Consider the following 72,089-nt stretch of genomic DNA (forward strand, 5'->3'; position numbering starts at 1 on the left):
ATCAGGAGGGAGACAGAATCTGGTCTGGGAGAGGCAAATATCAACTTTCTATGGGATGTATGTATTACACTTCACAAAATGGACATCGTCGACATTCAAGAAATGTTCAGGACAAAGCAATATCTTGCACCATGAACGCCAAATGGAAAATGGCACGCCACAGTGACCAAAAAGGTTCGCTCCATCAACATCGAAAGCAAACTCCTTGGGAGTTACAAACGGTCCAGGAATGAAATGTGTAATGGTAGTGACACACCAAAATTACAATAGTAATCCGTTGTAGTTGCTACATATTTTATTACAATCAAAATAAATTCCTTTAACCGGAACAAGACCCATAAAACTTAAAATTTGAATATGATTAGGTAAATACACTCAGGTAAAGCTTTACTTAAATAGTACAAATGTCCATACAATTCCCATCAGAACTCTCATTACTTGTAGTCAGCTGAGGAACAGATTCAGGGTAAGAACACGATCTTTTATGGTTTGGCTAGCCAACTTTCCTAAACAAAACTATATACAAATGACTAAAAGAATTAAGGAGGTGCTTTAATTTTGACCAAACCAATCTTCAAATTTACTTACTCAGCTAATTAATCGACAATATTCTTAGAATGATTACAAGCAGAACATGACCATATGACAATATCCCTAAAATGAGTTTGTTTCAATATTGCGTGTGAATTAGCGATAGACGCAAGCAGACCAAGGATTCAAATCAATACGAGAGATCCACGAGACAGGAAATGACATAGAAATGTACTCAACTTTGCACTGCAATTGGACTTCAGATGCTACAGTTCTCCACCGCAAAGATAGAATCACGCGCAGTTCAATGCGCAGAACGTAATAAGGCACTATAATGCACACCCTGTAAACTATATCGAGCATTCTTGAAAAAAAAAAACACCAGATTTTCTATCAATTACGCAATAAAACGACCATTCACGCAGGTGTGTAGAATGTATGAGTCTGGCGACTTACCTTCTGACTTTCGAAAATATATCATCCACACAATTCGGAAGACTGCAAGAACTGACAAGTGCGTGAATTATCGCACAATCAGCTTAACAGCTCATGTATCCAAGTCGCTGACAAGAATAATATACAGAAGAATGGAAAAGTTAACTGAGGATGTGTTAGATGACGAATGGTTTGGCTTTAGGAAAGCTAAAGGCACCAGAAAGGCAATTCTGACTTGCGGTTGACAATAGAAGCAAGACTAATGAAAAAACAAGATATGTTTGTCGATATGGAAAAAGAGTTCGACAACGTAAAATAGTGCAAGACGTTCGAAATTCTTAGAAAAATAGGGTTAAGCTATAGGGAGAGAAAGGTAAGGTACAATATGTACAAGAACCAAGAGGGAATAATAAGAGTGGATGTTCAAGAACGAAGAGCTCGGATCAAAAAGGGTGTAAAACAGGGATGCAGTCCTTCGGCCCTACTGTTCAGTCTCTGCATCGAAGAAGCAATGATGGAAACAAAAGAAAGGTTCAGGAGTGGAATTGAAATTCAAGGTGAAAAAATATCAATGATACGATTCCCTGGTGACATTGCTATGCTGAGTGAAAGTGAAGATGAGTTACATGAACCTCTGAATGGAATGAAAAGTCTATTGAATACATAATAAGGATTGAGAATGCATCGAAGAAAGACGAAAGTAATGAGAAGTAGCACAAATGAGAACAGCGAGAAATGTAACATCAGGGCTGAAGGTCACGAAGTAGATGAAGTTAAGGAATTCTACTACCTAGGCAGCAAAATAACCAACGGCGGGCGGAGCAAGAGGACATCAAAAGCAGACTAGCACTGGCAAAAAGGGCATTCCTGGCGAAGAGAAGTCTACTAGTATCAAACATAGGCCTTAATACGAGGGAGAAATTTCTGTATATATACGTTTGGAGCACAGTATTGTTTGGTAGTGAAACTTGGACTGTGACAAAACCGGAGCAGAAGAGAATCAAAGCATTTGAGACGTGGTGCTCCAGACGAACGTTGAATATTAGGTGGACTTATAAGGTAAGGAATGAGGAGGATCTGCTCAGAATCACACAGTTCTAGGTCCTGAGCAGTGTGTTTACATTCCGCGACATGAGGTTGCAGCTGTAATGTCTCTAAAGCTAAATACTGTCAAAGGAGTTAAATTAAATAGTTTTCAATCGTTCATTCAGTTGTTAAATTTCGCAGCGTACAGTTGCAGCGGTAGCAGTTCTTAAGTTCCGCCAAAGTTGTTTGTGCAGTTACACATTTATTAAATTTAGTAGTTTTCAATGGTGTCTCGTGCTGTTTGTGGCAAAATAACGGTTTAATACACTTTTGGAAATGTTCACCCACTGTGTTTTTTAGAACTGTCTGTGCGTTGAAGTAAATTTCATGTGGTAGTTTTCAGCTGACGTTTCTTATTGTTTCTAGTGAAATATTTCAGTAAACTTTTCATTCACTGTTTTCATTTCGTTGAGTGTTACAGTGTCTGCTTGAACTTTTGGTTTTAGCTCAGAAATTGAGTAAAGTTTTGGTAATATTGGTATTAGTTTTGGTTTAGTAATATTAATAAAAGTTGTTGCTTTCTTAGGAGAGAGAGAATTTCGAAACCACTATTGTTAGTTCATTAAATAGGTCTGCTGTTGTAATTGAACTTAGGTAACGTAAACGTTTAGTTTTTTCAGTGAATGTTAAAATCTTACGATGAATGAGAAGTGTGGTCGTTGTTGTAGGTTTGTAAGTTGTGGGTTACTGTCTGAGTTTTGTTCAAAGTATTTTCATTGGGGGAATACACAAGGGAAACCAGTGGGCGTTCTTGCGAGATTCTCTCCTGTGAGTGCAAAATCTATAGTAGGAATAACTTGATAGAGGAGCAGCAGCGTAAGATCTGTGCCCTTCAGATGCAGTTACAAGACGTAAAGGAGAAACTAGATACGTTGAGGAGGTTGAAGGGTACTGGGGAATGGGAACTGGCAGTTGGTAAGAAGGCAGCAAGGAGGAGGAGATATTCCGACAGTTGCACTTTGTGTGTATGCAGTAGATTTGACCAACTGTTAGAGTTGAATGGAGAGATTAGGTTTAAGAAAAATGCAACAGTCCTCAGCAGTTAGGGAGCCAAAGTCAGTTGCAAATTCTAACAGAAAGAAGAAGGTTCCACTGCTTGGTAGTTCGCACAGTACAGGTGTGGTACAGCAGCTGCAGGAAGTGTTGGGGAGTGAGTGCCAGGTCAGCAGCATTGTGAAGCCTCGACCCAGGTGACTTACAGCATAGGGGAATTACGTAGGAATTTTACGAAAGAGTGTCAGGTAGTGATTGTGGGAGGAGCACGGAGTAGTCTTGATAGGGACGAGGAAATGATGTAGGAAGTAGAACTAATGTGCACAAATCGCTTTCAGAGGAGGTCAGGTATCTATGTACAGAAGCAATAGCATATTTCAAGGGCAATTGAATTTAGTGAAACTAAACTTCTAATTGTTGTTGTGTATATATCTCCTAACTCTGACTTCAGAGCATTTCTCCTCAAGCTAGAGAGGATCCTTGGTTCACTTTATAGGAAGTACCAAAAATTAGTTATATGTGATGACTTCAAAATTAATTTTGTATGTGATTGTGGAAGAAAAACGATGTTGGTAGATCTCCTAAAGTCATATGATCTGATGCAGCATGTGTTTTTTCAAACCAGGGTGCAGGGGAACAGTAAACCACTCATGTTGTTGTTGTGGTCTTCAACCAGAGACTGATTTGATGCAGCTCTCCATCCCACTCTATGCTGTGCAAGCTTCTTCATCTCCGAGTAACTACTGCAACCTACATCCTTCTGAATCTGCTCAGTGTATTCATCTCTTTGTCTCCCTCTACGATTTTTAACCTCCACGCTTCCCTCCAATATTTAATTGGTGATCTCTTGATGCCGCAGAACGTGACCTATCATCCGATCCGATACTTTCTTTTAGTCAGGTTGTGCCACAAATTCCTCATCTCCCCAATTATATTCAGCAGCTCCTCGTTAGTTACATGATCAACGTCATCTAACCTTCAGAATTCTTCTGTAGCACCACATTTCAAAAGTTCTATTCCATTGTCGAAGCTATTTAACGCCCATGTTTCGCTTCCATACACGACTACACCCCACACAAATACTTTCAGAAAAGAATTTCTGACACTTAAATCTATACGTGATGTTAACAAATTTCTCTTCTTAAAAAACACTTTCCGTGCCGGAGCCAGCTACATTTTTTATCCTCTCTACTTCGACGATCACCGGTTATTTTGCTCCTCAGAGAGAAAAACTCATCTACTATCGTAAGTGTCTGATTTCATAATCTAATGCCGGCCGGGGTGACCGAGCGTTTCTAGGCGCTACAGTCTGGAACTGCGCGACCGCTACGGTCCCAGGTTCGAATCCTGCCTCGGGCATGGATGTGTGTGATGCCCTTAGGTTAGTTAGGTTTAAGTAGTTCTACGTTCTAGGGGACTGATGACCTCTGATGACCTCAGCAGTTAAGTCTCATAGTGCTCAGAGCCATTTGAACCTAATCTAATTCCCACGGCATCACCTGACATAATTCGACTGCATTCCATTATCTTTGTTTTGCTTTTGTTAATGTTTACCTTATATCCTCCTTTCAAGACACTGTCCAGTCCGTTTAACTGCTCTTCCAGGTCCTTTGCTGTCTCTCACAGAATTACAATGTCGTCGGCAAACCTCAAAGTTTTTATTTCTTCTCCATGGATTTTAATTCCAACTTCAAATTTTTCTTTTGTTTCCTTTACTGCTTGCTCATTATACAGATTGAATAACATCGGGGACAGGCTATAAGCCTGTCTCACTCTCTTTTCAATCACTGCTTCACTTTTGTGCCCCTCGACTCTTATAACTGCCATCTGGTTTCTGTATAATTTGTAAACAGCATTTCGCTCCCCGTATTTTACCCCTGTCACTTTCAGAATTTGAAAGAGAGTATTGCATTCAACATTGTCAAAAGCTTTCTCTAAGTCTACAAATGCTAGAAACGTAGGTTTGCCTTTCCTTAATCTATCTTCTAAGATAAGTCATAGAGTCAATATTGCCTCGCGTGTTCCAACGTTTCTACGGCACTCAGACAGATGTTTCCCGAGGTCGGCTTCTACCAATTTTTTTATTCGTCTGTAAAGAATTGGTTTTAGTATTTTGCAGCCATGACTTATTAAACGGATAGCTTGGTAATTTACACACCTGTTGACATCTGCTTTCTTTGGGATTGGAATTATTATATTCTTCTTGAAATGTGACAGTATTTCGCCTGTCTCATACATCTTGCTCACCAGAAGGTAGAGTTTTGTCTTGGCTGGCTCTCCCAAGGCTATTAGTTGCTCTAATGCAGTGTTGTCTATAGCCGGAGCCTTTTTTTGACTTAGGTCTTTCAGTTTTCTGTCAGATATTTCCCGCAGTATCATATCTCCCATTTCATCTTCATCTACGTCCTCTTCCATTTCCATAATACTGCCCTCAAGTACGTCGCCCTTGCATAAACCATCCACATACTCCTTCCACCTTTCTGCTTTCGCTTCTTTCCTTAGAACTGGTTTTACATATGTGCTCTTGATTTTCGCCAAAGGTCTCTGTAATTTTTCTATAGTCTGTATCTATCTTACCCCTATAGATATATGCCTCTACGTGCTTACATGTGTCCTCTAGCTATCCTTGCTTAGTCATTTTGCATTTCCGGTCGATTTCATTTTTTAGACGTTTGTATTCCTTTTCGCCTGATTCATTTACTCATTTTTATATTACCTCCTTTCATCAAATAAATTCAATATCTCTTCTGTTACCCAAGGATTTCTACTATCCCTTCTACTTGATCCTCTCCTGCCTTCACTATTTTATCCCTCAAAGCTACCCATTCTTCTTCTACTGTTTTTCTTTCACCTGTATTTGTCAATCGTTCCCTAATGCTCACTCTGAAACCCTCTACAGCCTCTGGTTCTTTCATTTTATCCAGGTCCCATCTTCTTATATTTCTACCTTTTTGCAGGTTCTTCAGTTTTAGTCTACAGTTCATGACCAATAAATGGTGGTCAGAGGCCACATCTGCCCTTGGAAATGCCATACAGTTTAAAACCTGGTTCCTAAATCTCTGTCTTACCATTACATAATCTATCTGAAATCTTCCAGTGTCTTGCATGCCCTCGGGAAAAATTCGACTGTAGTTTCCCCTTGCTCTCAATCGTTCGCAGTACCAGCACAACAAGGCCGTTTTGCTAGTGTTACATGGGCAGATCAGTCAGTCATCCAGTCTGTTGCCCTTCAACTACTGGAAAGGCTGCTGCCCCTCTTCAGGAACTACTCGTTTGTCTGGCCTCTCAACAGGTACCCCTCCGTTGAGGTTGCACCTACGGTACGGCTGTATATATCGTTGAGGCACGCAAGCCTCCCCACCAACGGCAAGAGCACAGCCACAGGAAATATTTTTGTTCGTTCTTCATTACTACATGGTAATTCTGTTAGTAAAAGAGCGAATGCCCTTTCGGATCGTGATACACAAATTTTAACACTAAAAGGCTTTCGTACTCAAGCAAATGTTATATATAATAACAAACTATGTAGGAAAGTTAATCCAACGGCAATAGTCTTTTAAATCTTGTTAAGTAACAACAGTGGCAGGACGTTTATAGTGTGGATAACATAGACGACAAATATAGTGCTTTCCTTAACACATTTCACATGCTTCTTGCGAGTCGTTTTCCATTAGAACGTTCTAAACAGGGTACTAGTGGGTGACTGACTAGTGAGATAAGAATATCATGTAGAACAAAGTGAGAATAATATCAAAATGTTAGAAGAACTCATAATCAAGCTACAGTAACCCATTCCAAACAGTACTGTAAGGTACTTAAAAATGTTATTAGGAAGGTAAAGACTATATGGTACGCAAATAGAACAGCTAATTCACAGGATAAAATTAAATCGAAACGGTCAGTTGCGAAGGAAGTGTCTGGTCAACAGCACAAGGTTGGCGATATAAAGTCTGTTCGTAGTAAAAGTATTTCTGTTACTTCTAAGTCAGATATATGCACAGTATTCAGAAATCAGTTTCTGAGCATTGCTGGTGAATTAAATAGAAGCTTAGTTTCGACAGGAAATCATATAACTCTCTTGTAAAATACCTCCCAGAAACTGACATCTGAAATACTCCTCTGTGATACTGACAAGCGGAAGATTGAGTCAATAATTAAATTCCTGAACACTAAGGACTCTCGTGGATATGATGGAGTGCCCAGCAGAATATTAAAATACTATCTTGCACATGTTAGTCCAGTACTTAGCCATATTTGTTCAAAGACTTAATGCTGCCATTTTTGCTTTTTGAACGGTATCTGAAGTAAGTGATCGTACGACGTGAAAATTAGTTCATTTCGCTTATTTTCATTAGCTTATGTCGTATTGTATTATATTTTGGTTTAACTCTTCCCATTCTATAAGGATATTTTTGACTCAGAAATAGGCGATTCGGACAATAAGTGGTATAAATTCGCGAACCTCTTGACCCCCGTTCACTAGTATAGGCATTCTGACATTGGCCTCTCAGTATATATAATCTTTACCGTCGTTTCTTGTTAACGGTATCGACTTGTTTCCAAGAATTAGCAGTTTTCAATTTGTTAATACTAGCCAAAAATCCAATCTGCGTTTGGATCGCACGTCATTGACTCATGTGCAGAAAGGTGTGCAGTATACTGCTGCATCCATTTTCAATAAGCTATCACCAGAATTCATAAATCTTAGCAGTAATCCACGCGCTTTCAAATCGAGGCTGAAGAGTTTCCTCATAGGTCACTCCTTCTATTTTGTCGAGGAGTTTCTCGAAAAATTAAGCTCATTTCTATGTTATATTGTTGATTGCGTTGCCTTAAAGTTATGGTTTGATTTATTTTGGGTCATAAACATTTTATTCTATCTGTTATTACCTTTATGTTCAAAATTTCATGTACTGACACATTCCATGACCTTGGATATTTGCTCCTCAGTTTGGTCTTACGGAGCTAGACATGTCAAATAAACAAATGAAAGGAATACGTGGAAAAGACTGACAAGGAGAAGGGACAGGACAGGACGATAGGACACCTGTTAAGACGTCAGGGAATGATTTTCATGGTACTAGAGGGTTCTGTACAGGGAAAAACTGTAGAGGAAGACAGAGACTGGAATACATTCAGCAAATAATTGAGGGCACATGTTGCAAGTGCTACTCTGAGATGAAGAGTTTAGCACAGGAGAGGAATTCGCGGCTGGTCGTGATCAAACCAGTCGGAAGGCTGATGACTCAAAAAGAAAGACAAAAACAAAAAAAAAGTGCTACACTATCATATTGCTGCACACTTATTCTAAATCTGTCTATAAATGGTTTTTTTATTTATTTACTTATTTCTTTATTTATTTATTTTTTTACTCTGCTGCGCATGTTCTTCCATGTATATAATTATGTTTGGTACCCATTTACCCACTCCTGGACAACGATTTTCCTTCACTGCGTTTCACTGGAAGCAGGATTTGTGACTCCCTGTGCGACAAGTATGATGAACTATTTGGGTTGATACGTGCTTTAGTATCACATTCACCTGTTAACCATCTATCTCATCTGGAGAAACGCTAACATTTCATCTGCCACTTCCTTCTCACTCTGTGAAATTCCTTTGGTCTTTCAGCAACTGTTGTTGTAGATATAATACAATGTTTGCCTTGTTTATCGTGGTCATTGCTCTGCTTTGTTTAAACACCACAAGCATTGTAGCACTGTTGTGAGTTACTCGTCGACTAAGCAGTTCAACCACGCTCTGTAGCCTCATGCGATGGATACCTCATGTCCCGCCCCCTGTCACCACTAGCGCCCAATGTTGTGGTCGCATGGTGGACAGTATGTGGGGAGTTGAACGCCGTAAACGTTATTGGCCTTTTGTGACGCTTCACTCAATGGGTTCCTTGTTAGACTTCCAGAAGCAATTAATTTTAGTTCCAAAGAAGGCATGTGTTAACGAGTGAGTACTACAGTGCCATCAGTTTAATAAACTCTGACTGCAAAACACTGATACGATTTATTTACGGAAGAATGGAACAACTGGTAGAAGCCGCCCTAAGGGAAGAGCAGTTTGTGTTCCGGAGAAATGTAGGAACACGCGAGGCATTACTGAACCTCCGATTCGTCGTAGACGATAGATTGAAGAATGGCAAACGGACGTTTATAGCATTATTAGATTTAGAGAAAGCTTTTAATAATGTTGCCTGGAGTAGCGACACGTTACTTACTACTTGTATAGAAACCAGACTGCAGTTACTAGTGCCGAAGATCATGAAAGATAGGGGAAAGTGAAACAAAGTCGCAAACAGTCCGCAATGTTATTCAGTCTGTACGTTCAGGAAGCAGTAAAGAAAACAAAAGAGAAATTTGGAAATGAAATTGGTTTGCCATTGCTTTTGTAATTTTGTTAGAGACAGGAAGCGACTTGGAAAAGCAGTTGAATGGGATTCATAAGACTTTCATAATAAATTAGAAAATGAACACCAACAAAAGTGAAACAAGGGTAATGGAATATACAAGTGTTAAATTAGGCGGTGATGAGGAAATTCGATTACGAAATGAGACACAAAAGGCAGTGGATGAGAGAAAGGGGTTTTCGAAATGATAAATCTGTTAAAATCGAACATAAATTTAAAAATTAGAAAGTCTTCTCTGAAGTGTCCAGTTTGTAGCCTTGTGTGAAAGTGAAACATTGACGAGAAACAGCTCAGGCAAGAAGAGAATAGAATCTCTTGACATATGGTGCAAAGAATAATGCTGAAATTAGATGGATACACCGAGTAATTAATGAGGAGATACTAATTCGAACTGTGGGAAAAAGAAATTTATGACTCAACGTGGCTAAAAGAAACGTTAGATTGATGGGACACGTCCTGAGGCATCAAGAAATTGTCAGTTTCATGATGGATTGATGTGTGTGTGACGGGGTGAAGAGGAGGTAAAACTTGTAGGAGGAGACCAAGGCATGAATACAGAAAGTAAGTTCAAATATGTTTAGGTTATAGTATTTGTTTAGAGACGAAGAGGACTCACACGATAGATTAGCATGTAAACTATGCATCCAACCAGCCTTTCGAAAGGAAACCACAGCAACAACATTCGTACACTTGTAGAATGATAGCGTTGCATAGTCTTCGTCCTTGACGCTAATTCAGTGAATGTTCATCTGTGATATACGGAACTACCTACTAGCGTCATAATATGTAGATGGCTTTCGTGCTACCTCCAATAACAGTCCACTGAAAATAGTTTTGAAATAAAAAATGAAACACTTCTGCATTCATGTCAAATGTGTTTCATTTTTTACTTCAAAACTATTCTCAGTAGACAGTTATTGGAGGTAACACGAAAGTTATTGCGCTGCCTCCGTTTAGCTTCATATCATCAGTTTTTCTGGCCAAAGCCTCTGGCAGCTATTGGTTCAGAATGACGTCTCCATCTCGAAACCTGAAAAATGTGGTTTCATATTCTACCTCTTGAGCGGTTGTTTTAAACATGTAGTTCCTCTACGCTAATAGATTTCATTAAAAACGATAGAAATCATTTAAATTCCATCATCATTACCATTAGCCATGTGACATCCACTATTGCATGAAAGTCGCTATATTAGACTTTTCCAAGCAATTCCAATCTTCAGGTTCATGGATTTACGATGGCATGCTGGAAAGTAGTGTCCCCGAATTCATTATGAAAAAACTCGTAGACCTTTTTAAACAATACAATCGTTATTAACATTCTACATCTTTATTCTTCGTATTTACATATTTATTTCTCGCCATAGTCACCCTGGCGACGAACACATTTCTCCCAACGAGAGACCATTTTGTTGATACCGCCCTGTAGCATGTTTGACATTGCTGATGGAGCCACAACCCAGTCTATGCATGCACCGCTCGTCACTATCATCGTGAAGTCCTCGAAGGCGTTCTTTAAGTTTTGGAAAAATGTGAAAATCGTATGAGCCATGTCGGGACTGCGTAGAGGATGATCGACAACGGCGAAACTAAGACGTCGGACTGTTGCAGATATCGCAGCGCTTGTGCTTGGTCCGGCATTGTCATGTTGGACAGACTCGTCGCATTCGGAACTCGATTACAGCAAGTTGTTTTTCAAGCACCGACCTAGCTGCGTTATACACCACCACGTGATAGCTAGAATTCTGAGCCCTCTAGTGGCAGGGGTTTACAACTTGCATCAACGGAGCGGGAAGGTCGACCGAGTAATATGCGTGACAAGTTATACCTCAAGCGATATTGAGAACAGAAGAAAAAATTTCGAAGGCATTACTTTTCAGCACGCCCTCGTATTTTGCTACACATGAATTCGTTGAATATAACTGCTCTAAATGCAAACTCTCATCAGCTCGTTGGTTCTATATCTTCATTTTTAATGCGGGGCATTATCATTTTGATGTGTTTATTGTACATTGTTTTAGATTTATTGTAGCAGTTTTTCAGACTTCATCTCAGTTTCTCTGTATTAAATTCTTCCATTAAATGTTGTAGATTCTATGCATCTGAAGCAATTAGTACAGTGTCAAAGCAAAACGACGATGTTTGAGACTTGTATTATTACGTATTTATTCTTCGTTTTCCCAGTTGGTGGCTCTGAAGACTACCTCCAGGCTTTGGTGGTACAGAATCTCCTAGCCTAACTCCTCTTTCGATTCGAAATTTTCTACTGTCCTCGCCAGTCTAACGGTAGCTATAGAATATAAAGCATATATCAAATACGAAATAAAGAGATAATAGGAAAACAGTCGCTCATATCAGAATAGAGGACAGGTTAACTGGGTGCCGTACAGGTCAGTACAGGGGCAACAGTGGAGCGACAGGCGGAGTTTGAGAAACGTGTAATAGACTACAGTGAAATTATATCGATAGGAAGCAATGGTCGAGTCAAAAAAATTAATCGACATACACTGATACTTGAAAGAAATATTGTCCAATTGCATTTATACATCCAGATAATGACTTTTATAACACAGAAAGATGTATGCCATTATTCCGTCATTTACATTTTGGCATTGTTAATTTATTACTGATGAGAGACACTGTAGAGTTCAATCCCTTGCAATAGTCTCATTGTTAACTGCCTCGGCTTTTGTGTCCTGATCATCTTTCTGAACGAAAAACTTCATTTCAAAAGAATGTACAGAAATTATGAATGATATTTTTGTGGAAGATGAAGGTGAACTACGTAAAAGCTAAACAAAGGCCTTACATTTTTAAGATAATAATGGAAATTCAGATGAGAACAAGTTTCGGTAAAATAACAAACAATAGGAGTTGTTATCGTATCTAGTTCGCGGTCACGCGCTGAGTGTAAGGAAAATATTCTGAGCAAATAGTAAACAACCGCGTTCCAACGCAGGACAAGGTGAAGGGCATATTTTAAAGCCGCCACTCAGCAACGAGAAAATTTTCCTCCATTGATAACTGTGGCATCTGAATCACTAACTTCAAGCTGTTTTAAAAATGACGTCGTAACTATTCTCGAGTCAGTACAAAAGACGACCGTTTTCATGTTGCTCTTCACTTCTCCCGAAGACTCGAAAGCAACATTTCCGCTAAAGTGGTGAGTTTCGTTCCAAATGTGAACAGTTCATCTTTTTTCCCATAAGTCTGCATGTTGTCTTATCCATTAAAACACACCGAAATTAATAACAATTAACATATTGTATTTAATCGTTCTCCGAAAGCCTCAGAACTTCCCACTGAAAGCACTCTGCGTGACGCAAAGCTATAGAATCGAGAGCTCTAACAGTCACGCATTTTTTTTTTTCACAATGAGTCAATGAAGTGAAGTAAGCTGGAAAGTACGATTACTTCAGGAAACCGTTCTGACATCCCAGGAGGAATATTTCACTTTTACATCTAAATACATACTCCGTACGCCACCAAGATGTGTCCATGGTGGAACCATTTCCTTTCTTGTTCTGCTCGTAAATGAAGTGGGGGAAAAAGACTCTTCATATGCTACCATGAAGGCCTTATTTATCTTGTCTTCACGGTCATTACGTGATAATAGATTCGGTTCTCTAAACTTCCTCAATAGCGTTTCACATAAACAAGTCTTTTTCTCTCCGGCGATTACCATTTGAATTCACATAGCAGTACCATAACATTTGTTTATATTAACAATATGGCGTTTTTTCCGATATTTTGATTATCCAAGTAAGTTCTTAAAAATGTTATTTTGATTTATTTTTAATTAGTTATGATTTAAAAATTGGAGTCATGGCTGAATAAAACAACTTTTCCTCATTTTTTAAATAATTTTGATAATCTTCAAAATAAAGAAGTTGTTGCATTATCGTACCAGGGTTCTCAAAGTGTTCCGTCAAACTAATAATTCTTCTTCACTGTCACTGAGGACAGCAACGTCATCACCGAATCTTATCATTTATACGGTTCCATCCTGAACTTTGATTTCATTCTTGAACGTTTCCTTCATTTGCGTCATTTATTCTTCGACAACTAGATTGAACAGCAGAGTTAAAAGTCTACATGCCTGTCATACTTCCATCTTAATCAGAACACTTCGTTCATGGTCTTCCATTGTTTTTATTCCGTCTTTGTTTTTGTCGATATTGTATATTATTTGTCTTTCGCCAGAGCTTACTCCTACCTTTCTCAGAATTTCGAGCATCTTGCAACAATTTTATATTGTAAAATGAATTTTTCAGGTCGAAAAATCCTATGAATGTGTCTTGATTTGATTTCGTTATCACTCGCAACTTAAGAACGGCCTCTCTGGAGCGCTTACCTGTCCGAACTGCAAAGTAATCGTCACCTAGCAGATACTCAGTTTTCTTTTCCATTCTTCTGAATACTGTTCTTGTCAACAACACGTATGCCTGAGTCGCTAAGCTGAATATGTGATACTTCTATCAGGTAACTGCTCTTTCTGTATTCGGGATTGTGTGGTTGATATTTTTCCAAAAGTCTAATGATACGTGTCCAGCCTCCTGGAATCCGCACACCAGCTTTAATAGCAGTTCACTTGGCAGTTCCACAATGATTTCAGAAAACCAGGAGAAATATTAAACGTCCTGGCAGATTAAAACTGTGTGCTGGCCCGAGACTCGAACTCGGGACCTTTGCCTTTCGTGGGCAAGGGCTCTACCCACTGGGCTACCCAAGCACGAAAACTGCAATTCATACGTTCAACTGTCGTACAGATGCAATAATGGATACAAAAATAGGTGAGGACATAATTGGGTGACAGCACAGATCGCTCGATAGAGATCCCAGAACAAGATAACCGTTAGGCATACATTCTCTACTAAATATGCTGACTAACTGGCCCTCTTTTAGCATTAGTTTAGCTTTGGCCTTCGGGATATCGGACCGTGCCACGTGAGAGGAAGTAGGTGCAGGTTCTTCCAGACTGTAAGGAAGGTACTAACAACAATGCGCAAAACAATAGACCCATCTCACTGACGCCAATTGCTTGAATTATGGAACGTTAACTGTGCTCATACATTTCTCTTTTAAAAGCTGAATAACTCCCATATGGGAATCAACGCAGTTTCTGCTAGTAGCAAATCGTACAAATCGGCTTTATCTGTTGGATCATAAGTTTCAGAATTGAAACGATAAATGAGGCCCCGATAATACACTGTCGCTAGACTACAGGACGCCTTCGACACAGTCCCGCGCCGTCGCATGTGTATACGGAATATCCGAAAACAAGTACGACTGGATACATTCCTTTCAAACGGAACGTATTAGGAAGGCACAGCCAGGGGAGAGGTAGCATCGGGCGTACCTCAAGGGCCCGTGCGTTTGTCCTGGATACAGATGTACGGATGGAGAACGTCTGTAGTCCTATGAGACTATTCTAAGACGACGCATTTATATACTGTAGTGCTCAAAAGTATCCGAACGACCTGAATTGCATTTCGCCTGGTTCGCATGCAACCCACATAACGCAGCTCTGTAGCAGGTCCTCTATTCGGTCCTTGCTACAGTCGTTTGACTATTGAAAATGGTTACAACAAGTCACCACTAGAAAACACTGCTCTGTATCGCAATAATTCAAGATGTAAAGTTATACCACGATACTAGAAATACCAGGGAACACCTTATCACAGATAAGACTGTCCTTAAGGCTTGTAAGCTCACATTTATTGCAATAAATGACATACCTGAAATGTTACCACTCTCGTTATTACGTCAGATAGGCAATGCACGTAGTAAGTTCGTCTTATTCATGATTTCCTCTTCAAAGTAACATATCGTACTTGTTATTTAACACAAAATGACGTTAAAAATTTAAGTTATTCATGAGCACCTAGCTGAGAATATGTATGAACTTCAAATGACACGACGAACCGTCTCGTTCTGCATATGGATTCAAACCCAGGTCATGCAGACTAAGATATCGCGACTGACGGAAACTAACAATCATTCCTGACTAGGCATGCAGAGTGTGATATACCTCGATTTTAAACAGTATCATGTAGCAAATATAAACTTTAAATTACATAACGCAGACATTTATAATGGGCGCGTATTCCTACCTAGCATCTATTGTCTGTGTTAACGAACTACGAGAGATGTCAAATATTGCTTATTCACAAGTAACTTACTTCAAAAGCCGTGAGGTAAAGCTTTGTGTTGGACAGGGATTCGAACCCAGAACCTAATCGAATTGTTATCGAAGCACAATCAACTGTGACATATCCGATTTTCGCTCCAGAAGATATAAGTTTTAACTGAACTCCATCCCGGCACCTATCGCTGTTATATTCTAGAGAAAACGAACGTTAAATATGGGTTTGTTACACCAGAAGCGATATGTGAGCATGTTTGAACTAGAAATAATATGACGAAGAGTTCAGTCCTGACTGGGAATCGAACCCCACACATATCGTTGTTGACTACACACAAAGAGACGACAGAAACTGAATTTTTCTCCGCCAGCAGCTCGGAATAACATCCTTGAACTTTCAGTTATCTCTCAAATAGTTACGTGTCCCACTGGGCGTAAAAAACGACAGATTACGTTAGTGTTGACGGCGAATGAAAAAGCATTAAAAATCAAAATTATTATCCACCAACAGATAAGTGTTCTCATGCTAGAGCTTGATAATACATAATGAAAATTTAAGTGCTGGGCCAGGATTCGCACCCATTCACACCCAATATGTGGAGATCTGCAGTTTTGACCAAACAATAAATAGTAGTCGAGCGGCATTGTCACCAAGGAATCAAAAATTCCGCGTTAAGGGCGGTCTGAGTTCCATTCCAAGTTCAGAACCAATTTCATCGACATACAGAAGCTCAAATAAAAGATGGAATTAGTGTCCTCTGACCCTACATAGCGTTTGTTTCGTCGCTAGAAATAAATAACTAGTATCTAGTATAAGAAAGATTACCGGTGATAGAGTTCCCACATTTCGCCACTCCTGATTTGATTGTGGTTCAATCTAACGTCTACTCGGTACAGAAGGAAATCATGTTTAATGTTAATTTCAGACCACAACGCCATTATACCTTATTCACCTGGCGTAGCCAGAAGAGAATAGAATCTGTCTCTCCCTATGATAAATCATCGGCAGAAGCTGGAGTCGAACCCAGACCATCAGCACAGCAAACTATCATCAATCCAACACACCACCAAAGCCTTTGCTCTGCGATACATTTTTCTATCATAACACCGTTGCAGCGCACTCGATGAGAATTCTGACACACAAGCTCCCTGTAGTGGTTTGCAGCATGTTCAGTACATTCATTTACCTGGTTGACCAAATCGACATGAACTAGCTGCCTCGGCTACCCAGTGCATACATTCGACCCTATCTCACAATCGCCGGAATACAATCACGTAACTGCCACATACACAGAACTGCCAACAGTGTAGGATGCAGAAATTTAAATGGAAGCGTTCCTTTCCTTTTGAGCTACTCTATTGGGCTATCTGTTTGTTGAAAACGTCGTGCAGTGGAAAAGAAAAGCTGTAACTGTCTGTCTCTCAGAAGTCTAGTTCCGGCCATACGCATTATCTCACAGCACTGTGGAATTCGGAATTTCTGGAGGATCTGTTGTTGACTTCTAAAGCTGCTGTAGCTATATGATGGGTAGTAGTGTAACGGTAAGCGTCGCGCACCCTAGATCAGCTTTACGAGTTCTATTACATTCGCTGCTACATTTTTTAAACGCAATTCTGCTTTCTGCTGAAGTTACCAACTTAATGGAACTTTGAACATAATTCCCTTCAATTCTCAACCCAAAATAGCCGCATGTGGAAAAAGGCTAACTTCTGCGACATTTTGTTCTTTTCAAGTTTAATAGATGGCCAGGCAGCAGATGCATCTCGAAGCTTTTGTATTATGTACAGGGAGAGCTGGCTGGCTCTGAGCACTATGGGACTCAACATCTTAGGTCATAAGTCCCCTAGAACTTAGAACTACTTAAACCTAACTAACCTAAGGACATTACACACACCCATGCCCGAGGCAGGATTCGAACCTGCGACCGTAGCAGTCCCGCGGTTCCGGACTGCAGCGCCAGAACCGCTAGACCACCGCGGCTGGCACAGGGAGAGCGCATCCTGCCAAAATAGAAAAGTATTTTCTACATTAGCTGTCTTCTGATAGTGGCATTTTATTTTTCTTCAAACCTCTTGTAACAGCTTTAACACAGAACAAGTTTTCTACATGGATGTAATCAATAAACTGCATGTGCATTGTCAGACTGTTATAGATAACATCAGAGAATTCGCATATATCGTTGATGATTAATTTCTCTCTCATGTTTCGTATTGTTTCAACAACATGAAAGAAACCTTACGAAATTGTGCACTGTATTATAAGAAATGAAATAAAACTACCCACGATAACCATAAGACGAAAGTCTGTTTTAATAAAAAACTCAGTATCTGTAAACAAACGTGCCTCAATCGGCACGAATTAGTAAAATACTACTCACTTAGACTTCGATTGGGTCTGTGTTTAATTGGTATGCTGTGTCATACTCAACAATTATGCAAATGTGGCATTTCATAAATAAAGTTTTGTCTTCCTAGAAATGCAAAATTTGCTTGTCAGCAGCGGAAAGAGGCGTCACCTGTTGTGCAGCATTGTAAGTTTTTCACCATTGCACTATGAGTTGAAAGTATTTTCTTGCGATTTCCTTATCAATGTTTGATCTGACTGCTTGTAGCTCTTTCGCAGAAGGAATAAAAACGTTACAGTCTGCGAGGCAGGAACCGCGAACCATATCAGATGCTTTTTTACGGCTCAACACGTCACCACACAGCTAGCGAAGAAGTACGCATTTTAACTTCCTCTTACGAGGTGAATATGTGCTAGAACTTGTAAAGCGCTATTTAAAGGACTAGATTAGTAGAGATTTCCACGTGCAACGGCTTTCCTGGGCTGAAAAACCGTAAATTTACAATCTTTTATTACACCTCAAGCGATTATAAGTCAGATTATTCAATGGAAATGACGGGAAATATCAAATGAACTTTGAGGCTTAATTCCGTGCACACCAGAAAGTAACTGGTCGATCACAGAGTTGCCAAACATACCTTGCCTTGTTGCCAAATCTCAGTTACAGTACCAGCGGAAAGAAGACGAACCGATGTGATCCTACAGCGGTCTGGGAAGCGACCATAACTGGCGTCTCAAAGACGCAGCTGCTATGGCCTGGAATACGTAATGCATCTGATTTGCGTTTCTGTAACTAGGTTTAGGGACTGGAGCGTAGTTACTAATAATACTCAGAACTTACTGCAAATTAAGCATCATAAATCAGTACATCTCATAGTTGTTTCTATATTTCTTTCTTAACTGTACTCAAAACTAAGAAACTCATTCACGGACGTCTTCGTGCCTCGCCGATAGTCGAGCACACCAAACAAATAAAAATAAAAAAAAGAATGTGTGTGTGTGTGTGTGTGTGTGTGTGTTTGTGTGTTTGTGTGTGTGTGGGGGGGGGGGGGGGGGCGGGCGGTCAGTTTTTTTTCTCTAAGACTGTATCTACAACACATATTGCATGCTTAAGAGCCAGAAGAATTAAAAAAAATAGTTTATGAGAGCAACGTTAACTATAGCATTCGAAGTATTCATTGTATTGTATGGGTGTGTGTGTCAACGCATTCCAATGCCCACTCAAGGAAGACAACGATACACAGTCTAGCTCCAATATTATAAATGCACCTCAGTTTGTGGATGATCTCAGGTTGATAATCATTTTGAATATTTAGCAGTGCTGTACTCATTGGTGTTAAACTCGTTTTCAACCAATGATTCCCACAGCTACAGGAACACTGTGATACCTCTTAGACAAAATACTTATGCAGTGCTATCAGACGGAAAGATCAACCTGACACAAACTGTGGGAAGTTTGTTTTACAACCTTCGTACCTGGATAAAGAGCTTTTCCTATTTGTGATATCTGTGAACATTGCTGCATAAGACGATTTAATAAGAAATTAAATTCCTTCAGCTACGCCAATGTTTAAAGAAATCGTCTTAACGGCACTAGCTCGTGGTTTGTGAATCGTTTACAGGCCGTACTCTGCCGCATTTCGCTGGTTGGAAGGCAAAAAGCTTACTGACCAATTTCACACAAGCTTAAGGGGGACGAAATGTCTCCAACTGGAAGGTCATATTATTTTATTTAAATGATTACAAAATCAGGTAAACCGAACAGTGAGGTTGTCAGTATAAGCAGATTACTGTTGACAGTATGATCTTGCACCGCCCAGGGCCTGTAATGATAAAGGGCCTTTTAGGTCAGGCATATTGTATGCAGACGTGGAAGAGAGAACACCACTAAATTCTACAATCCGTATGCATTGCATACACACAAAAATTATTGTTACAGTGTACTTATGGAGCCCAATGATTGAATTGCATATTTTCCGGTGAGAAAGAGTACTGGCAAACAGTCTTCGCTACATTAGGTTACTTAAACTGGTGTCACACTGAGCTAGAATTTATGGTCAGCGACTAAGTGTAAGGACAATTAGTCGGATGTGGGTTTGGCAACTGTGAAATACTTTCCTACAGTAACAATAACCAAAACGGCCTTGCTGTGCTGGTACTGCGAACGGCTGAAAGCAAGGGGAAACTACAGCCGTAATTCTTCCCGAGGGCATGCAGCTTTACTGTATGATTACATGATGATGGCGTCCTCTTGGGTAAAATATTCCGGAGGTAAAATAGTCCCCCATTCGGATCTCCGGGCGGGGACTACTCAAGAGGATGTCGTTATCAGGAGAAAGAAAACTGGCGTTCTACGGATCGGGCAGGTAGGTTAGAAAATTTAAAAAGTGAAATGGATAGGTTGAAGTTAGATATAGTGGGAATTAGTGAAGTTCGGTGGCAGGAAGGACAAAACTTCTGGTCAGGTGACTACAGGGTTATAAACACAAAATCAAATAGGGGTAATGCAGGAGTAGGTTTAATAATGAATAGGAAAATAGGAATGCGGGTAAGCTACTACAAATAGCATAGTGAACGCATTATTATGGCCAAGACAGATACGAAGCCCACACCTACTACAGTAGTACAAGTTTGTATGCCAACTAGCTCTGCAGATGACGAAGAAATTGAAGAAATGTATGATGAAATAAAAGAAATTATTCAGATTGTGAAGGGAGACGAAAATTTAATAGTCATGGGTGACTGGAATTCGAGTGTAGGAAAAGGGAGAGAAGGAAACATAGTAGGTGAATATGGATTGGGGGACAGAAATGAAAGAGGAAGCCGCCTGGTAGAATTTTGCACAGAGCACAACATAATCATAACTAACACTTGGTTTAAGAATCATGAAAGAAGGTTGTATACATGGAAGAACCCTGGAGATACTAAAAGGTATCAGATAAATTATATAATGGTAAGACAGAGATTTAGGAACCAGGTTTTAAATTGTAAGACATTTCCAGGGGCAGATGTGGACTCTGACCACAATCTATTGGTTATGACCTGTAGATTAAAAAGGTGGGAATTTAAGGAGATGGGAACTGGATAAACTAAAAGAACCAGAGGTTGTACACAGATTCAGGGAGAGCATAAGGGAGCAATTGACAGGAATGGGGGAAATAAATACAGTAGAAGAAGAATGGATAGCTTTGAGGGATGAAGTAGTGAAGGCAGCAGAGGATCAAGTAGGTAAAAAGACGAGGGCTAGTAGAAATCCTTGGGTAACAGAAGAAATATTGAATTTAATTGATGAAAGGAGAAAATATAAAAATGCAGTAAGTGAAACAGGCAAAAAGGAATACAAACGTCTCAAAAATGAGATCGACAGGAAGTGCAAAATGGCTAAGCAGGGATGGCTAGAGGACAAATGTAAGGATGTAGAGGCCTATCTCACTAGGGGTAAGATAGATACCGCCTACAGGAAAATTAAAGAGACCTTCGGAGATAAGAGAACGACTTGTATGAATATCAAGAGATCAGATGGAAACCCAGTGCTAAGCAAAGAAGGGAAAGCAGAAAGGTGGAAGGAGTATATAGAGGGTCTATACAAGAGCGATGTACTTGAGGACAATATTATGGAAATGGAAGAGGATGTAGATGAAGATGAAATGGGAGATACGATACTGCGTGAAGAGTTTGACAGAGCACTGAAAGACCTGAGACGAAACAAGGCCCCCGGAGTAGACAATATTCCATTGGAACTACTGACGGCCGTGGGAGAGCCAGTCCTGACAAAACTCTACCATCTGGTGAGCAAGATGTATGAAACAGGTGAAATACCCTCAGACTTCAAGAAGAATATAATAATTCCAATCCCAAAGAAAGCATGTGTTGACAGATGTGAAAATTACCGAACTATCAGCTTAATAAGTCACAGCTGCAAAATACTAACACGAATTCTTTACTGACGAATGGAAAAACTAGTAGAAGCCAACCTCGGGGAAGATCAGTTTGGATTCCGTAGAAACACTGGAACACGTGAGGCAATACTGACCTTACGACTTATCTTAGAAGAAAGATTAAGGAAAGGCAAACCTACGTTTCTAGCATTTGTAGACTTAGAGAAAGCTTTTGACAATGTTGACTGGAATAGTCTCTTTCAAATTCTAAAGGTGGCAGGGGTAAAATACAGGGAGCGAAAGGCTATTTACAATTTGTACAGAAACCAGATGGCAGTTATAAGAGTCGAGGGACATGAAAGGGAAGCAGTGGTTGGGAAGGGAGTAAGACAGGGTTGTAGCCTCTCCCCGATGTTGTTCAATCTGTATATTGAGCAAGCAGTAAAGGAAACAAAAGAAAAATTCGGAGTGGGTATTAAAATTCATGGAGAAGAAATAAAAATGTTGAGGTTCGCCGATGACATTGTAATTCTGTCAGAGACAGCAAAGGAGTTGGAAGAGCAGTTGAATGGAATGGATAGTGTCTTGAAAGGAGGATATAAGATGAACATCAATAAAAGCAAAACAAGGATAGTGGAATGTAGTCGAATTAAGTCGGGTGATGCTGAGGGAATTAGATTAGGAAATGAGGCACTTAAAGTAGTAAAGGAGTTTTGCTATTTGGGGAGCAAAATAACTGATGATGGTCGAAGTAGAGAGGACATAAAATGTAGGCTGGCAATGGCAAAGAAAGCGTTTCTGAAGAAGAGAAATTTGTTAACATCCAGTATTGATTTAAGTGTCAGGAAGTCATTTCTGAAAGTATTCGTATGGAGTGTAGCCATGTATGGAAGTGAAGCATGGACGATAAATAGTTTGGACAAGAAGAGAATAGAAGCTTTCGAAATGTGGTGCTACAGAAGAATGCTGAAGATTAGATGGGTAGATCACATAACTAATGAGGAAGTATTGAATAGGATTGGGGAGAAGAGAAGTTTGTGGCACAACTTGACCAGAAGAAGGGATCGGTTGGTAGGACATGTTCTGAGGCATCAAGGGATCACCAATTTAGTATTGGAGGGCAGCGTGGAGGGTAAAAATCGTAGGGGGAGACCAAGAGATGAATACACTAAGCACATTCAGAAGGATGTAGGTTGCAGTAGGTACTGGGAGATGAAAAAGCTTGCACAGGATAGAGTAGCATGGAGAGCTGCATCAAACCAGTCTCAGGACTGAAGACCACAACAACATTATAGAAGCGAATATTAAATTTGAACTAATATTGCGAAAATTTTCAACTTGGGTAGCTTAGAATGAAAATCTTTCTGTTTATTGCAAAGGAAAACAATTGATTTTCTAAAACATTCTCTGTCATACACAACTCGAAACAGGTCACGTCGACCAAATCATATGAAAGAACTCACAGTGACGTATATCGGAAGGCAGTGTGATCCCTTGGCTTTTGGTTTGGCAGTATTCGACAGCCATTTCTAGGTGCAAGTAAATGAAGAAAGGTAGCGCGATTTTGTTATCAAGTAACGTCTTCATCAATTACTTTAGTTTTAATGTAATTTACGAGTTATTACTGATGTTTGATATTAACATGAAAAGGATTCCGTAGACAGGGAAAGAAACTGTTCTTGGGCAACTACTTCTGTAATGACCAAAAGGCCTTAAATGATCTTCAAGCACATGTGTTCCAGTAGCGGTATGAAGAAAATGATAGTAATAATGACTGTAATAATCGAATTATCCGGTAACTTCACACTTCATAGTGGATATTCAAGGACTAAGAAATTTCCTTCATTAGTGAAAATTTCATAATGGCTTCACATGGAGGCTATGATGCCTAGAAGAGTCTTTACATCCTGCTGGCGTGAGAATAGCATAATCTCCACATCAGAAGCTTACTTCTACTTAACCATTTCATAGATTCGCATTTTTCCACCGTGACTAATTTTTTAAGCTAAGCACATCATCTGTTACAGCACACTCCTGGGGCTGGGAAATGTGGCCACTGTGATTCGAATTCGTATCTCCTCTTTCGAGGATCTGAATCTCTCGAAAAAAGTATAGTTCAATCATTTGGTTCCTTTTTCCAAGACTGCATTCTTCTCTAGGTCTCCTCCAAAGGTAAGTATGTGGGTCCGATTTCTGATCCAGTACAAAAATATTCATAATTTCATTTCAAGTCTTATCACGTGCACATCGGCTTGCTAGTGAAAATTAACGTGCATTTTTAATGTCTGTTCATGTGTTGCCAACAATTTCTGGTCAAACACGCACATATCTTATTGTTGGTGAGTAAGCAATTGATACTTAAGCTACACTCCTGGAAATGGAAAAAAGAACACATTGACACCGGTGTGTCAGACCCACCACACTTGCTCCGGACACTGCGAGAGGGCTGTACAAGCAATGATCACACGCACGGCACAGCGGACACACCAGGAACCGCGGTGTTGGCCGTCGAATGGCGCTAGCTGCGCAGCATTTGTGCACCGCCGCCGTCAGTGTCAGCCAGTTTGCCGTGGCATACGGAGCTCCATTGCAGTCTTTAACACTGGTAGTATGCCGCGACAGCGTGGACGTGAACCGTATGTGCAGTTGACGGACTTTGAGCGAGGGCGTATAGTGGGCATGCGGGAGGCCGGGTGGACGTACCGCCGAATTGCTCAACACGTGGGGCGTGAGGTCTCCACAGTACATCGATGTTGTCGCCAGTGGTCGGCGGAAGGTGCACGTGCCCGTCGACCTGGGACCGGACCGCAGCGACGCACGGATGCACGCCAAGACCGTAGGATCCTACGCAGTGCCGTAGGGGACCGCACCGCCACTTCCCAGCAAATTAGGGACACTGTTGCTCCTGGGGTATCGGCGAGGACCATTCGCAACCGTCTCCATGAAGCTGGGCTACGGTCCCGCACACCGTTAGGCCGTCTTCCGCTCACGCCCCAACATCGTGCAGCCCGCCTCCAGTGGTGTTGCGACAGGCGTGAATGGAGGGACGAATGGAGACGTGTCGTCTTCAGCGATGAGAGTCGCTTCTGCCTTGGTGCCAATGATGGTCGTATGCGTGTTTGGCGCCGTGCAGGTGAGCGCCACAATCAGGACTGCATACGACCGAGGCACACAGGGCCAACACCCGGCATCATGGTGTGGGGAGCGATCTCCTACACTGGCCGTACACCACTGGTGATCGTCGAGGGGACACTGAATAGTGCACGGTACATCCAAACCGTCATCGAACCCATCGTTCTACCATTCCTAGACCGGCAAGGGAACTTGCTGTTCCAACAGGACAATGCACGTCCGCATGTATCCCGTGCCACCCAACGTGCTCTAGAAGGTGTAAGTCAACTACCCTGGCCAGCAAGATCTCCGGATCTGTCCCCCATTGAGCATGTTTGGGACTGGATGAAGCGTCGTCTCACGCGGTCTGCACGTCCAGCACGAACGCTGGTCCAACTGAGGCGCCAGGTGGAAATGGCATGGCAAGCCGTTCCACAGGACTACATCCAGCATCTCTACGATCGTCTCCATGGGAGAATAGCAGCCTGCATTGCTGCGAAAGGTGGATATACACTGTACTAGTGCCGACATTGTGCATGCTCTGTTGCCTGTGTCTATGTGCCTGTGGTTCTGTCAGTGTGATCATGTCATGTATCTGACCCCACGAATGTGTCAATAAAGTGTCCCCTTCCTCTAACAATGAATTCACGGTGTTCTTATTTCAATTTCCAGGAGTGTATATTCGTGGATGATAATGAAGAACGATAGGAGTGCGGTTCGATTGTCGCTCAGACACAAAAATTTGTGTCCTTATTTTAGATTCAAACACCTTGCAGCTGGTAAGAAGAACCGATACGTAACATTTGATTTTACTTAGTTAACGATCCGATTATGTGTTGGGTTTGTATCTCCGTCACAGAATTTCACATCCTGAGATTCATCTTTAACTACATATACACTTTGTTACTTCTGAATGGAGGCATATCACACATCTTTCGTGGTTAGTTAACAGGGATGAAAGGGTCTTGATAGGAGTTCCGGTTTATTACAAAAACTGTCGTCTTTTATTTTCAAGTTTAGATTTGGTTACTGATACTGGCGAAAATTTCGGTAATTCATGACTGTTCACGGCTAGACAGCAATATGATATGATGAGATAAGGTCAGATTAATACTTGTTCCATAGATCATGAATACGACACTTCGTAATGATGTGGAACATGTCATTTTAATGAAAGATTTCTATACATAGCGGTATTCAATTTCTTTACAAGAATTTTTTGCCCTCTCTCTCATTCTTTTTACTTTGATCTCTCTCTCTCTCTCTCTCTCTCTCTCTCTCTCACACACACACACACACACACACACACACACACACATTCTTTTTTTTTATTTTCATTTGTTTGGTGCGCTCGACTATCGGCGAGGCACGAAGATGTCCGTGAATGAGTTTCTTAGTTTTGAGTACAGTTACGAAAGAAATATAAAACCAACTATGAGAGCTACTGATTTATGATGCTTAGTTTGCAGTAAGTTCTGAGTATTATTAGTAACTACGCTCCAGTCCCTAAACCTAGTTACAGAAATGCGAATTAGACGCATTACGTATTCCAGGCCATAGCAGCCGCGTTTTTGAGACGCCAGCTATGGTCACTTCCCAGACAGCTGTAGGATCACATCGGTTCGTCTTCTTCCCGCTGGTACTGTAACTGAGATTTGGCAACAAGGCAAGGTATGTTTGGCAACTCTGTGATCGACGAGTTACTTCCTGCTGTGCACGGAATTAAGCCTCAAAGTTCACTTGATATTTCCTGTCATTTCCATTGAATAATCTGACTTATAATCGCTAGAGGTGTAATAAAAGATTGTAAATTTACGGTTTTTCAGCCCAGGAAAGCCGTTGCACGTGGAAATCTCTACTAATCTAGTCCTTTAAATAGCGCTTTACAAGTTCTAGCACATATTCGCCTCGTAAGAGGAAGTCAGAATGCGTACCTCTTCGTTAGCTGTGAGGTGACGTGTTGAGCTATAAAAAAAGCGTCTGGTATGTCTCGCAGACTGTAACGTTTTTATCCCTTCTGCGAAAGAACTAAAAGCAGTCAGATCAAACATCGATAAGGAAATCGCAAGAAAATACTTTCAACTCATAGTGCAACGGTGAAAAACTTACCATGCTGCACAACAGGTGACGCCTCTTTCCGCTGTTGACAAGCAAATTTTGCGTTTCTAGGAATACATAACTTTCTTTCATTGTTAAAACAATACTAAAAATGATAGATGTATTATTCATCAACGATATATTCGAATTCTCTGATGTTATATGTAACAGTCTGACAATGCACATGCAGTTTATAGATTACATCCATGTAGAAAACTTGTTGCGAGTTAAAGCTGTTACACAAGGTTTGAAAAACAATGAAATGCCACTACCAGACGACAGTTAATGTAGAAAATACTGTTCTATTATGGCTCGATGCGCTCTCCCCGTTCATAATACAAAAGCTTCGAGATGCATCTGCTGCCTGGCCGTCTATTAAACCCAAAAGAACAAAATGTCGCAGAAGTTAGTCCTTTTTCCACATGCGGCTATATTGGGTTGAGAAGTGAAGGGAATTATGTTCACAGTTCCATTAAGTTGGTAACTTCAGCAGACAGCAGAATTGCGTTTAAAAAATGTAGCAGCGAATGTAATAGGACTCGTAAAGCTGATCTAGGGTGCGCGACGCTTACCGTTACGCTACTACCTGTCATGTAGCTACAGCAGCTTTAGAAGTCAACAACAGATCCTCCAGAAATTCCGAATTCCACAGTGCTGTGAGATAATGCGTATGGCTGGAACTAGACTTCTGAGAGACAGACAGTTACAGCTTTTCTTTTCCACTGCACGACGTTTTCAACAAACAGATAGCCCAATAGAGTAGCTCAAAAGGAAAGGAACGCTTCCATTTAAATTTCTGCATCCTACACTGTTGGCAGTTCTGTGTAGGTGGCAGTTACGTGATTGTATTCCGGCGATTGTGAGATAGGGTCGAATGTATGCACTGGGTAGCCGAGGCAGCTAGTTCATGTCGATTTGGTCAACCAGGTAAATGAATGTACTGAACATGCTGCAAACCACTACAGGGAGCTTGTGTGTCAGAATTCTCATCAAGTGCGCTGCAACTGTGTTATGATAGAAGAACGTATCGCAGAGCAAAGGCTTTGGTGGTGTGTTGGATTGATGATAGTTTGTTGTGCTGATGGTCTGGGTTCGATTCCAACTTCTGCCGATGATTTTTAATAGGGAGAGACGGATTCTCTTCTCTTCTGGCTACGCCAGGTGAATAAGGTATAATGGCATTGCGGTCTGAAATTCACATTAAACATGATTTCCTTCTGTACCGAGTAGACGTTAGGTTGAACCACAATTAAATCGGGAGTGGCGAAACGTGGGAACTCTATCACCGGTAACCTTTCTTATACTAGTTATTTATTTCTAGCGACGAAACAAACGCTATGTAGGGTCAGAGGATACTAATTCCATCTTGTATTTGAGCTTCTGTATGTCGATGAAATTGGTTCTGAACTTGGAATGGAAATCAGACCGCCCTTAACGCGGAATTTGATTCCTTCGTGACAATACCGCTCGACTACTATTTATTGTTTGGTCAAAACTGCAGATCTCCACATATTGGGTGTGAATGGGTGCGAATCGTGACCCAGCGCTAAAGTTTTCATTATGTATTATCAAGCTCTAGCATGGGAACACTTATCTGCTGGTGGATAATAATTTTGATTTTTAACGCACTTTCATTCGCCGTCAACACTAACGTAATCTGTCGTTTTTGACGCCCAATGGGACACTGAACTATTTGAGAGATAACTAAAAGTTCAAGGATGTTATTCCGAGCTGCTGGCGGAGAAAAATTCAGTTTCTGTCGTCTCTTTGTGTGTAGTCAACAACGATATGTGTGGGGTTCGATTCCCAGTCAGGACTGAACTCTTTGTCATATTATTTCTAGTTCAAACATGCTCACAAATCGCTTCTGGTGTAACAAACCCATATCTAACGTTCGTTTTCTCTGGAATATAACAGCGATAGGTGCCGGGTTGGATTTCTGGGAAGGAAAAAATTAATGTTTCGTCTCGTTATTTGAGTTAAAACTTCTACCTACTGCCGAGAAAATCGGATATGTCACAGTTTATTGTGCTTCGATAACAATCGATTAGGTTCTGGGTTCGAATCCATGTCCAACACAAAGCTTTACCTCACGGCTTTTCAAACAAGTTTCTTGTGAATCAGCAATATTTGACATCTCTCGTAGTTCGTTAACAGGAACAATAGATGCTGGGTAGGAATTCGCGTCCATTAAAAATGTTTACGTTATGTAATTTAAAATTGATATTTGCTAACTGATACTGTCTAAAATCGAGGTATATCACTCTCTGTATGCCTAGTCAGGAATGATTGTTAGTTTCCGTCAGTCGCGAAATCTTAGTCTGCATGACCTGGGTTTGAATCCATATGCAGAACGAGACGGTTCGTCGTGTCATTTGAAGTTCATACATATTTTCAGCTAGCTGCTCATGAATAACTTAAATTTTTAATGTCATTCTGTGTTAAATAACAAGTACGATATGTTAGTTTGAAGAGGAAATCATGAATACGACGAACTTACTTCGTGCATTGCCTATCTGACGTAATAATGAGAGTGGTAACATTTCAGGTATGTCATTTATTGCAATAAATGTGAGCTTACAAGCCTTAAGGACAGTCTTATCTGTGATAAGGTGTTCCCTGGTATTTCTAGTATCGTGGTATAACTTTACATCTTGAATTATTGCGATACAGAGCAGTGTTTTCTAGTGGTGACTTGTTGTAACCATTTTCAATAGTCAAACAACTGTACCAAAGAGCGAGTAGAGGACCTGCTACAGAGCTGCGTTATGTGGGTTGCATGCGAACCAGGCGAAATGCAATTCAGGTCGTTCGGATACTTTTGAGCATGAGTGTACATGGAAGTGACATCCTTACAAACGTATTACAAAGTCGCAGTCGTCTTTCGATAGAGGGAGTGCTTATTTAAATTACTCCCATTTGTGAGTTATTGCTACAGCCAAACACTTGTACATGATCATCGCCAGGTGCAAAGATAGGAAGCATTATTAAATTAATGAAAGGCTCGTGAATAGACGAAATGATCCAACGTAGTTTGACTGGGATGTCGGAGATTAGTTACTGCAGTTGTAAATTCCAGGCCTCTAAAGGTTTATGTCCAGGATAATTTAAGATGTACGACCACATAAATTTAGACGTGGTGAACACCCATGGCAGGTCAGCGTTATTGGAAGAACATTAAGCAAGTAAGTAGGCGGTTACGAAATCCTCGTTCGGCCATTTCTTGATTACTGTTCGACCGTCTAGGACCGTAAACTGGATTAAGAAAGGAAATGGATTCAAAGAAGAGTTGGAAGCTTCAAATGTCTGTTGAGAGTGTCACAGAGATGTTCAACCAGCAATGGTGCGAAACGCTACGAGAATTACTCATAAAATTCTGAAATCCTATGTTCCATAACGAGCCACGGTACATATTATTTCTTCCGACGTATCTCTAATGTACTGACCACTCAACAGTTACGGAAATTCTGGTTCATACTTGAAGAAACAGAGGGTCTATGTTTCCGCGAATAATCTGCAGACAGAACAGATAGGAGCGGAAAATGGTACTCGTGTATAATATATCATCTGCCACTCACGGCACGGTCACTTGTGGAGTTGTACATGTCGTTATTCTCAGCACCAGATTCATTTATGATTAAATGGAAGATTTTAATCTGTACTGGAGAATCTTTCGCCAAGATCTGACGGATGCCAACAAATTTTCTCTAATGTTTTCCCCTTTTCTCTCTTTAAGTGAATGTACTACAAACAATTTGGTTATAAGAATTTTCGAACGGTACAGTTAAAGTAATTTGCCATCCTTAATTGCCTTAGTTCGTATGCATTTATGTACAACGTGGCGACAAGTGTTTTATCTGTGACGAAAGTTTGTTTACATTTGACTCAAATGTTTTTAATACGTTTTTTAAGTAGAGCGTAAGTGACTATCAGTTACAAGAAATACGTATACTTCCTACTGTTTTCGATAAACGTACTGAGCTCGTGGAACAACGTCGCTTTAATGCAGTGCATCCCAGGTTTTCTGAGGCCATATAATGAGACTGGTTTGTACCCACCCTCCTACCCCATTCCCACCCCACCACCACAACTTCAGCGCCTTAGCAAACGTTAAAATGAAAAGTAATTTCCTTTGAACACTTCTAATTTCAAAATGACAAAAGATTAATTATCATTTAGCTTTTGTAAGTGTTTTAACAAACCACGAACAAATTAGTCAATGTGTTTTACCAAACCACGAACCAATGAGTCAGTTAGATGCTGTGTACTTCTGGGTGCTAACAATCTTGCCTTACTGAGTGATGAGTGACATTTTCTTCATCCACACCCCACACAGCCATTTGAAAGCAACAAAGTTGAAATGCGTACATTGCACTTATTGTTTGTATGTCACGTGATTACTCTACTCCTTACTTCTGAACTGAGAGAAATTGGAGGCCCTCAGTCTGCCAACACTTAGTCTGACCCTGCAACTAACAGCAATAATAATCACAATTACTAATAATACAGCCTAGGCGCTACAGTATCGTAGTAGCTATTACATATACCGACGGAAAAGAATCTGAACACCAAAAAATAATTAATGTTGATTAATGGAATTTCGGGACTACATTTGCCTAGGTAACATATTCAAGTGATAAACACTGCAAGACCACATGTTAATAAACGCAATATAAGAAATTGCAGATGTGAAATGCTGTCACGTTAATAACCAGGGTAACTGTCAGAATGCTGAATGCAAACATGTGAACATGCATGCACTGTGTTGTACAGATACTGGATGTCAGTTTGTGACACGGAGTTCCATACTTTTTGCACTGGGTCGATCAATACAGGGACGATTAATGCTGTTTGTAGATGACGCTGTAGTTGGCGTCCGATGATGTCCCATATGTGCTCGACTGGAGACAGATCTGGTGAGCGAGAAGGCCAAGACAATATGTCGACACTGTGTAGAGCATGCTGCCTTACAACAGCGGTGTGTGGCCGAGTGTTATCCTATTGGAAAACACGTCCTGGAATTCTGTTCGTGAAAGGTAGCTCAACAGATCAAATCACCCGACTGACGTACAAATTTGCAGTCCACGAGAGAGCGCTGTTGTCATATAAAATTTGAGATCAAGACTGGTGCTAAACAGGGAGATGGATTGTCACCATTGTTGTTCAATATAGCACTGGACGATCAGGCAGTGGTGAGCAATAAACGAGGAAATGGGAATACCAAAGACCCATGTGGGGGACAAAAAGGACAACATGGCTCAAGTGGATTGCCTAACCTTTGCAGATGACATAGCAATAGTGAGACGGAAGAAGACGCGAAGACACAACTCGACAACTTAAGTAAGGTAGCCAGGAAGGTGGGACTGAGGATAGTCTATGACAAGATAAAGACATTAAACACCACTGCAGACTGGCACTGTGCAAATGGTGAACAAATTTAAATACCTGGGAAAATTTATAACAGGAAGGAACAGGAGCAAGGAGGGAATAACAGAGAGGATAAAGAAGATGAGGTCAGTCTTCTGCATGACGAGAGAGATATATACAATAAAAAGAATATGTCCACAGAGGCAAAGATAAGCCACTGCATGGCAACAATGAGGAATGCAGTATTATATGCTGCTGAGACGCTGACACTAGGAAGAAATGGGGCAGAACAACTAGAGAAAGAAGAGAGAAAAATATTGAGAAAAATACTAGGTCCAAAAAGAGGTGGAGAGAGGTGGATGCGAAGATCTAGGGAAGAATTGTACCGGAACATGAGAACAATATCCGGGGAAATCAGACTCAAAAGGGCAAGGTTTGCTGGGCATGTAGTTAGGATGAGTATGGACAGAATGACGAAGAGAGTGTGGGAAACAACAGGGAGGACAAGGGGGAAGACAGGAACCAAGTGGATTGTTGAACTTCGTAAGGAATGGTTGGAATTGGGGACCAAGGTCGAAGGAAAGGAAAATTGGAGGAACAAATATACTCGTACACCGACAAATACGCCGGAGATCAATGACAGAGAAGAATACAGGAGAAGAGTAAAATGTCACCAGTGGAGCCGCCAGGAGAAACGGAAACTGAAGATCTCGGAAGAAGAGTGGGAGAGAAGAAGAGAAAGAATGAAGAGGTTCTGGGAGAAGAAGAGGAAAATGCAGTCCACGAATGGGCTACCCGTGGTCCTAAGAGGCCGTAACGCAAGAAGAAGAAGAAGAAGAAGAACAAAATCTCACCCCAGATCGTAAATCCAGGTGTGGGTCCAGTGTGTCTAGCATGCAGACAGGTTCGTTGCAGGCCCTCACCTGGCCTCCTTCTAAACAATACACAACCATCACAGGCACCGAGGCAGTTCTAGCTTTCATCAGAACACACAACAGCCTTCTACTCTGCCCTCCAACGATCTCTCACTTGACACCACAGAAGTCACAAATGGTAGCGATTTAGGGTCAGCGGCTACAGGGCGCCTGGCTCGGAACTGTCCTTGAAGTAACCGATGTCTAACAGTTCGTTGTCTCACTGTGGTGCCAACTGCTGCTCAAACTGCTGCTGCAGATGCAGTACAACGCCTGCTCCGAACACGATGGCCTTCCATTTGGTAGTGCCACGTGGGCGTCCAGAGCCCGGTCTTCTCACGACCGTACATTCTCATGGCCACAGCTGCCAGCAGTCACGCACAGTGGCTCCATTCCTGCCAAGTCGTTCTGCAACATCGCTGGAAGAACACCCAGTTTCTCGTAGCCCTATTACTCGACCTCATTCAAACTCAGGGAAGTGTTGACAATGGCGCCTTTATCCCTTTAAAGACATTATTGACTAACATCAATTCACCACATCCAGTCTCAGAGGAAATTAATGCCCACGACCGTCACGGCGTGTATTTAAAACAAGTCTGATTTGATCCTGATAGTGGCGCTACAAGCGTCTTGCTTGTAAGACTCGTGTAAAATTTGAACCGTAATCTTTCAAATGTAGAAACACGTCTGAAACCTGCAATTATGGTTAAAGGGATGCAAGGAGAAATCTTAGGGCTCATGTACCATTACGTGTCATTTCCTGTTACTACCTTATTGACATAAACACCTCTGAAACGGATAGGCCATTGGCAATCACAATTTCAATTAATTACAATACAGAATGAGTACGACTTGAGATCTCACTACCGGGCCAATAAAACAGGTAGGCCTTGATTAATAAGAGTTTCAGCTAACCCAAATTATAAAACAACACTTAATTTAATTAAAAGAGATCAGTCAGGCCGTCAATAACAACAGCTCAAGTTAAGTAAAATTACCAAATAGTAAACAGGCAGGCCTTAAATAAGAACAGCTTCAGTTCGGTGAAATTACAAAATAGAAAACAAGCAGGCTTTGTTTAATAAGAGCGTCAGTTAAGTAAGACAACCAAATAGAAAACAAGCAGGCCTTCCTGAGTAACTGTTTCAGTTAAGTAACCAAGAGTTTGAATTGCCTCTTGACAAGGGGTGCACGAGAAGGCTTATACGCGAGGAGCACAAGATACACCAAATAGGAAGGCCAAGAAAGCTTACAATGGGATGACTGGCCTTCCAAGGCCCTTTTCGTTAGGTACCGACGCGCAAAAGATGTATTAACAGGGCAAGGTTAATAAGGTGAAAGCAACAATAACTAGCCAAATGGTATACTAGTGTCACTGCAGTGCCGCGTGGGATTAGCCGAGCGGTCTAAGGCGCTGCAGTCATGCACTGTGCGGTTGGTCCCAGCGGAGGTTCGAGAACTCCCTCGGGCATGGGTGTGTGTGTTTGTCCTTAGGATAATTTAGATTAAGTAGTGTGTAACCTTAGGGACTAATAACCTTAGCAGTTAAGTCCCACACACTTTTTTTAAAAATGTGCCTGCTCTACAACGACGGCGAAACGTCAGAATGAAAACTAGGCTGCCAAACCGGATTATGTAGCCTCAGCAATTACAATTTTTGGGATCCAGGAGACTCGTAAGCCAATATAACAGAACGATGACGTCTGTAACGCCCGAAGGTATGTCGAAACTGGCACCCGGCCGTATAACAACAGAAAGGTACCTATCTGGTGTTCGAAAACATTTGGCAGGGATTTCGGCTAAAATCGATCTAGATACTGCGTAACGAAAGGTGGGGGAGGGGTGGGGGTGAGGGGTGGGGGTCCGGCCACAGCATATAAGAAACACATTATCTCTCCAGCTCAGGAAACACCATCGACTGACACATTTCAAATATTCTGTTAACAAACAATTGACGCTTGTATAGACTCAGGAAAATCGAAAAACAGCCACAATTCAAGGAACCAGTCGATGGTGAAATAGATCAGCTAAGGAATCACAACAGGCCTATAGATATCAGTAAGAAAACAACAGTTAAGACCTCAAAATCCAAAACTTAACTGTAGTTCATGAATCGAAACTGAAGCTTGCCGGTTCCAAAGTGGGGCCAGAATTCGGCACAGGTAAACTGGTTTCAACTTTCTCATCTGTGTGCCACGTCCCAGAGCTTCCTGGCCAGGTTACACACAAAGACAGCTGTAGAAGTCAGCCACAGGTCAAAACTGGCCCACAAATATACCCATCAACCACTTGCCGGACTCTGTGCCCAAGATGCTTGCGCAAGTGCTCGCCTTACTCGCCGGGCGGACTTCTCACACCATCCTCCTCACCCCTTTACCATTCCCCAACGCACCATGCCACAACACGCCTCGCCTCCATCAACAACCTCGAGCAAAAACCTCAGACGGACCTCACATGACAGATCGAGTTAGTGATGCCAAGAATTCGAAAGGTGACGCCTGCAACCCTGCCACGACTCAACATTCCACCTCAACCCAAAGGACCATGGTCCAGTCTGCAGTAGAAGAAGGGCAAGGTTAATTAACCGGCTTAGGTTGATTAAAGTGCACCCTGAGAACCATACCAGTGGCCAGATTCCTGATAACCAGACGCAGAATTTTCGTGATACAGCATGGAATGGACTTCCCAAGCTTGGCACCACCCCTCACCTGACCGGCACAGTTCTTCAGAAAAGCTCATGTCCTACCTCGCCCTGAAAGGGGTGTCTATTCCTATTATACCGCCGTGCTTGGCAGCAATGGGCTAAAATAATGTTATTCCTGGCCCATTCCCAATTTTCCCTGAGGTCTTCCGGTGTAACAGACGAAGCCGTGAGGTCACTGATATACCACAAGTTGGATGGAGGAGAATTGATGAGATACTCAAACAAGAGAGCGGCAGAAACAGTCTTGGATGCTTCGTGCTGCGCAGTAGTAAACGAAAAACTGAGCCAAGGCAAGGTGGTATCCCACGTACTCGAAGACTTATGATGGTAAATGATCAAATCTAACTTAAGGTTGTGATTCACTCTCTTGGCAAATGATGCCTGATGCCTGGGAATAATATGGCGTGATGGTTAGGTTAAAAATGGTTCAAATGGCTCCGAGCACTATGGGACTTAACTTCTAAGGTCATCAGTCCCCTAGAACTTAGAACTACTTAAACCTAACTAACCTAAGGACATCACACACATCCATTCCCGAGGCAGTGTAATCTCCCCACGGAAAATTACCCTCTACCACGCAATAATTAATAATGATCAATCAAATCATCCACATTTATTTACGTTTGAAAAGTATCTGATCAGATTTTCTAGTAATATATGCGCCGACAGCTCGTCGACACCAAGGTATTTTTCTAGTACGTTTATTCTTTGGAACAACAGAGGTACAGAAATGTATGCTCCATGGTTATTATAGTGGGAGAAAGGAACAGCTTCGGAAGTATCGGTTGGAAGATTTTCGGATTGCTAAAAGAGATTTATTTACTCTTCTTCGCGCTAAAGCGAGCTAAGAAAGTTTGTGCCGCTAGCGTGATAGATAAAGAGAAAGAAAACCCTGTAAAAGAAAATTACATGAGACTTGGAACCAACAGAAAACGGAATATGTACGAAAATTGATTCAATATACAATTTTCCTCAGAAATAAAGTTTGTGACCATTTTATTCTAGAGTGAATGATGAATGAGTTCTCTGTCTGAATCACTGATGATTGTCTGGGCCCTGTAATTAATTGGGAAGTTTCAGCTGTGACGAAGAGAGCCTGCAATCTCTGAGTTTTTATAAATAGTCCAAAAAGGCTTCGTCCACATCTGAAATTTTAGATCTGTCGTAAACTGAACGAATTGTTCAAACGATCGATTTTCCCAACTGAATGCAGCGCTTAATAATAATAACAAATGTAAAGATCTTTTCCAGCAAGCCAGCCGCTGAACATTAAGACGAAGGGCTCCACCAGAGATTCTACTAGGCTGATTTCACGTAAATAATATAGTTAAACTGTACACAGATAAAGGACAGAGAGAGAGAGAGAGAGAGAGAGAGAGAGAGAGCGAATGAAATTCGAGAAATTACTCAGAATCCTCCATTAACATAATTGTTTGTCTGTCTTTTCACGGATCAGCCTAACTCGAAAACACGAAGCCCTGACTTTATTGCACCGATTTATGTGTGAGGGTGAAAGAGCGATAAAGGCGACAGATACACTTCTGTACAGACAAAACATTACACCAAGTTAGCGGCAAGCTGCATTCATATAGACTTTCATCATTTACAGAGTAGAATTCATTAGAATGGCCAATCCGTGACAGGACACGTTTTTGGACGTTGTTAAAATAATTTTGTTCTCTGTTTCTTGTGAACTACGACGAGACAACTTAACTCAGAAATAAGAGAAGAAATACTCGCAGCCAAATTAAGTGCATCTACAAATAAAAGCAGCTCTGCTGGGCGCAGAATAAAAGGTCAGATCTCTAATTTTTTATTAAAGGTTGCTAGTATTGAGGAAGTAAACCTAGATTTGAACAATTACTATTTGTGTTCATGCCAGACGTAGTTCGATTGACCTGCCCTAGTTGCAATTACCTGTGTAAGTACTATAAGAAAGTAGCCACAGAAGTATACTTGTGTGAAGGGAGATATATACATATTGACTGTAGAACATTTATATGGTTTTAACTAGGGCAATGTTTAAGATGAGTCAAGCAGAGCAGAGCAACACGCAACAGCCTTCAGCTGTGAGCACGGATAATAGTGATGTAGTAAGAAGTGTTGTAGAACCGATCGCTACAGATAGCGCGATAGAACGCCCTGTAGACACGGCTGGAGATGTAGCAGCAAGTACGCAACATGGATTAGATCCATTGGTCATTATCATGAGGCAGATGCAGATGTTAACTGAGACCATGAATAATATGAATACGAAATTAGCCTCAGTTACTGAGGGGCAAGAAAATCTAATAATTGACATTAACGCGACGTTCACCTCAGTTAATGAGGGGCAGGAAAATCTGAAAGCTGAGATTAAGCAGCAGTTACACGATAGTTTTTCCGAATTAGAGCAGCGGATAGAGGCGAAGACAAAGGAACTTAAAGATCAGGCCGAAGAGACGGAACGAAAATTAACTGCACAAATAGAATTGGTGAAAGCTCAATGTGAAGAATCTACTCACCGCGTACGTGTAGAAATGAAGGAGTATGTCGCGATTAAGATAGATACCGTACGCGAACAGATGGAAATGGTTCCGCAGTTAGTACAAAAGCAAGATGCCATGTCATGTGCAATTGCGCAACTTCCTGAATTGGCACGTACGCAGACGAACCTAAAGGAAAGTGTGGAACATCTGACAGAACGTCAAGACGTTATAGATCACCAGATTAATGTATTAACGGGCAAATTATCCGAAATCACATTAGAAAACAAAAGGCTAATGTGTGAAAACGTTGAACAAAATGTTAAAGCAGCATTCCAGAGTCTATGTGGCAAACAGGAAGAGAATTTGTTTGCGAAAGGACTTGAGGAAGTGCGACAGCAGTTAGGGGCTGATTTCGAGCATTGGAAACAAACGATAGCAGAGTCGATACGCGTTTCACAACAAGGCTCAGAACAAATGAATACAGGCCAGCAGCGGAAGTCGGCAGCGACGATAGAGACAGTTACTGCACATTCGCACACAATACCGACTTGTGTGAGTAACTCGAATATCAAATTGCCACGAGCTAGTTGTTCGCGTGAAGTTTTATCTGACGGAGATTACGAAAGTCTTTGCCATGCTGAAGAAAAAATGATAAAGCATCGGCAATTTCAGATTTTTAACACTGACAAAAGGGGGGTTCATCCGATTGTTTTTATTCCAAGTTTTAGAGGAGTGCTACCCAGAAATTGGTCGGAGTGGCAGAAGATCAGTTTCGTTACGGGGTATATACAAGGTTCGGGGGCGATCTGGGCCTCGGACATGACTTCTGTATGCTCGACATATGACGATTTTGAGAAAGCGTTTTTAGCAAAGTTCTGGTCAGAAGGGGTACAGGAACGCCTAAGGCAGGAGGTGCTCTACCCAGAGCCTTTCTCTTTTTCAAAGGGAAGCCTTAGGAAGTATTTTGAAAAATATATAAATAAAACTAGATATTGGGACAGACCTATGCCTTTGCCAGACATAATAAACATACTTAAGGCAAGATTACCAACTAACATCCGGAATCAATTAATTTACGGGAACGATAAAGACCTGGAGTCGTTCCTCACGACGTTAGATCATATAGACATTATAGAAGAGAGCAACCAGAAAGCCCGTAACAACAGATTCCAATATAGGGAGATAGAACCTCCGCCAAATGGTAGGCAAGGGAACGCATAGAGATCGATAAACAGTGGAGAAACCCCTCAAAATTTCAACAATAATACCGGCAATAGTCTTGCGAGGGGCTATCCAAGGAACAACAGGAATGGGAAAAGATACAATCCCGTATGGGGGAACGAAAGGTATTTCAGACCGCAAGCCTGGAACAATAACGATAATAGAAAGTGGAATCAACCGGGGGGAATAAACTCAAATAACCAATATCAGTGGGGACGGACATCTACGAATCAACCGGTAATTACCGAAGTGACGGACGATGTCAACCACCAGGCGAATCAAAATCCAACAAACTTGTAAGGACCCACTCGTGCCCCGGAGGAGCGGTCAACAATTTGTTGAGGGGCAACAGGATATGTGTACCCATGCTAACGTATAATGATGGACGATTACTGGCAGATGAATTGACCGAAGACTTAGAACTCCAAGATGAGGATAAGGAACAGGTGGCAGTAGCCGAAGTGCAAGTCATTTTGGAAACTGTACCTATAGTGGCGGTTTTAGACACAGCTGCAACCACAAATGTTATTTCGGAGGCTCTATTCAAACAAGATCAGAAATATAAGACGAGTACCAATTTTTCCAGTTCAAAATTGCAGAATAATAGGCGCCGTTGGGGCTAGATCGGCTAATGTAAAAGTGCAGTCACTACTTAGTGTAGAAGTCGGAAATGTAGCAATATTAAGCACATTCCTTGTTGTGAAAAATTTGGTGGTAGACTGCATTATCGGAGTCGACAGCCTACGTCAATACGGATGCAGAATAGATTTTAAAACAGGAAAAATTTGGTTAAATGTAAATAAACAAGAAATTGAGTTGGACTTGTTGAAAAACGAAAGCCTTACCAGAAAATATAATAGTGGGATCAGTGTGCAAGTAATTAGGACTGCACAAAATTCTAAACAGCACGTAAATAATGAGTTCCAAGTCAACGGAGATTTCGGTCAATTAGTGTATGAGAAGTTAAATGAATCCGACTGTATTATTGAAGATCAGAAGAAGCAGCTCAAAGAATTATTATTAGTGTATGAAAACGTGTTTGATGAAAGGCCAGGAGTTATTAAGGGATACATATGCCATCTCTACGTTAAGCCGCACGAAACGTATTGTAGAACTTTCTATCCTGTTCCCTGGAGGTTAAAGGCTCAAGTTCAAAAAGAAATAGATCGCATGTTGAAATGGGGTTTGATCGAACCCTCTACAAGCCCATACTGCTCCCCATTGTTGGTCGTGCCAAAAGCAAAATGAACGCTCGTAAAAAACATAACAATAAACTGTGTGTGTAGTGATAGAAACATTTAAATTGAAATAGTTAATCAGTGACATAGAGTATAGAAATAGTGACTAACTATTAATATCAAGTGTTGTAAAGAAGGTAGTGGAGATAGGATTCACCTGTGGTTTGGGTGAACTTAGAACTTTAGCATTGCTAATGTCATTAAGAATGATTAAAGATCTAACTGACCGTCAAGAAGAATGAAATGTTTCCCGTAAATGACGTTGAATAATCAAAAGAGGTTCCGAGTGAATATTCATATATAATCTCATGTGAACGCTGAGGTGTGTAAACGAGTGAAGGGATGTGTTGTGGCAGTGAATTGTGAGTGACGGTTAACGCCGCAAAGATAATTTCCCGCGCAAAACAGTTGACGTCGGCGCGAGAATTAAAATCGATATAGACGACACAGATATGCTTTGTAAGAGACTCGCACCAAACGCGAGGATAAACTGATTCATGTTGAACTTTAAAAGGAATAGGTGTTATAATTAGAAGTTAAGAGTTTTTAATTTATTAACGAATGATTAAAGAAAGTAATATTCATAGATTCAGTAGTAATTTAATGGTTCGTGTTCGTTTGGGAATTTTGTGTGAAAAATCCATTTCCATATATGAGCATGGATGAACACCGTATGAATCAGAAAGTAATTGAAAGAAGCGAATCCGCATTCCTCAATGCTAATAACTTTTACATTTCAGCACTCAAGCGAAGAAATATATGTATTTAGAATAAAAAGTTTTGAGTATAGCTAAATTATATGACTTATCAAGGAAATATGGATGATGTCTTGGTATAAAATGAACTACACTTTCCATTATTCGATGATTTGAATCCAAAATCTATAGTAAGTTACATGAATCCTTTAAATTACGAAGAACAAATCAGTGATAGAAAATGTGTTAGAACTTTTGGACTTATAAGCACAAGTGGGGAGGCAAAGTCAAAAGGAGTATTCAAAAGGGAGTAAATCGGATGATGCTTTTGGCAACATCATTAGTTAATGGTTGAATTCCTTGAAGTACGTCGTAACAAAAAGGATCCATGAAGCCATAAGGATTTGGCTTTCAAAAGGGAGAATCTTGGACGGTGCAACCTAATCAGTTCTCTTACAGGAAGAGTTTACCTTTTGGTCATTGCTAATTCTTTTGGAATGAATGTTGCATGTGAATTCGAGTATCCCTGTTCCTTCTACTCTTCCCATTGTGGGCCGCGTAGAAGATCAACTACAGAGGGGGCCGCGTAGAAGACCGACTACAAATTTGGACGTCGGGGACATGCAAGACCCGGGGGAGTTTAGCACCGCAAGATGTTGTACCAGGAGCAAGATTGTAAAACGAGAATTCACGTTATTTACTGTAAAACGTTTTTTTTTGCTAGAGGCACAAACCACTCTTCTCCAAATCGTGATACAAATTGATTCCTGTCTTTCCTTTAGAGATCTATTTCAAAATTATATTTGTTTTTCTTCTATAGGCTTTCCTATCTTCTATGTACCGTAGGCTGGGGGTCTACGCTTAAGAGGTTTTCCAAGGTTTCCCTGCTTAAGAAAGTTCCCGAATGGGTAGACCCTGATAACAGTTTCATGAAAGATAATCTTCCTTGGTTGTGCACAGCAAAGATAACACCTAGATGCACGTAAAAGCTATACAGCCGCGGTACCTGTCTCTTCATTTCTTCTGTCTTCAACATTTCTTTTCTTCGTCTGTCTCAAATATAATATTCTTTTTCAGTCGGAGGACTGACAATCATCACTTCCGGGTTATCCACGATAATAGATAGATCGCGAAGTGTGTTCGGTAAATAAAAATTGAGCTCACAAACTTCGCTCGCTGCGAGGGGCATTGTAATCTCCCCACGGAAAATTACCCTCTACCACGCAATAATTAATAATGGTCAATCAAATCATCCACATTTATTTACGTTTGAAAAGTATCTGATCAGATTTTCTAGTAATATATGCGCCGACAGCTCGTCGACGCCAAGGTATTTTTCTAGTACGTTTATTCTTTGGAACAACAGAGGTACAGAAATGTATGCTCCATGGTTATTATAGTGGGAGAAAGGAACAGCTTCGGAAGTATCGGTTGGAAGATTTTCGGATTGCTAAAAGAGATTTATTTACTCTTCTTCGCGCTAAAGCGAGCTAGGAAAGTTTGTGCCGCTAGCGTGATAGATAAAGAGAAAGAAAACCCTGTAAAAGAAAATTACATGAGACTTGGAACCAACAGAAAACGGAATATGTACGAAAATTGATTCAATATACAATTTTCCTCAGAAATAAAGTTTGTGACCATTTTATTCTAGAGTGAATGATGAATGAGTTCTCTGTCTGAATCACTGATGATTGTCTGGGCCCTGTAATTAATTGGGAAGTTTCAGCTGTGACGAAGAGAGCCTGCAATCTCTGAGTTTTTATAAATAGTCCAAAAAGGCTTCGTCCACATCTGAAATTTTAGATCTGTCGTAAACTGAACGAATTGTTCAAACGATCGATTTTCCCAACTGAATGCAGCGCTTAATAATAATAACAAATGTAAAGATCTTTTCCAGCAAGCCAGCCGCTGAACATTAAGACGAAGGGCTCCACCAGAGATTCTACTAGGCTGATTTCACGTAAATAATATAGTTAAACTGTACACAGATAAAGGACAGAGAGAGAGAGAGAGAGAGAGAGAGAGAGAGAGAGCGAATGAAATTCGAGAAATTACTCAGAATCCTCCATTAACATAATTGTTTGTCTGTCTTTTCACGGATCAGCCTAACTCGAAAACACGAAGCCCTGACTTTATTGCACCGATTTATGTGTGAGGGTGAAAGAGCGATAAAGGCGACAGATACACTTCTGTACAGACAAAACATTACACCAAGTTAGCGGCAAGCTGCATTCATATAGACTTTCATCATTTACAGAGTAGAATTCATTATAGCAGGATTCGAACCTGTGACTGTAGCGGTCGCGCGGTTCCGGACTGTAGCGCCTCGAACCGCTCGGCCACCACGGCCGGCGATGTTTAGGTGCTTAACAGAGTTACAAATGCAAAACTGCTTAAACTGTTCGGAAAGAAACGCTGGAGGATTATCGCTAACAACAACCTTAGGGGGTCCAAATCAGCTAAAGATGTTGGTCAGATAGGCAATGATAATGACCACCGTGACTCACGACTATGGATTAACCGTACAGATCTGGAAACCGCGTCAACAACCACCAGAAAGTATGTGTTCCCCTTCTTGGTACAAGAAAGAGGCCCTAAGCGATAGATAGTTTCTCCACAGGGTTCTCCTCGAGCTCGGATTGTAACAACCCTTCGAAGGACTGTTACTGGATTTAGGCTTCTTACAAGCTTGACACTCATACAGTAATTTCCTGATACCCTTATACAATATGGGCCAAGTGAGGTGAGCCTTAACCTTTTCCGTGGTTTTATGGAGGCCCAGATATCCTCCCACTAGGGAATTATTAAAATAATGGAAAACGGGAGGCATCAGCCGCGGTTTCGTTAAAGCGTTTACGTAGTATGCCATTCCTGATGGAGTAGTCCCTAAGGATCTAGATTCTGTTTGGATTTAAGGTCAAAAAATAACTGGGTAACTTCAGCTTAAACGGAACACACAGCTGGATGAGACTCACTAACGCCCTTATTCTCAATGCCCCTTCCCCCTAAAACATGTGACAGAGGGCATCGGCGACTTGGTTATCGGATTCCATTATGTGTTGCACCTTCAAGTGAAATTCTGAGGTGCGGACCGCCCACTTGACAGTCCTGCTAGTTTTCCTGAATTGAGCCAACACCCAACTTACGGTCTGACAGTGCGTCTCGAGATCAAAATCCCATGCTGAAGATAGAACTGCAACTTCTCTAAGGCGGAAAGCACAGCTAGCGCCTCGAACTCATAAACGGAGTAATATATCTCGGGACCAGACAACCTTCTAGATGTGAAAGCCAATGGGCGTGTTATACCCAGATCCTCCTGCAACAACGCTGCAGCATTACCGGCACTGGAGGCATCAGTTTGTACGATAAATCTTTTGCTGAAATCCGGCACGGCTAAGACGGGCGGATTGGTGATAACGGTCTTTATAGCTTCAAATGCCGCTTGTTGGCTCTCACCCTAGATAAATTTCTTCCCCTTCCTACGTAGTTTGTACAGGGAGCGGCCGTCTGGGCAAAATATGGGACAAACCGACGAAAATAATTCGCCATCTCAATAACTCTGGCTACCTCCCGCATATTTCGGAGCTGAGGAAATTTCATCAACATCTTAGTGCGTTCCTGGTCAGTCATAACGCTGTTCCTGAAATTAAATGGCCCAGAAAGAACATCTGTTTCTTAGCAAGTGTAATCTTGGACGGCTTAACGGTCAACCCCACATCACGAAACTTGGAGATGACTTCCCAGAGATGAGAAATACGATCCTCAAACGACTGACTATAAATGACATAATCAAGGTAATTAAAGACACAAGAAAAGTTCAAATTGCCCAGAATTTGATCTAATAAACGAGACAAAACCGCCGCCCCACTAGAAAGCCGAAAGGCACCTGGTTAAAATCATAAACTGCAGCGCAGAACACGGTGACATGTTTAGACTCCTCGATAAGAGGAATATGATAATAAACTGGGCTGAATCACGCACCGTGAACCACTTAGCCCCCAAAAACCAGGTAAAGCAGCTGTGTAGATCCGACAAGGGGAGGGATTCTAAGATAACTTTTTTAAAGGAGTCTATAATCAACCACCAGCCCCTAGTCTTGACTCTGAAATTCAGGAACGAGAAACTCGATGACATGTAGGGAGATGTAGACGGCCTAATGACTCCATCCTTCAACATACTGTCCAATTTCTGTCTCTAGATTTTCATTTTTGGCGGCGAGAGGCGATAAGGAGACTGTAACACCGGAATATCGTCAGCCAGATGTATGTAGTACAGCCACAGTATGACGTTAGTGACCCCCAACTTAGTAGAGAAAACCTCGTGAAACTCCCCTAATAAATTAAACAACTGCCTTGATTGATCCAGCTCAAGATGGGCCACATCGAATTCACCAGAGCTACAGTTCACCAAATCCCCCACACTTGCGCAATGGCAAGTGCAGAAGACTGTGTTGTCACTAGGCGAAAACCTAGAAGAGAAGGTGCAGCTCACAAAGTCGAGCAGTAATCCAGTTTTCCACATGAAATCACACCCGAACAACAAACTGAGCACTATATCATTAACAAGCAAAAGTAAAATGGGCCATGAGAAATTACAAATGGACAGACTACGGCGCACCTCGCCGACCAGAGGCAACTCTTTCCTACTGGCCACACGACATCTCTGAGCACAGGGGCGCACAGAAAATAATTTACACAAATTTCCAAGCTCCAAATACCAATTATAGTTCAACAGGGACACAGAGCTACCAGAATACAACAGCGTGCACAAAGGTTCTTGTCCTAGACGGCCACAGATAAAAGGGAGGGAGCTCGAATACGCGCGAAACGTGGCCCGCGCCTAACAAGGGGAAGGCCTCAGACACGGCCAACCGATTCGGCTCAAATTTGGTAGGTCTCTTGTGTACAACCTAAAACGAAGGATTCTAAGATACTTTGGGTCAACACCCCTGCGTTTTTGAGAAAATCACCCCTAAAATTTATGACGAGCAATCGACTCAAAATTGGAGGGATCGATAGATAATTGTAAATAGAGCATTTTTCATCATCAGGTATGGGGGTCCGCAAAGGCAAACTTTCCAATAAATCGAGGAAAGAAGCTTTTACAACTGTCGCTTCTGTACCAACATGGTAAACGCTTTACGCCGACAGTGCCGATAGCGCAACGGCAAAGGTAACTGGTTGGGAATCGGAAAACCCGGGTTCGAATCTCGAAGAAACCTAACGGATGTTATTATTTTCGTTTGTATTTTTCCGTATCTCAATTGATAGGAATAGGAGGGTTAATAAGGTAAGTAAATCAATAAGGAATGATGATAATAATAAGGTAGGCAAACTAATTTCCCAAACGCCGTGAGTTAGTAAAGTATTAAACTTTTAAGCCTTGTCACATGAAAACAACCCCGATTAAGAGTGCTGCGAATTCCTCACGAGGGATCACAGATAGCCAACCGCGCGACGCTTGTTTACAGCGAGGCACGGGACAGAACGCACGCGGTGAGAGTTAAGTTGTCCCGGTTGCCTCTTTGTCATATAGTTGTGAACCTGGAAGAGTGAAGGTGTCCAGCACGAGCCTTATAGAAGTCAATCGGAAAAAGTTTGTTTTCCGTCATTAGGCTGCCGCGGATACATGTAGTGATTTTTCCATCGTTAATGCTCCGAATGAAATATGTTTTGTGATTGAATACAGTGTTCTTCCGTAAGTAACATATGACGAGTACTGTATATAGTTTGTGGTAATTAGCTCATCTGTTTATACCGTAGTAACTGTGTCATATCTTTCAAGTGCATAATCTGCATAATGGAGGATGTACACGCTTTGACTAGCGCTGTAATATATAGTTGGGAGCCTGTCACAGACGATGGCAAGCGGGAAGTTACCGACGCTGTTGTTGTTGTTGGGTTGGGGGTTGGGTTTTTTGGGGGGGAGAGACCCAAAAGCGAGGTCATCGGTCTCATCGGATTAGGGAAGGAAGTCGGCCGTGCCCTTTCAAAGGAACCATCCCGGCATTTGCCTGTAGCGATTTAGGGAAATGACGGAACACCTAAATCAGGATGGACGGACGCGGGATTGAACCGTCGCCCTCCCGAATGCGAGTCCAGTGTGCTAACCACTGCGCCACTTCGCTCGGTACCGACGCTGTGTTTTGGTTTGTAAAAGTGTTGCAAGACAGATACATTATCAATGCACCACCAGAAGCAGGCAGTTCTGGTTCTCAGCGTTCCAGATTGATAGGAGAGGCTATCGTCGAGCGATTTTTGGAGCTGACGAACGAAATGACTTTTGTTGATACTGAAATACTGTGCCATGAAGACGAAGCAGAAGGTGATTCAGTGGAAGACATCCCGACTAGTGAATCGCAAAGTGGTCTTAACATTTCGGAAATCTCCACGTCACTGGGAATATGTGCTTCATCTGTTCCCGATGAGTATTACGAACCGGTTACTAAACGATTGAACTACGGCGCTATACCCCTTGAAGTAAAAGTAAAGGCGGTAGCGCTAGCCAGGAATCATCCAAATTGGAACTTACAAACAGTGCAGAAGAGTGGAGCAACAAGAGCCCTGAAAAGGAAGAAGGACGTGAAATTGTGGGAAAGTGATTTCGTTAAAGGAGGGACAAGATACGACAAATATCAGGCGATAAATAAGTGGACATACGACCGATTTGTCGAATCTCGTTGTCGTAACGATAATGTAACAACGAGAATACTTCAGGAGTGGACTACAGGTGCAGCGCTTCAGTATACGGCCAACAAGGATTTTACGGTTGCTTCATCATTATCTGGGGCAGGAAATTTCAAATGAGAGTATAAAATTCGTCAACGGCACGTCACTAAATACGTCTCTCATAAGGAGGTATAAAGTATAGAAGATATACAGAAAGTGGCGGCTCTTTTCAGCACACAAACGGCGTCACTTATGACCGGTTTTAATCGTGATTACGTGATCAACACCGATCAAACAGGGTGCGAGTATCGGGTGAACATTTTACGCACGTTTCTCGCATAAGGGAGAAAAACGAACCCATGTCGCAGTTCGTAGTAAAAACAAACTAACACATTCGTACACGGCGCAATATGCCATCACAGCCTCTGGAAAAGATTTGCCTAATGTTTTCCTGTCTTTACAAGAACCGAATGTTACGTTTGGTCCTCGGGTTATAGAAGAGGTCAATCGTTTAACCGACTCGTTGAAAAATGTTTACATTACCTGCACCAAATCCGGGAAACTGACGAAAGCGATTTACAGAACATTTCTTGAGAATGTTTTAAAACCATACGTTTCTGATAATAAGTTTTGTCTAATATTGGATTCCTGGAGAGGACAAATTAATACTACAATATATGACACAATGTTTATAGATGGCGAGGGTTAGCCGACGTACACAGTAAAAGTAATACCGCCAAAGTGCACACCTGTGTGCCAGCCGTGTGATGTTTATTTCTGTCGCCAGGTTCAAAACTTTATTTCCAGGCTTCAGAATTGCAGTGTGCTTCTGGAAACCCAGCGGGAATTGCGCAACCGCACGGATTCAATAACTATTCACAGCATAATTCATAACCAACTTTCAGCACCGATTTTCAGGCAATGATATCGTATGCGTGGTACGCATCAAAATTAATTCCCAGAAAAGACATTTTTAAATGTAAACCAAGTTTGTTTTCCGCTGACTCTTCGGAAGGAACAGTGTGGCTGTCGAAAGATTGCATTCATTAGATGTTCTTGGTGCCGTGAGTATATTTGTTTCGAATGTTTATATGACAAGTATCATCCATCTAGTTGTTCGAAGAAAAGTGAGGACACGTAACAGTGACTGGAAGAGCCATTGTAAAGTGACCTGGAGTAACATTTTAGTTGTTTACTATCCCAAGAGGTTTGAGAAATTTATTTGCCTATCTTATTATTGTGATTCCTTATTGATTTACTTACCTTATTAACCCTTCTATTTCTATCAATATGGAAAAACACAAACGTAAACAAGAACATCCGGTAGGTTTCTTCGAGATCCGAACCCGGACGTCACATGACATCCGTTCCAGTTCGTTGATGATCCTTTCACTCAGTTTTTTATTTTTTTATTTTTTTTTTATTTTTTAAATTTTTTTTTATTGCAGAGGCCAACCAGCTTTCTGACCGAACACGCTGAGCTACCGTGCCGGCTAATCTTGGCCGTTGCGCTATCGGTGCTGTCGACGAAAAGCGTTTACCATGTGGGTACAGAAGCGGCAGTTGAAAAGTTTCTTACCTTGATTTCTGGAAAAGTATGCGTTTTCGGACCCCGTATCTGATGATGAAAAATGCGCTATTTTCAGTTATCTGTCGATCCTGCCAATTTTGAGTCAACTGCTCGTCATAACCTTTAGTGGTGATTTTCTCAAAAACGCGGGGATGTTGACCCAAAATATCTTAGAGTCCTTCGTTTTAGGCTGTACACAAGAGACCTGCCAAATTTGAGCCGAATCAGTTGGCCGTGTCTGAGGCCTTACCCTTGTAAGACGGAAACAATCCCCCGCCCCCTTCATCACCTGGCGTCATTTGCCGAGTCTAAGAGCTCATGCTATGGGACACGCAGACCAAGTGATCGCGGGTCCCCCACCAAAAACAACCTTTCCCAGAAAATGTGTTGGATGCTTGAGGAGCCGCATTATTTCTCGAGGTGGGAAGATGAGTTTCCAAGTACTCTTCATGCCTCCGCTCCTCATCGGCAAATGACAAGGATTCAATGGAATCAACCAATGTTTGCAGTTCCCGTAAGCTAATGGAGCTGCAAGAAAAGGCCAAGTGCGACTTATCCTCAGGACACATGCCCTCCAAAATGTTTGATAAAGTATTGAGTTCCGAAACCATCATACCAAGAGCCAAGGTGGCTAGGCACACTCGCTCATCATACAGGCTCGGTGGTTCAAACAAATGGTTCAAATGGCTCTGAGCACTATGGGACTTAACATCTATGGTCATCAGTCCCCTAGAACTTAGAGCTACTTAAACCTAACTAACCTAAGGACAGCACACAACACCCAGTCATCACGAGGCAGAGAAAATTCCTGACCTCGGTGGTTCAAGTGATACCTACCACCTGACAGTAATATTTTCGTTAAAGCTCGTTTCGCATCTGCGGCGAGAGCTTCCTATCGACATTCAGTCCCTATAGTTGTCCTATTGTCCCGACCCTCTTCAGGACTAGATATAAAACCACCCAGAGTACCTTTCGCCAAGGAGTAAAGTAATGCTAATATCACATGGTGATAAAGGCATCTGCACGAAATTCAAATAGCACCAGCAGGCACAAAAACTGCTGGACACTGCCCAAGGTATCGAGCGAAAGCTGTGAAATACTATTGAGCAGGCACATAATTGGGTTGAGTAGTCTAGAGACATGATTGGCCAGAGGGCTACCTAAACCTTTGACCCAGACACCTCATCAAAGAACTGATTTTTGGGGGTAGCTGCTGGACTTGCTCCCGCTTCCTGACTTTCCAAGCTTAAGGAGGCCGCTTGGACCTGCAAATCCCTCGCTCGATCACTCAGCTGCCCCACCCTGGTAACTTCAGGCTGGCTAAGTTGCAAGGAGCTAATGTCCATCTCACGATTCCCCAGATGTGCTATGTGGGTCTGAATTCTACCAATTTGCCTAACAGGAAGTTGACTATCCTGCAGAAAGGACCAGTTCCTCTGCACGTCGTCCAACGCACCGGGCCGGCCGAAGTGGCCGAGCGGTTCTAGGCACTTCAGTCTGGAACCGCGCGACCGCTACGGTCGCAGGTTCGAATCCTGCCTCGGGCATGGATGTGTGTGATGTCCTTAGGTTAGTTAGGTTTACGTAGTTCTAAGTTCTAGGGGACTGATGACCTCAGAAGTTAAGTCCCATAGTACTCAGAGCCATTTGAACCAACGAACGCACCGGAAATATTATCGAGGAAATGGTGCTCGCCGAAACGAAAAGTGGGTAGCTGAGCTACGCATGCAACCTGGCTGCCATCTCTGGAACACTTCCCTCGATTCTAAGCTCCCGAATTCTAATTTCATACTGCAAGAGCACCTTCTTTAGATGCCTGATTCCAGGACAGCCCCATACATCCATAACAAGCGAGCTCCTTGTGAACAAAGGAATACATTAATACAGTGTTAGACAGACAGAAAGAGATCTTTACACAGTGAGGAAATGATCACAGGAAATGGCTAATGGCCAGAAAAAAGTGGACAAATATAAAAGTCCCCTTGCAATCAGAAAGCAACCAGGCTCTGTGAACACCAGTTGGAACCTACAATTATGGATAAAGGGATGTAAGGCAAAAGTTTATGGTCCATGAACTATCATGAGTCATTTCCTGTTACTACCTAAATACCTACATAAATACCTCTGAAATGGGCAGACCTTTGATAATCACAGTTTCAGTTAACTGTTACACAAATTAAAATATGAGATCTTAATAATAGGGCATTGAAACAGATAGGCCTCAGTTAATAAGAGTTTCAGCTAACCCAGCTAATGAAATATCTCTTAAATCGATTAAAAGGGAACAGGCAGATCTTGAGAAATAACAGTTTTGATTAAGTAAAATTATCAGATAGGAAACAGGCAGGCCTTAATTAATAACAGCTTCAGTTAATTGAAGTCACCAAATAGAAAACAAGCATTCTTTATTTAATACGAGTTTCAGTTAAGTAAGACAACCAAATAGAAAATAAGCACGTCTTCCTGAGTAACTGTTTCAGTTAAGTAACCAAGAATTTGAATTGCCTCTTCACAAAGCGGTGCTCCAGAAGGCTTATATGCAAGGAGCACAAGACTACACCAGATAGGAAGGCCAAGAAAGCTTACAACGAGAGGACCGGCCTTCCAAGGCCCTTTTCGTTGGGTACAGACCTGCAGAACATGTATTAACACAGCAAGGTTAATTAGGTGAAAGCAACAATAATTAGCCAAATGATATACCCGTGTCACAGCAAGACGCCGCCTCGACAACGACGGCGAAACGACCGAAGGAAAACTAAGCTGCCAAACCCAATTACGTAGCCTCATCAACTGCAATTTTTGAGCCCCATGCACCTCGTAAGCCAATATAATTAACACAACGATGACGTCTTCAACGCCCGAAGGTATGTCGAAACTGGCACCCGGGAATATTACAAGAGAAATGTACCTATCTGGTGATCGAAGAAGACATTTGCCAGGGAAGTACTGCGTAACGAAGGGTGGTCGAGGGGGAGAAGGGGGCTGGTTCCACCCACAGCATAGAAGAAACACATTATCGCTCCAGCTCAGGAATAGGCTCACGTAGTTTAAGCTATCCTATTAACAAACAAGCGAGGCCAGTATAGACTCAGGAAAAGAAAACAACAGCCACAGTTCAAGGAACCAATTGGTGGTGAAATAGATCAGCTAAGAAATCGCAACAGACCCATAGGTGTCAATATTTACTTATTTATTTGCTGCCATTTACAAATGACCTGCCACCTTGTTACTAATACACGTTGTACTTTCACAATACGAAATTGTACAAGTACAGAATATGGTACTTATTTCTTATTTATTACTTTAAAAACGATTAATAGTATTCCAGCTTTAAATATTTATAAACATAAAAGGAATTAAGAAACAAAAACCTTAAAATGAGCGATTTATGAATGAGAGATAGGAATTTATGGAGGTTATGACATTTTATAACTTTCAGTCATATTGTGAACACGGGAAAATTTTTTCTAAAATAAACAACATTCCTACGCTTAAGATGGATAAATAAAAGATACTAAACATTTACGAAACTAACAAAATTTTGGAAAATCTAATTATAAACCATAACCATATTTTTAGGAAGAATGAAAACAGAAGATAAGAAAGATGATAGTGGAAGAATGTCCCATCACCAAGTGTGCCTGACAGTGAGTGTCTTGGAACTGTCCATCAAGCCACCGACCGCCAATCGCAGCTTTTCATCTAAATCTAACATCTATTCTTGATTTCCTAATAACTAAACCTGAACCTCAATTAATTTATTTACTTTTCTTAGGCTGTTGTATTGCTTATTTAAGGTATTCCTTCATTTTCATTTACGGTCATGTCGGGATCAATGTCATCAGTTGATTTTAGGTCGGAATCAGTGCTGTTTTCCAATCTGTGGATTTCATCCTGTCTATGCTTATAGGCTCGTTGTCTATCTCGGACATATGCTCTATAGATCGCTTTGGATATATCGTCAGTGAGTGCGTTTAACATGATCCATTGGTCTTCGTCTCTGAGCACTGTGTGCATGGCGTCTTGAATATTATTGTGGTTTAAGTGTATTGTGTGTCTGATGTTGGTATATCGTCCGCAGAAAAAAACGATGTGTTCTGAAGAGCCATCTTCCCCACATGTGCATGTTGGTGTCTGCCTGAGACTCACGCGGTTTAAGTGTGAGAGATAAGGGCCGTGTCCTGTTAATAAGTGTCCATACCACGGCTGGGATCGGTATGTTTGAGTTTTAGTCTCTCCCTTACATCGGGAAAGAACTGGTGTAGCCCGCGGCCCGTATCACTTGTGTTTCACTCGCGTTGCCCGGTATCCATCGTCCAATTTTTTAGAATTCGTTTTGAGGCAGTTGGTGTTCTAGTGATCTTTCGAACGTGGTAGTTCCTGCTCACCTTAAGGCAGCTTATAGCAGCTATATATCTTGTAATGTTTATCGGATAGATTCTGAGCATCACACAGAGTGATTCCACTGAGGTGGTGCTGAAAACTCCCGATAGTCTATGTAGGCCTCTCCTTTGTCTTCATATGTTGAGGATCCAGTTTATTGCTAGGCTCAAACTATGAGCCCATGTGCTGAGGTCGAAGTTAAGTCTCGACTAGAAGAGAGCACAATGGTATGTCCGTGTAACTGACAAGGGGAGTTTAAATTGTACTGAATTTAGTATTGCCAGTTTGTGTAGTATTTTTTCTCCCTTTTATGACAATGCACATGTGTTTATGGAAATTTTCCTTTTCGTCGAAGTGTACCTCAAGATAGCCTGTAGTGACCGCTTGTTTAATGTTTGTGCCCCTATTTTTAGACTAGGGTTAGTCTGGTGTTTTCGTCGCACGAAAATTTTTAATTCCACAGATAGATTAATATGACCAAGATGGGATGATGTGCTACCAGCAAGACGGTGCACCACCTTACTTCCTCAAGGAAGTTCAAGGTTTCCTGGATAATCGCTTCCCGCATTGGTCTGAAGAGACAATCGCATGGCCACATCGCTCCCCGTACTTGACACCACTTGATTTCCGCCTCTGAGGTTTCATTGAAGACCTCATGTATTTTACTCCCCTACCAAACTTTTCTACCGACCTGAAAAATCGAATCTACGCTGTCGTTACCTAAGTTACATCCGATTTGCTGCAACAACTGTGGGAAGAAGCTCACTGCCGGTGGGATGTTTGCAGCATCGGAAATGGCAGTCGCAACGATTCAGGTAACACTCGATACTTTTATGTGAAACTTGAAGTTTTTTGCAACAATACGACACGTCTACCAATTTTGTATGCTATATCAGCAACTTTCCATGTAATTCCAAAGTTGTAATAGCCCTTTTTGATTCACCCTGTATGTCTTAGCACATGTAGTACTCCCAATCACATTTCCCGAAGTCTAATTTGCTGTGTTATCGAACGTTCTTCGCTTATTCGAAGTCAGAGTGCAAGCATTGTGTTTCAATGAAATAGAACAAAGAGGAAATTAAGACTTCGCAAATGCGACATGTCGACATTTTCGGTGTAACCACCTTACAGTAAGTCCACCAACATCAAAAACTACAGTGAGCACACTAGGCAGATCTTTTTCGCGAGTTGTTACATTCCACAGTGACATGAGCCAAATCTGTCTCACTGCCGTATGGATGAATGTGGCCACAAACATACCAAAACAGTTTGGCACCATCGACAGCCCACCTAGAATAATATCTCACTCACTAAGAAGAACTTCCCATTAGTGTACTAAACATTTCCCGAATATTGGTGATTTAACATTTCTTACTACTGTTACAAGACCAATCTGACAACTGAGTATTACCCAGAGCTTACTTTACGTCTTAGGTAAGAGACTGTCACATGAGTGGACATATAAAACACTCATTGTTTATATAAAATATTCACTGTTTTTTTTTTCTTTTCAGAATGACTGTGTAATGAAGACAACGGAGTTACTTGTTGTGGCAACTGTCATTTTGTCGTTCGACAAAGGTTGTGACACGGTGCCAACAAGGCCACAGCAAGGGTCACTACAGCGTCAGCATCAGGGTCAACAGCCCCACCAGGGTGTGGCGCTCGCTCCGTGGTACGAGGAATATCCTGACATGACGGCATACCAGAACGTGCCACCTTACCTGCCTGTATATCCCGTGGTGCTGTATGACGGGTCCATTTACTATCCGCCTCCTATGGACTTGCAAGATCCTTATCACTACATGGGGCTGGGAGGATATGGACCCTGTCGCAGCGGCCAGAAGAAGCACAGTCGCAAGCACAAACCAAGACAATAGATATTTCAACGACACGTCGACTGTCACAGCAAAACTGATGTGTTAACATCAGTCGCTCAGTTTATTATTGACACTGTTAGAGCGTTCTCCGTGTGAGTTGCTAAAAACACACGTGACAGAGCCCCAAGTACCTGAAAAACTCAAAACTGGATTTACCTGTGTGCTGTGGAACTTTAACTACTCCAATTAAAGTGGAAAAATGAATTCAGAGCGACATTTATTAAAACACTAAAATTACTTTTATCTTGTATGTTACCAGTCTTATCGGAACAAAATGTTCATAGAGAAGGTAATACCATTAAGCTGTGGAGAAAGAACAACTTACAAGCAATAAGTCGATACATAAAGACAAAGTACATGATGCTTCAACTCTACTTAAATTCAAAAGCCATATCATACATATACGTTATTTCCAGATATGTATGTCATCTCACGTTTCACAGCGATAACAACTCCATAATACTAACAGGACACACATAGCTCGAAAACGAGCGCAGCTCAGAACTATTCAAACATAGATTTTAGTGTGAACCTTTCACCTACTCCCAAACGTTCTACATCCTCACATCTCTATACTATAATTTCCTACAGAGGGCTCCCTGAACTCTTATTTGTAAGCTTTCACTTAATATCAGTAACAGCATTACTAAAATCTGAAAGCAACAATAGTATTACTAAAACCCAAAACTGTAATCTAATTCATTCATCAATAAATTTAAAAGGACGTAAATATAGCACATAAGATCCATTTAGATACAAAGCAAACACTTGCCCTAACTTGCAAACAGCGCACCACAGCAAACGCGCTACCCCGATAGGCAAACAACCACCATAACGTCTTTTCTGTTATGTGAGTTCTATATTCCTTGGAAGACCGCAAGGCAGATACCAACTATACCACGCATGAGTTTACTGCAAAACACAGTCACAACAAGCAATGAATTATGTGAGTTCAGAGCAGCAAATTGTCTTCCTTAAGGAATTACTCAAAGGGACTACCACATAACAGTACATTGACTTGGTCCATCCGTTCTACAGAATAAGAAGCTGCTCCCGTCTGCCACATTCCACGGAACGAGACATACCGTTATGTCCGCGCTATAAGGGCCTCCTTCCTATCTGAATGTAGTGACTCAAAGTCTCCAAAGACTTCACCCCAGTAATCGCTGCAAGTATCAGCATCAGTCACAGAACACAGAGTACCGTAGCCCTACTTATCACACAAACGTCCCATTATGTTCTGGCCCACATACATGCTTTTTATAGCTCCGCAGTTCCCATGTAACAACCGTTTTGGCTGCCGCCGCCGACCTCCCAGCGAAGCGCGACACGCAATCCATCCACCGTCACAAAACTTTAGTCCGAAGACTGCACTATCCAATGCAAGCCTCTTTATCTGTGAGTAACTGCTGCAACCCACATCCTTCTGAATCTGCTTAGTGTATTCATCTCTTGGTCTGACACTACGATTATTACACTCCAAACTTCCCTCCAGTATTAAATTGGTGATCCCTTAATGCCTTAGAACGTGTCCTACCAACCGTCTTCTAGTCAAGTTGTGCCACAAATTCCTCTTCTCCGCAATTCTATTCGATACCTTCTCATTAATTATGTGATCTACCCATCTAATTTTCAGCATTTTTCTGCAACACCACATTCCTTTCTCTGCTTGTCTAAACTGTTTATCGTCGATGTTTCTCGTCCATTGGCTACACTCCATACGAATACTTTCAGAAAAGACTTTCTGACACTTAAATCCACACTCGATATTAACAAATGTCTCTTCTTCTGAAACGCTTTTTTTGTCATCGCCTGTCTACATTTTATATCCTCTCTGCATCCTATTATTTTGCTGCCGCAGTAGCGAAACTCGTCTACTACTTTAAGTGTCTCATTTCCTAATCTAATTTCCTTAGCCTCGCCTGATTTAATTCTACCACATTCCATTATCCTCGTTTTGCAGACCTGTCGATAGGCAAAGATGTGCCATCCGGCGCATCTGTGAGCGCAGTTATTGGTTTGGTGTTCTACAGAGTTTGGTGTTTCGGGTCTTTTTCAAGTATTTTACAGAAATTGGATAATGTTACGTTTATGCCGTTGTAGGGAAACTAGAAAATCTGAAAAGGGAAATGCAAAGACTCAATCTAGATATAGTAGGGGTCAGTGAAGTGAAGTGGAAGGAAGACAAGGATTTCTGGTCAGATGAGTATCGGGTAATATCAACAGCAGCAGAAAATGGTATAAGAGGTGTAGGATTCGTTATGAATAGGAAGGTAGGGCAGAGGGTGTGTTACTGTGAACAGTTCAGTGATCGGGTTGTTCTAATCAGAATCGACAGCAGACCAACACCGACAACGGTAGTTAAGGTATACATGCCGACGTCGCAAGCTGAAGATGAACAGATAGAGAAAGTGTATGAGGATATTGAAAGGGTAATGGAGTATGTAAAGGGGGTCGAAAATCTAATAGTCATTGGCGACTGGAATGCAGTTGTAGGGGAAGTAGTAGAAGAAATGGTTACAGGAGAATATGGGCTTGGGACAAGGAATGAAAGAGGAGAAAGACTAATTGAGTTCTGTAACAAGTTTCAGCTAGTAATAGCGAATACCCTGTTCAAGAATCACAAGAGGAGGAGGTATACTTGGAGAAGGCCGGGAGATACGGGAAGATTTCAATTAGATTACATCATGGTCAGACAGAGATTCCGAAATCAGATACTGAATTGTAAGGCGTACCCAGGAGCAGATATAGACTCAGATCACAATATAGTAGTGATGAAGAGTAGGCTGAAGTTCAAGACATTAGTCAGGAAGAATCAATACACAAAGAAGTGGGATACGGAAGTACTAAGGAATGACGAGATACGTTTGAAGTTCTCTAACGCTATAGATACAGCAATAAGGAATAGCCCAGTTGGCAGTACAGTTGAAGAGGAATGGACATCTCTAAAAATGGCCATCACAGAAGTTGGGAAGGAAAACATAAGCACAAAGAAGGTAGCTGCGAAGAAACCATGGGTAACAGAAGAAATACTTCAGTTGATTGATGAAAGGAGGAAGTACAAACATGTTCCGGGAAAACCGGGAATACAGAAATACAAGTTGCTGACGAATGAAATAAATAGGAAGTGCAGGGAAGCTAAGACGAAATGGCTGCAGGAAAAATGTGAAGACATCGAAAAAGATATGATTGTCGGAAGGACAGACTCAGCATACAGGAAAGTCAAAACAACCTTTGGTGACATTAAAAGCAACGGTTATAACATTAAGAGTGCAACGGGAATTCCACTGTTAAATGCAGAGGAGAGAGTAGACAGGTGGAAAGAATACATTGAAAGCCTCTATGAGGGTGAAGATTTGTCTGATGTGATAGAAGAAGAAACAGGAGTCGATTTAGAAGAGATAGGGGATCCAGTATTAGAATCGGAATTTTAAAGAGCTTTGGAGGACTTACGGTCAAATAAGGCAGATGGGATAGATAACATTCCATCAGAATTTCTAAAATCATTGGGGGAAGTGGCAAAAAAAACGACTATTCACGTTGGTGTGTAGAATATATGAGTCTGGCGATATACCATCTGGCTTTCGGAAAAGCATCATCCACACAATTCCGAAGACGGCAAGAGCTGACAAGTGCGAGAATTATCGCACAATCAGCTTAACAGCTCATGCATCGAAGCTGCTTACAAGAATAATATATAGAAAAATGGAAAAGAAAATTGAGAATGCGCTAGGTGACGATCAGTTTGGCTTTAGGAAAAGTAAAGGGACGAGAGAGGCAATTCTGTCGTTACGGCTAATAATGGAAGCAAGGCTAAAGAAAAATCAAGATACTTTCATAGGATTTGTCGACCTGGAAAAAGCGTTCGACAATATAAATGGTGCAAGCTGTTCGAGATTCTGAAAAAAGTAGGCGTAAGCTATAGGGAGAGACGGGTCATATACAATATGTACAACAACCAGGAGGGAATAATAAGAGTGGACGATCAAGAACGAAGTGCTCGTATTAAGAAGGGTGTAAGACAAGGCTGTAGCCTCTCGCCCCTACTCTTCAATCTGTACATCGAGGAAGCAATGATGCAAATAAAAGAAAGGTTCAGGAGTGGAATTAAAATACAAGGTGAAAGGATATCAACGATACGATTCGCTGATGACATTGCTATCCTGAGTGAAAGTGAAGAAGAATTAAATGATCTGCCGAACGGAATGAACAGTCTAATGAGTACACAGTATGGTTTGAGAGTAAATCGGAGAAAGACGAAGGTAACGAGAAGTAGTAGAAATGAGAACAGCGAGAAACTTAACATCAGGATTGATGGTCACGAAGTCAATGAAGTTAAGGAATTCTGCTACCTAGGCAGTAAAATAACCAATGACGGACGGAGCAAGGAGGACATCAAAAGCAGACTCGCTATGGCAAAAAATGCATTTCTGACCAAGAGAAGTCTACTAATATCAAATACCGGCCTTAATTTGAGGAAGAAATTTCGGAGGATGTACGTCTGGAGTACAGCATTGTATGGTAGTGAAACATGGACTGTGGGAAAACCGGAACAGAAGAGAATCGAAGCATTTGAGATGTGGTGCTATAGACGAATGTTGAAAATTAGGTGGACTGATAAGGTAAGGAATGAAGAGGTTCTACGCAGAATCGGAGAGGAAAGGAAAATGTGGAAAACACTGATAAGGAGAAGGGACAGGATAATAGGACATCTGCTAAGACATGAGGGAATGACTTCCATGGTACTAGAGGCAGCTGTAGAGGGCAAAAACTGTAGAGGAAGACAGAGATTGGAATACGTCAAGCAAATAATTGAGGACGTAGGTTGCAAGTGCTACTTCGAGATGAAGAGGTTAGCACAGGAAAGGAATTCGTGGCGGGCCGCATCAAACCAGTCAGTAGACTGATGACCAAAAAAATGCCGTATACGTCTTTGCTCCTGTGTTATTATTACGACTGCGTCTAATCGTCATAAAATAAAATAGAAAATTTTTTCATTATTATGGGAGCACGTTACCTTTTAGCTGAAGCTTTGCAACAGCTGCCCGAAAGCAACGCCCTCCCACAACAACGAAAAAGTATCTCCAGTTCATTTTATGACTATATACCGCCATACCTACAACACAGGAGCAAAATACTCTCCTGCAAGATACCTGAAAATTGCCTAGAGTCCGAAATTGTACAATACTAATTCAAATAAAGAAAATGTCAGCTAAATGCGTCACAAAATCAATTAAATTCATTTCAGCGGCAGACTCAGTTCCAATGAAGATTGCAGTCACTTCATTGTGTGCTAGGGACGAAAGAAGATTTTCAAGAGGAAATTTCTGCTTATACCTTCAAACTTGTGACGGTAGGACTCTCATTTCCGTGCAAAATACAAACATTTGTGAATAACCTCGTTATCGATGTGCCTAAGTGAAATTGATTGTAAGGCAAATTTGCCTTAAACATCTGAGTTCTTTATGTACTTCGATATGCTAAGTAGACATGGTAAAGCTGGAGTAGGTTAGAAATAGTTGCTCAGTAATGAGATGTTTCTCCCCCTCTGTAGCTGAATAGCTAGCGCAGCTGACTGTCATATGGTGGACCTGAGCTCTATTCCCGGTACTGCCAGGCACTTTTCCTTGGCGGGAGGACTGGTGCGGGGTGTGCTGTGCCTCGTGACGCTAGCTGAGGTGCCACTCGACCGTTTAGTGTCGGTTCCAAGACGAAGAAACCCGACAACAACGGGGATAGCGCGGTGTGCTGACCACACGCCCGATCTCTACCGCGTTCGATGATGCGATTAGCAGAGAAATGACATGCCGCTCGGTGGCCAGAATGTCTATTTACTGTTACACCATACTGTCTATACTTCCCACCGTTCGTTAAACGAGGACATCAATGAAAGTAAATTATCTTCAGTCGAAAGTCCACCGAAAAAAGAGCTCAGTCAACCGTGGTTACTAAAGAGAGCCTTCTCTCTCTGTCGTCAGAACATTCTCTCATTCGCTAGCTGTTATTCGCATTAATGTACGACTGCACGCTCCCGCGGAGATATCCAGTAATAAAACATTCTCTAGTTTCAAGCAGTGTGAAGTGGTTACCTGCCCACGAGCTTTCCTCTGTTGTCAAGTGGTTGACCGTCGTGGGAAAGCCGCTGCCGTGAAAATATAGCTGGGCCGTCGTCAGTGACGTCAGTGGTGCCCTGTCCCGCACCATGAATGGCAATTTTGCAATGTTTTTTCTGGCGCTCCCTCTTAAACTTGCCCAAATTTATGGAGCATTTTGAGAACATCGTCATGGAAGCGGCTTCTGCAAAGTTCTTTTTATCACTACGTCTACAATATCTTCATCATGTAACCTCATGGAGATGAAAAGCTGGAAGACTTCCGGGAACACATCAGCAACATCCACGACCACATAAATTTCACGATGGAAGTAGAGAAGGACGGTTCCATGCCGTTCCTGGACATCCTTGTCCGCCGTAAACCCAATGAGTGTCCTGGCCACAGTGTTTACCGCAAGCCCTGCGACACGGAACAGTGTCTGCAAGCCTCCAGCTACCACCACCCAGCACAAAAACTCTCTGTTCTGATGACGTTGATACGTCGACGTGAAACCGTCTCAGACGCCGAAAACCCGCCGAGGAGTCTCAGCCACTTACGTACAGTTTTCAAGAAAAACGGTTACAACACAAAAATTTCGTAAGCAATTTCATCTAAGCCGCGAAAGCAGACCTCCGAAGAACACTACTTTTTTTCCGTTTTTGGTTCAGTAGCAAGAAGGATTAGCCGGCTCCTGAAGACAAATAAAATCGACACAGTCTTCAGGCCCACACCAAAGATCCGACGACGATGATGATGATGATGATGATGGCTTGTGGGACGCTCAACACCGTGGTCATCAGCATCCGTGCAAGTTCCGAATCTTTCCATTTCCAGTCTCGACACGTCCAGAATGATGAGCGGATATCCGGCAACTAATGAAGCCTGTGAAAGACGATGTGGCCTCATAACACCTGGAATATACGAAACTGCATGTTGGACGTGGGCAGTTTTATGTCAGTCAGACTGTCCCAGTACTGAACTGTGCCGCATAGAACATGAAATGTGTTTCCGCCCGTAAAATCAGCTGTAGCGGAGAACTGGAAAAAGGACACCGAGGTGTATTCGGCGATACTTCTGTTACTGAACAGACAAACGGCTTGTGGGAAAAAATAGTTAAAGTGGCTCCAAGCACTATGGGACTTAACATCTGAGGTCATCAGTCCACTAGACGTAGAACTACTTAAACCTAACCAACCTAAGGACATCACACACATCCATGCCCGAGAGAGGATTCGAACCTGCGACCGTAGCAACAGCGTAGTTTCAGAGTGAAGCGCCTAGAACCGCTCGGCCACAGCGGCCGGCTAACGACTTCTGAGATAGAGTAATAACTGAAGCAATAGAGAACAAAATATCGGACAACGCCCTCAATAAAGACGGAGGACTACAGCTGAGTACGCCCTGGGATCCTGTGATCGGGGAGTTGAAGCAGACGCGTTGGTTGCATCACCAAAACATTGTCATATATGGTGAGAAACTAAGCACCAGTGACGCCACTCTTGACGACGTAGCTATAGAAGCGCAGCAGCGGCATTCACACGATGGTCAACCACTTGACAACGGCAGAGGAGATCTCTGTCGAAATTTTGTGGTCAGTTGACGTGGTCAGTTAACCACTTGATGCGGCCTGAAACCCGAGAGTGTCTCATTTTAATAGGATTAATTGTCGTACAAGGGGATAAAAGTCAGAAATGTCAGGCTCCACCGTAGCGTCCATCGTCCTGTGACGTAAGCTGAGTGTCTAAGGCACTTAACTGTACAGCTAGGTGTAAATGTTAGATTTTTTTTTTTACTCTCAGAGAGCTTTGCGAGTAATTCGTGTCGAGTAAACAGCGTCGAGATTCAGCCCGCCGGAAGTATCAGGGGTTGGGGGAAGGTCTCACATAGTCGCTCTCTGCGAGTTTAGACCTCTGGTGTAGACGGCAACTTTCATCTCTCGTCAGCTGCAGGCCGTTCCTCTCAGACAAGAAAAACTATACAGGCTTTGTCGGGGGAGCTGATAGTAGTCGGAGAGTGCTGAGCGGCCATATCGCGTCCTAGATTTGTGCCGTATTTCACAGTTTGTACACTAACACTCTTGGTAACATTCATTGTGGTGCTCATGAACACATTAAATAAAAGTACCTAGGAAATTGCGTGTTTTAAGCCATAATACATCTTCATCTACATACATACTCCGCAGTCCACCATACGGTGAGCGGCGGAGGGTACGTCGTACCACAACTAGCATCTTCTCTTCCTGTTCCTCTCCCAAACAGAACGAGGGAAAAATGACTGCCTATATGCCTCTGTACGAGCCCTAATCTCTCTTATCTTATCTTTGTGGTCTTTCTGCGAAATATAAGTTGGCGACAGTAAAATTGTATTGCAGTCACCCTCAAATGCTGGTTCTCTAAATTTCCTCAGTAGCGATTCACGAAAAGAACGCCTGCTTTCCTCCAGAGACTCCAACTCGAGTTCCTGAAGCATTTCCGTAACAAAAAAATGGTTCAAATGGCTCTGAGCACTATGGGACTTAACTTCTGAGGTCATCAGTCCCCTAGAACTTAGAACAACTTAAACCTAACTAACCTAAGGACATCACACACACCCATGCCCGAGGCAGGATTCGAACCTGCGACCGTAGCGGTCGCGCGGTTCCAGACTGTAGCGCCTAGAACCGCTCGGCCACCCTGGCCGGCTTTCCGTAACACTCGCGTGATAATCAAACCTACCAGTAACAAATCTAGCAGCCCGCCTCAGAATTGCTTCTATGTCCTCCCTCAATCCGACCTTATAGGGATCCCAAACGCTCGAGCAGTACTCGAGAATAGGTCGTATTAGTGTTTTATAAGCGGTCTCCTTTACAGATGAACCACATCTTCCCAAAATTCTACCAATGAACCGAAGACGACTATCCGCCTTCCCCACAACTGCCATTACATGCTTGTCCCACCTCCTATCGCTCTGCAATGTTACGCCCAAATATTTAATCGACGTGACTGTGTCAAGCGCTACACTACTAATGGAGTATTAAAACAATACGGGATTCTTTTTCTTATTCATCTGCATTAATTTACATTTATCTATATTTAGAGTTAGCTGCCATTCTTTACACCAATCACAAATGCCGTCCTTGTCATCTTGTATCCTCCTACAGTCACTCAACGACGACACCTTCCCGTACACCACAGCATCATCAGCAAACAGCCGCACATTGCTATCCAATCTATCCAAAAGATCATTTATGTACATAGAAAACAACAGCGGACCTACCACACTTCCCTGGGGCACTCCAGATGATACCCTCACCTCCGATGAACACTCACCTTCGAGGACAACGTACTGGGTTCTATTACTTAAGAAGTCTTCGAGCCACTCACATATTTGGGAACCAATCCCATGTGCTCGTATCTTAGTTAGGAGTGTGCAGTGGGGCACCGAGTCAAACGCTTTCCGGAAGTCAAGGAATAATGGCATCCGTCTGATACCCTTCATCCATGGTTCGCAAGATATCAAGTGAAAAAAGGGCGAGTTGCGTTTCGCAGGAGCGATGCTTTCTAAAGCCGTGCTGATGCATGGACAGCAACTTCTCTGTCTCAAGGAAATTCATTATATTCGAACTGACAATATGTTCGAGAATCCTGCAACAAACCGATGTTAAGGATATTGGTCTGTAATTTTGAGGATCCGTCCTTCTACCCTTCTTATATACAGGCGTCACTTGCGCTTTTTTTCCAGTCGCTCGGGACTTTACGTTGGGCAAGAGACTCGCGATAAATGCAAGCTAAGTAAGGAGGCAATGCAGTACAGCACTCTCTGTAAAACCGTGACATGTTTCTGAGCGAAGAAACAGCCCGCTTTATCTCCTAAACGAATAGCACAAGCAGTAAGCCAATTTGAAAAGTTCAAGACTTAAACAATGCTATGCAGCAAATAATGTATGAACACATCATTGGCACATTAAGTAGAATTAACAAATGAAAAGAAAGAAATTGTCATTGGAGAGACTCGATCCCATATTAATATGAAACTACGAATGACAGACTGGCCCAGTATCCATTGCGCCACTTCAATCTGTTAAAGTCGCTGTTTAAGCATGTACCAGCATTGTCGGTACAGTCGAGTCCACTGTCGCCATCGATACGCTCTGTGTGTGAATGTCAGCGATGTATGGGCAAAAAAAGTAATGAAGAAAGCTGCTAGGAAGTGGAGTCAGGACGAAGTTGTGCATTTAATTAGTTTGTAAGACGAAAGGTGGGTGTTATGTACAGTCACTTGACCACGGGAACTTAGATAAGAAGCAAAGTTTGTTGGGTGAAGTAACTGCTGCCCTTAAAAACTCCACAAAAGAAATTTACCAGCGCCTGCACAATTCGAGGAATCAGTCAAAGCAGTTTTGTAACACAAATTAACTAAAGTAAAGAAACAAGTGAAGTTGTGTTTGAAAGTAATCGTTTTGGAACTCGAGAAATTGCCATTTAAGTTCAAGTAGTACAGCTGTAACTATAATTTTATATGACGTGGTATTTATTGATTATATTATTATATTGGTTGATGAAGGAAAGACCTTCAGGAATTTATGAGTCGTGCTTAAATCAGTACAAGTAAAAACACTCAAAGAAATGCTTGATTTGTCATATGTCCGTCCTATTAGGCTTTTCAACTTCTGTGGGTATCACGATGAAAGTGGCGCAACGTTATTTGATCGTAGCTGTCACATTACAAAATATGAACGAGAACAAATGTAACTGGTGTCAGAAATATTAGTGTCACCAGCAGTCTGTCTTTAGCACTAATGATTTTAGGCAAAATATTATCTAAATTCGCAATTTTAGGTCCAATTATAAAGAGTATTTCTTCCATCTCAATCGCTGCCATTCTCGTAAAATTTTCGTATTGTTGTGGCTTTTCCTTCACATGCTCTACAATAAGATTTTCACGTCCTCAGAAATTTCCCGCCGTCTGTACCGCTCTCTTATCCAACACGAAGACGATCATTTACGTTTTTTCTTTGCCACTAAAAGTATTAAAAGTGCAGCTGCAGCTCGACGTTCTCCCATTGCAGCCATTCCTGCACGCATAGAAGAACGACAGAAAAATCTTGCGGAGAATGATATCTCAGCTCTCACAGACATTCTCGCCTTGCTGTGCATAAACGCTTCCGACATTTGCTCTCGCAAGACTCTGATTCACTTACAGAAGGTACCTGAAACGAACTATCGGACAGCAACTGCACTCATGAATAGAAAAAACAGAATACCTTGAACAACTAGAAATAGGCCGTTAATAATCACAGAACACGTACATTGGTATGTTCTGCAGAAATTATTAGCATTTGAACCATGTCGGACTGTGCGTTCAAGGTCAACATCGATATCGCGGCGGAATACTACCTACCGGTAAAATGTGCCTGCAGCCCTCGTTGTCGCTATACCGAAGCTAGTGGATCAATGTGACTTGACCGGACATGCAGGATGCCTCGAAGACGTATTTACGAACCGTTCCATCAAATCAGTGAGTTTGAAAGAGGGCGCACTATTGGCATTAGAGAATGTGATGCATCCATCCGGGAAATTGTTGATGTTTTGGGACCAAGTGTTTAGACAGTGCAACGGGTGTGTGCAAAGGGGTTCACGAAATTCCGTAGAGCACGACGAAATGGGTCAGGCAGGTCGACACCTTATTCGAATGGCATTGCAAGACAGATCTGCATCCTCCTCGCCTCTGGCGCAACAGGGGAACAGTTTAACACATCTTACACTATTAGGGATGGCAGTCCGTCGCCGTTTACAATGGCATGGGTTACGTGCACGTCGCCCACTTTCCGCTTATCTTTGACGAATGTACAGAAACATGCTAGACGGAAATGGTGTATGGAACAATCTCACTGGATAGTATTTTCGGACGAATCCAGGTTCTGTTTGTTTGGAGATGATAGCGACAATTTCGTTCACCGAGACAGGGGGACTGGCATCACAGCGACTGCATTCGCACAAGGCATACAGCGCCAATTCAAGGCCACATGGTGTGGGGTGCTCTTGGGTACAACCACAAGTCACAGTTGCTGCGTGTCCAGGGCACTGTGACCAGTGTGGCCCACATGAATGACATTCTGCTACCCGCAGCCACACCCTTTCTGCACAACACCCAGACTCCATTTTTTAGCAATACAATGCACGACCACATCTTGCTGCACGCACAGGTGCCCTTTTGGTGTCACAGTATGTCGCCCAATTGCCCTGGCCCGCCAGATCACTAGACTTGTCACCAACCGAAAGTGTGTGGGACGACTGTGACCCAATGCCAACCATCACAGATGAACATCGGAACCAAGTCAATACAACATGTGCGGCAATACCGCGCCTTATACGCATCGATGCCATCACACATTGAACAAGTTACCGTGGCCCATGGTGGACCTTGTACCTACCAGGCAACAGGACACATTCTGAAACGAGGTGACTGAAATGCTAGTCATTTCTGCAGAAGTTACTAATGCACATGTCCTGTGAATGGGACGCCCTATATCTAGTCGTTCAAGGCGTTCTGGATTTTTTTCTGAACATCAGAGTACCAGCGAAAATTCGCCCCTAGTATAAACAGTTCCGCCAATACTATCTGAGTGTACCAAACCGTATGAGAGTAAACTACTCTCGCGTGTATCACATCCCGGACTCTTTTGCTTGTGCCCAGATAGCGTGCTAGTAAACCTCCACTTAAAAGCACTTACCTTCGCATTACGTATTACGCTACTGACTCAATGGTTGGAGTCCTCCAACGCATATCAGCTTGTCATTTGTAAAAAGCACAAGCACATGATGAACTCTCTCCATAACACAGTGAGACGTGGGACTTACGGAAAGCAGGAAAGGTGTGACAAGGCCTAATCAGTTACCGTTGGTTGTACAGAAAACACATACACTTTATTTTCAAAAAACAAAACTCTCAACAATCTTTTTTTTTAATTTTACTACACTGGTGGCTGAAAGCATCATTAGAATAATTGCACGTTATTGTCGGCTGAAGGTCACAAGCAATGTTACACACAATCAACAGGTGAAAGCCTGATTAAGAAGGTTCAAAATTATTCGTCGGCTGAAGGCCAGAAGCAATTTCAAAATACACAATGGCTGAAGGCCTGAATTACAAGTGAGGAAGACAGTTACACATGTCAAAATAGTGAAACCTTTTTAAATAATCTTAACGAACTGCAACGGGCTATAGCGACGGCTGCAGGCCTTATTAATCGAAAATTTAAAATAATTTGTCAGCTGAAGGCTACAACCAGTGTTACAACAATTAACGGCTGAAGGCTGGAATTACAAGTGGGGAAGGCAACAACGTGTTAAAACATTACAGTAAATTTTAAACATTTATGACAACTTGACCAAGTAAGACGGAATGATCCACAGACTGCTCCCTGGACCGACCTGAGAAAAGGTCCCTACAGCTGCGTAAGCGGTGAGACAGGCAGCCAAGAGTTATGCTCACCTAACAGAATGGCAACTCAAACTAGGGACAGCTTAAACACCAACGAACAATCTTACAAATTCACCTAACGTCTGATCACCAGTACAACGATTGAATATTTCAAGTGAGGGCGAAGTGACAGAAAGCACTGCATCTTCAAAATCCAGAATTTAGAACAACCAGAAGCAACAAGGAAACACTACGACAAACATACCAGAACAACACCAACCGACCGAGAAATAAAATACTCAAAAACAACACTCCACTCGCTGCGAGCAGCGACACACCAACAAACGGGGAGATCTCACCATAGTGGAGGTTTCACTCCTGTGTAAGGTTTACTCAACTTCAAACGTGCTGGGTTCGGTCGTCGGCTACAGCCCCTCGATCAGACACTACCTGCACGCCGCCAGTGGTCCCAGCCTGCCCTGGCGCTGCGGATCTCCTCTTGGCTCCATCTCAAGCCCAACTACCGACACCAGAACGCAGACAGCGTTTAACTAACTGCCCATTAAAAACCATACAAGATGCACACCGATATTCCAAGACAATTCTACAATGTCTCAAACAATACTAAAACTAGTCATTGTGAAACAACACGGACGAATTATAAGTCCGCACAAACACAGAGAAGCGAGAAGCGGTCGGAGAACCAAATGCACGACAACCGACCGAACGACCAACTCAAGTCAGGCACGGGAAAGATCCCGGTATAAATTGTCGTCTGCTAACTTATTGGCATGAGGTCACTCCGACAGGTGGACACACACACAAGTGAAGGTTGCACTACTCGAATATCAAGGTCCACTCCACTAAAACTCGCTGAACCCGGTCCTTGACGTGGCGGTGCACTCTCGCGACCACATCCTTCCGTCGCACAGTGCACGTGTGTCGCCAGCGGTCGGACGAGTACTGGCTGTCCGGCCCTCACTACGGCTCCGTCCCAACTCCACTCGATGGAGACACGACGACCCGGAGGCCGCTCCAAAGATGGTACCATAGTACGCGCTATCGATAAGCGGTGCTGCTGCCACTCACGGACAGACAAGGCGAGCAGACGTAGTGGCGCCAGTGAACACACTAAGAAAACGAGACGCCACTATCGCTATTACAAGGTGCCAAGCTATGAACGGCATCGATGTTCTTATCAGACACTTCTGTTGAGTGCCCGATCATAATGCTCTCCCCCGGTAGCCATAAGGCATCGGTGTATTGAGGAGGAACTATTATTTAGACTAGATTTTTTTCTGTAAATACGTATGGAGTTTACTAAAGTTAATTCATTCGCTGTGTCTCACATCCTGCTCTCCGTACTAATCTTCCTCTTTACCTCGCTTAAGTAAAACGGACGATCATATTCTTGCAGGGTGACCTCACTAAACCGTCGAGAATCCCACGCAAGGAAACTGTGTGTAAACCTGACGAATCAGTGGCAGTACTACTCCGCTAGTGTGACTGGAAGCTCCCCGACAGCCAGATACACGTTTCTGGTGGGAGTGTACTGTAAAATGGCTCTGAGCACTATGGGACTTAACTTCTGAGGTCATCAGTCCCCTAGAACTTAGAACTACTTAAACCTATCTAACCCTAAGGACATCACACACACCCATGCCCGAGGCAGGATTCGAACCTGTGACCGTAGCGGTCACGCGGTCCCAGACTGTAGCGCCTAGAACCGCTCGGCCACTCCGGCCGCCGAGTGTACTGTAAACTCGATTATGTTATCTCCTAATGCTATGGCACATATGCACTACCCCCTCCCCCCCCCCCCCCTAGCATAATTCGAGCTCACATTAGCTCATGAAATCGCATGCAAAGGATATATTCAGTTAATGTTTCTTAATACATCGTCTTTTTCCCAAATTAAAATATTCGAGTGCACATTAGCTTATGAAATCAACTGCTCACTAATTATTAACAAGGTTGAATGTGCTGGATCGGTGCGTGGACCGCATCTCGGTGACACACTACAAGCGTTTGTCACAGTGAACTCACATACACGTGCAAGTGTGGGTCAATGGTTGAAGGCAGTCGGCTATCAAGCAATCGGTAAGGAAAGCCAGCAGCCCAACCCCTTCCTCAGCCGCAGCTGCAACTGGCTCCAGCGTTTTGATTGTCTCGTCCGGTTAATAGGTGAAAGCCCTGGGACAGTGATTACCGGAAACATGTAGTTGACGATCGTACAATTATAAAGAAATAACACTATTTCGCGGCACAGGGTGATCTCATACTTTTCGACGGGGTGCACTACCGCAGAAACTACGCAGGATCTTTCCACGTTCTGTCCCTCCAACTGCAGGACTCTAAACTTACCACTTGGCCTATGTTCACTCGGCCTGTCGTACCATATTGGATAATGAAAACTAGCCAATGAATAACCGCAAGAAATCTTCACTTCTGCCCAC

At 42.1% G+C, this 72,089-nt stretch overlaps 1 protein-coding gene across 1 annotated transcript; it reads left to right on the forward strand.

Moving 5' to 3' along the window:
* Positions 1-12,575: 12,575 nt before the first annotated feature.
* On the forward strand, positions 12,576-56,315 carry LOC124796401. The gene is made up of 2 exons (XM_047260577.1): positions 12,576-12,620; positions 55,775-56,315. The coding sequence occupies exon 2, from the start codon at positions 55,787-55,789 to the stop codon at positions 56,138-56,140; it is 354 nt and encodes a 117-aa protein (XP_047116533.1). The 5' UTR covers positions 12,576-12,620; positions 55,775-55,786; the 3' UTR covers positions 56,141-56,315.
* Positions 56,316-72,089: the final 15,774 nt, after the last annotated feature.

This window comes from Schistocerca piceifrons, chromosome 4 (genome assembly GCF_021461385.2).
Source record: "Schistocerca piceifrons isolate TAMUIC-IGC-003096 chromosome 4, iqSchPice1.1, whole genome shotgun sequence".
In the NCBI taxonomy this organism is placed as follows: Eukaryota; Metazoa; Arthropoda; class Insecta; order Orthoptera; family Acrididae; genus Schistocerca; species Schistocerca piceifrons.

What these genes read in the sequence shown, in the direction of transcription:
- LOC124796401 (XM_047260577.1), top strand. Translation starts at nt 55,787, where the DNA reads ATGAAGACAACGGAGTTACTTGTTGTGGCAACTGTCATTTTGTCGTTC.